The sequence below is a fragment of the Eleutherodactylus coqui genome, chromosome 1, assembly GCF_035609145.1.
Source record: "Eleutherodactylus coqui strain aEleCoq1 chromosome 1, aEleCoq1.hap1, whole genome shotgun sequence".
In the NCBI taxonomy this organism is placed as follows: domain Eukaryota; kingdom Metazoa; phylum Chordata; class Amphibia; order Anura; family Eleutherodactylidae; genus Eleutherodactylus; species Eleutherodactylus coqui.
This window is the reverse complement of record NC_089837.1, coordinates 395,070,227-395,142,315: the sequence shown is the minus strand read 5'-3', so window position 1 is coordinate 395,142,315 and position 72,089 is coordinate 395,070,227.

Genomic DNA, 72,089 nt, shown 5'->3' with positions numbered 1-72,089 from the left:
TTCAGTGCCCCGAACAGCTGAGCTAACGTTAGATAAAATACAGGTGGGCTTCGGCCCACACTGCATGCCAGAGTCAGTCTGGCCTTTGTTCATAGTCACAGGCAGGTACAACTCCGCAATGGGAAGTCTGTGTGCACCCACAGCATGGGTGGCTCCCTGGAACCCACCGACGGTACATAAATAAATCTCATTGCAGTGCCCCGGACTGCTGAGCTAGCGTCAGATAAAATATAGGTGGGCTTCGGCCCACACTGCATGCCCGAGTCAGACTGGTTTTTTTTCATTAACAGTCACAGGCAGGTGCAACTCCGCTCTGGGAAGTCTGTGTGGACCCACAGCATGGGTGGGTCCCAGGAAGCCACCAACGGTACATAAATAAATCCCTTTGCAGTGCCCCAGATAGCAGAGCTAACGTCAGATAAAATACAGGTGGGCTTCGGCCCACACTGCATGCCCGAGTCAGACTGTTTTTTTTGGGGGGGGGGCCAGATACGTAGAACACCGCAATGGGAAAACTTAGTGCACCCACACTATGTACAGACCCCTGTAGTATTCCTGTAGCAAAGGTATAAGCTGACCCCACTAACAGTTATGTTCCAGGAGTCTATGTAGACCCCAGTAACATTTCTGTAGTTACAGTATTGACAGACCCCAGTAACATTTCCGTAGCAACAGTATAAGCAGAGCCCAGTAACATTTTAGTAGCTGCAGTATAGGCAGAGCCCAGTAACATTTCATTTGTAACAGTACCCCAGTAACATTTCTGTAGCAGCAGTATAGGCAGAGCCCAGTATTAGTAACATTTCAGTAGTAACAGTATAGACAGACCCCAGTAACATTTCCGTAGCAGCAGTATAGGCAGAGCCCAGTATTAGGTACATTTCAGTAGTAACAGTATAGACAGACCCCAGTAACATTTCCGTAGCAGCAGTATAGGCAGAGCCCAGTTTTAGGTACATTTCAGTAGTAACAGTATAGACAGACCCCAGTAACATTTTAGTTACAGAAGTATACGCAGACCCCAGAAACATTTATGTAGCTGCGGTATTGGCAGACCCCTATAACATTTCTGCAGCTGAAGTATAGGCAGACCCCTGTAACGTTAATGCAGTTATGCTCCTCTCCTTTGGCCCAAACAAGTTTCTCTGATAACTGTGGTAACACAAGAGAAAATACATGATGCGTATTGCTGATCCCCTGACCCCAAGCGGGAGGAGGAGGTGGCATTACAAGGCCAAGACACCATGACCAGGACCCACTATAGTCTGTGTGGGTAGCACTTAGCGGGCCCAGGGTCAGACGGGGTTCCGCGCCCCCACCGTGAATTTTGCCTCCATGGGCAAAATCAAAGCTTCAGATGCGAATAAGACCCAATGGACAACAGTGCAGCCACAGAACAAAAGTGGAAGCGACAACAGCTATGTGGAAAAGCTAGTATTTTCTGAGACAAGAGGGGCATTTGATAGCAATGAAAAGGATATTCTAGGAACTAAAAGTCTGAACTCCTCTTCATCTCAATCTGAAATATAGAAAGGCTTCATATGTTTTCTGTTGACCATTTCAAAGTGTTAGCAATGCAAGTTTCTGGCTATACCACTCATCTTTGTCAGGAATGATCACAAGTAGAGGCCTCATCAATCAGTCCAAACTCAGTCCGGTAGTATGTGGATCTCAGCTGGCCTGCTTCCACCAAGGATATGTGCCTGCTGCTACTCTGTCCCCAGCCCTGCAGGGATGCTGTGTTCTATATTCAGCTCTATTCCTACCTCAGCTGTACACTACAATATGTAATTATTATGAGTACCAACAAGATGGAAGCCGCTATTACTCTACCGGTCGGCTGAATGCTTCAGCTAGGGATAATCAAATACGACCCTGGTTATATTTAGTTGGTTTTTGGAACTGTGGCCAGGATTAAGAGGGACGGGGGGGGGGGGGGGGGGGGAGGGGGCATTCCTATTGTGCCGGTTTAGGTGAAATTCTTGGACCGCCGCAAGAGGGACCAAAGCTTAACCATTTGCCAAGAATGTTTTCATTGTTGGAGGAGGAGGAGGGGGAGGGTTTACAGAAGGTGGCATAGACCACCGCAGATACCAAAACCGAGGAAGGACCCGCAATTCTGGGTGTGGGTAGGATGTGTGCGGTCCCAGGCTCTGACTCGGTTGCAGCAGTATTGGCAGACCCCATTAACATTTCAGTTGCAGCAGTAATGACATACCCCAGTAACATTTCACTTGCAGCAGTATAGACAGACCCCAGTAACATTTCAGTTGCAGCAGTATAGACAGACCCCAGTAACATTTCAGTTGTAGCAGTATAGGCAGAGCCCAGTAACATTTCAGTAGTAACAGTATAGACAGACCCCAGTAACATTTCAGTTGCAGCAGTATAGGCAGAGCCCAGTAACATTTCAGTTGAAGCAGTATAGGCAGAGCCCAGTAACATTTCATTAGTAACAGTATTGACAGACCCCAGTAACATTTCAGTTGCAGCAGTATAGACAGACCCCAGTAACATTTCAGTTGTAGCAGTATAGACAGACCCCAGTAACATTTCAGTTGCAGGAGTATAGGCAGAGCCCAGGAACATTTCAGTTGCAGCAGTATAGGCAGAGCCCAGTAACATTTCAGTAGTAACTGTATTGACAGACCCCAGTTGCATTTCAGTTGCAGCAGTATAGACAGACCCCAGTAACATTTCAGTAGCAGCAGTATAGACAGAGCCCAGTATTAGTAACATTTCAGTTGTAACAGCATAGACAGACCCCATTAACATTTCCATAGCAGCAGTATAGGCAGAGCACAGTATTAGTAACATTTCAGTAGTAACAGTATAGACAGACCACAGTAACATTTCAGGAGCAGAAGTATAGGCAGACCGAAGTAACATTTCTTTCGCAGAAGTATTGGCAGACCCCTGTAGCATTACTGTGGCAGAAGTATAGGCAGGCAGACCCGAGTTACATTTCTGTAGCAAGAGTGTAGGCCAACCCCTGACACATTGGTGTACCTTGAGTGTAGGCGAAGGCCAGAAAAATTACTTGGATTACAGTGTAGGCGAGGGCCCAAAAATTTACTGTACCAATAGTACAAATGTACCCCAGAAAAATTGCTCAACCAAGAGGGCAGGTGAAACCCATTAATATTTTAGCTTACTGTGGCTTAATTTGTAACAGAGCCTGGAGACAGCCCTGCTAAAAATTTGGTTCATGTTGTAGTCTCAATGCTTTAGTTTGAAACGTAGAAATATTGATTGAAAAAAGTTATATGAGCCTTTTGGGCCGCAGAAAAATTGGCAGTTCAGTGTGATGACAGGATGTTTCAGGAAGAGGAGCAGGAGGAGGAGGACTAATATCATACACAGATTGACAAAGGTAAATGTGCCTTTTTTTACAGTGATAGAGAACAATGCTTGCAATGTTTAGGTAACGCTGCTCTCCTCTGGTGGAGAAGAGGAGTCTGGGGAAATCCAGGCTTTGTTCATCTTTATGAGTGTAAGCATGCCGGCACTGTCAGTTGACAGGCGGGTACGCTTATCCATGATTATTCCCCCAGATGCACTAAACACCCTCTCTGACAAGACACTAGCGGCAGGGCAAGCAAGCACCTCCAGGACATACAGCGCAAGTTCGCGCCACGTGTCCAGCTTTGACACCCAGTAGTTGTTCGGAGCAGAGGCGTCACGGAAGACAGTGGTAAAATCGGCTACGTACTCCCTCACAGACTTGCTGGGGAGCCATAAAGCTGGCAAAGGCCTTGGAGAGTGTTCCTCTGCCTGCACTGAACATGCTGCCTGATCTCGGTGCCTCCCCTGCTACTTGGCCCTCGGAACTGCACCTTCTGCCACTAGCGCTGTCAGATGGGAAGTTTACATCAGTTTGTCCACCAGGGCCCTGTGGTATTGCATCACTCTCGAACCCCTTTCCTCTTCGGGAATAAGAGTCAAAAGGTTCTCCTTATACCGTGGGTCGAGCAGTGTGTACACCCAGTAATCCGTAGTGGCCAGAATGCGTCTAACGCGAGGGTCACAAGAAAGGCATCCTAACATGAAGTCAGCCATGTGTGCCAGGGTTCCTGTACGCAACACATTGCTGTCCTCACTAGGAAGATCACTTTCTGGATCCTCCTCCTCCTCCACAGGCCATAGATGCTGAACAGATGAGAGGCAAGCAGGATGGGTACCCTCTGCAGTGGGCCAAGCTGTCTCTTCCCCCTCCTCCTCCTCAGGCTCCTCCCCCTACTCCTCCTCTTTCTCCTGCAAAACGTGCTGAGATATAGACATGAGGGTGCTCTGACTATCCAGCAACATACTGTCTTCCCCCGTCTCCTGTTCCGACCGCAAAGCGTCAGCGTTTATGCTTTGCACGGAACTACTCAACAGGCATAGCAGAGGAATTGTGATGCTAATGATTGCAGCATCGCCGCTCACCATCTGGGTAGACTCCTCAAAGTTTTCAAGGACCTGGCAGATATCTGCCATCCATGCCCACTCCTCTGTAAAGAATTGAGGAGGCTGACTCCCACTATGCCGCCCATGTTGGAGTTGGTATTCCACTATAGCTCTACGCTGCTCATACAGCCTGGCCAACATGTGCAGCGCACAGTTCCACCGTGTGGGCACGTCGCACAGCAGTCGGTGCATTGGCAGATTAAACCGATGTTGCAGGGTCCGCAGGGTGGCAGCGTCCGTGTTGGACTAGCGGAAATGTGCGCTGACCCGGTGAACCTTGCCGAGGAGGTCTGACAAGTGTGGGTAGTTTTTCAGAAACCGCTGAACCACCAAATTAAAGATGTGGGCCAGGCATGGCATGTGCGTGAGGCTGCCGAGCTGCAGAGCCGCCACCAGGTTACGGCCGTTGTCACACACAACCATGCCCGGTTGGAGGCTCAGCAGCGAAAGCCAGCGGTCGGTCTGCTCTGTCAGACCATGGAACAGTTCGTGGGACGTGTACCTCTTATCTCCTAAGCTGAGTAGTTTCAGCACGGCCTGCTGACGCTTGCCCACCGCTGTGCTGCCGCGCCGCGAGACACCGACTGCAGGCGACGTGCTGCTGACACATCTTAATTGCGAGATAGAGGTTGCATAGGAGGAGGAGGAGGAGGGTGAAGGTTTAGTGGAGGTGGCATACACCGTCGCAGATACCAGCACCGAGCTGGGGCCCGTTATTCTGGGGGTGGGTAGGACGTGAGCGGTCCCAGGCTCTGACTCGGTCCCAGCCTCCACTAAATTCACCCAATGTGCTGTCAGGGAGATATAGTGGCCCTGCCCGCCTGTGCTTGTCCACGTGTCCGTTGTTAAGTGGACCTTCCCAGTAACAGCGTTGGTAAGGACGCGTACAATGTTGCGGGAGAAGTGGTCATGCAGGGCTGGGACGGCACACCGTGAAAAATAGTGGCGATTGGGGACCGAGTAGCACTAGGCCGCCACCGCCATCATGTTTTTGAAAGCCTTCGTTTCCACAAGCCTGTACGGCAGCATCTCCAGGCTGATTAATTTGGCAATGTGCACGTTTAAAGCTTGAGTGTGTGGGTGCACGGCGGCGTATTTGCGCTTTCGCTTCAACGCTTGTGCTAGTGACAGCTGGACGCTGCGCTGTGAGACATTGCTGAATGGGCCCGAGGACAGCGGAGGTGAGGGTGTGGGTGCAGGCCGGGAGAAGCTCGTGCCTGTGTCCTGAGAGGGGGGTTGTATCTCAGTGGCAGGTTGGGGCACAGGGGGAGAGGCAGTGGTGCAACCCGGAGGCGGTAAATGGCCTTCGTCCCACCTTGTGGGGTGCTTGGCCATCCTATGCCTGCGCATGCTAGTGGTGGTGTGGCTGGTAGTGGTGGCTCCCCAGCTGATCTTGGCGCGACAAAGGTTGCACACCACTGTTCGTTGGTCGTCCGCGCTCTCAGTGAAAAACTGCCACACCTTTGAGCACCTTGGCCTCTGCACGGTGGCTTGGCGCGAGGGGATGCTTTGGGAAACAGTTGGGGGATTATTCGCTCTGGCCCTGCCTCTACTCCTGGCCACCCCACTGCCTCTTCCAACCTGTCCTGCTGCTGCACTTGCTTCCCTCTCTGAAGACCTCTCCACACTTGGCTTATCAAACCAGGTGGGGTCAGTCACCTCATCGTCCAGCGGCTCTTCCTCCGAATCCTCTGTGCGCTCCTCCCTCGGACTTACTGCCCTTGTTACTGCCTCACTGATAGACAACTGTGTCTCATCATCATCATCGACCTCCTCCCCCACTGAAAGCTCTTGAGACAGTTGCCGGAAGTCCCCAGCCTCATCACCCGGAACCCGGGAACTTTCCAAAGGTTGGGCATCGGTCACGACAAACTCCTCAGGTGGGAGAGGAACCATTTTTTCCCAATCAGGGCAGGGGCCCCTGAAAAGTTCCTGGGAGTCTGCCTGCTCATCAGAATGTGTCATTTTCATGGAGTGAGGAAGCTGGGAGGAAGGAGGAGCAGCAGCGAGAGAATTCACAGTTGCAGCAGTGGACGGCGTAGAAGACAGGTTGCTGGAGACATTGCTTGATGCACTTTCTGCCATCCACGACAGGACCTGCTCACACTGCTCATTTTGTAATAAAGGTCTACGACGTGGACCCAAAGATTGTGATATGAAGCAGGGGACCCCAAAAAATTTCCTCTCTCCTAATCCCGTAGCAGCCGGCTGCGATTCACCTGGACCAGGAACTGGGCCTATGCCCACACCCTCACTTGGAACTCCGCGTCCTCTCCCACGTCCACGTCTTCTAGCCCTACCCCTACCCCTCAGCATGGTGGATTACGAATAGAGCAGACACACAGCGGTGTAAAAAAAATTTTAATTATTGGCGTGCAGTTGAAGGGAGACAGCGCTTATGTTATGCAAACTGCAGCCAGAAAAAAAATTATACGTAAGGCTGCAAGCAGGCCTAGCTGTGCAATATGCAATAGTGATGCACCTAAACTGACAGCAGCCATGCAGTGAAATGCAGAGGGTCACACCTAGCCGTAAGAAGGTTTTTTTTTTTTTTTAATTTTTGGGAAATGCAATGCAGGCTATATATTGTGCATCTGACTTTCCCTCTAACCGGGGGCTGTCGCCGACCGCTGTGCGTGCAGTTGACGGCAGACACACAGCGGTGTAAAACATTTTGGAATTATTGGCGTGCAGTTGGAGGGAAACAGCGCTTACCTTACGCAAAGTGCACCCAGGACAAAATATAATACACAAGCCTGCAAGCAGGCCTAGCTGTGCAATATGCAATAGTGATGCACCTAAACTGACACCAGCCACGCAGTGAAATGCAGAGGGTCACAGCTAGCCGTAAGAAGGTTTTTTTTTTTTTTAATTTTTGGGAAATGCAATGCAGGCTATATATCGTGCATCTGACTTTCCCTCTAACCGGGAGCTTGCCATCCGCTATGCGTGCAGTTGACGGCAGACACACAGAGGTGTAAAAATTTTTGGAATTTTTGGCGTGCAGTTGGAGGGAAACAGCGCTTATGTTACGCAAACTGCACCCAGGAAAAAAAATATTACGGAAGCCTGCAAGCAGGCCTAGCTGTGCAATATGCAATAGTAATGCACCTAAACTGACACCAGCCACGCAGTGAAATGCAGAGGGTCACAGCTAGCCGTAAGAAGGTTTTTTTTTTTTTGGGGGGGGGGGGGGAAATGCAATGCAGGCTATATATCGTGCATCTGACTTTCCCTGTAACCGGTGGCTGTCGCCGTCCGCTGTGTGTGCAGTTGACGGCAGACACACAGCCGTGTAAAACATTTTGGAATTATTGGCGTGCAGTTGGAGGGAAGCAGCGCTTATGTTACGCAAACTGCACCCAGGACAAAAAATAATACGGAAGCCAGCAAGCAGGCCTAGCTGTGCAATATGCAATAGTGATGCACCTAAACTGACAGCAGCCACGCAGTGAAATGCAGAGAGTCACAGCTAGCTGTAAGAAGTTTTTTTAATTTTTTTTTATTTTTGGGAAATGCAATGCAGGCTATATATCGTGCATCTGACTTTCCCTCTAACCGGGGGCTGGCGTCCGCTGTGCATGCAGTTGATGGCAGACACACAGCGGTGTAAAAAATTTTGGAATTATTGGCATGCAGTTGGAGGGAAACAGCACTTACCTTACGCAACCTGCACCCAGGACAAAAAATAATACGGAAGCCTGCAAGCAGGCCTAGCTGTGCAATATGCAATAGTGATGCACCTAAACTGACACCAGCCATGCAGTGAAATGCAGAGGGTCACAGCTAGCCATAAGAAGTTTTTTTTTTTCTTTTAATTTTTGGGAAATGCAATGCAGGCTATATATCGTGCATCTGACTTTCCCTCTAACCGGGGGCTGTCGCCATCCGCTGTGCGTGCAGTTGACGGCAGACACACAGCGGTGTAAACATTTTTGGAATTATTGGCGTGCAGTTGGAGGGAAACAGCGCTTATGTTACGCAAACTGCACCAAGGACAAAAAATATTATGGAAGCCTGCAAGCAGGCCTAGCTGTGCAATAGTCAGGTACTAGAACTTCTAGCAGCCACAGAGTTAAATGCGCACGGTCACAGATAGCCCTAAGCAGGAGCTCTTTTAGGGTACTTGTTGACAGGATTCTACAGTAGCACTGTCCCTGCCTCACCAATACTGCCCCTATACTCTGTATAATTGGCTGTAGACTGAGAACGCAATACTCTGCAGAGCCCAAGATGAAAAAAAAAAACGGTGCAAAACTGCTTCTAGCAGCCACAACAGTAATGCACACGGTAAGATGTGGCCCTAAGAAGGACCGTTGGGGTTCTTTGACACAGGAATCCACACTACCCACTGTCCCTGCCTGATCAATACTGCCCCTATACTACGCAGTACAGACTGCAGCCTGAGAACGCTATAGCCTGCACGCCCGATATAAAAAAATGAGCAAAACAGCTCCCAGCAGCCGCAACAGTAATGCACACAGTCAGATGTGGCCCTAAGAAGGACCGTTGGGGTTCTTGATGACGCCAACACTCTAACTATAGCACCAGCTGCACCCTCCCTAATCTCTGCCAGCATGTGTCTGAGGCGAGCAGCAGGCAGGAAAGCTTTAAATACTTGGCGGTCACTTGATCTCGCCAGCCACTCACTGCAGGGGGGTGGGATAGGGCTGGAACGTCACAGGAGGAAGTTGTAATGCCTTCCCTGCATGTCTATTGGCCAGAAAATGGCACAAAACATGCAGGGAAGGAAATGGTATTGACTCGAGTAACGCGTGGTGTTCGTCTCGAGTAACGAGCATCTCGAACACCCGAATACTCGAACGAGCATCAAGCTCGGACGAGTATGCTCACTCATCTATAGTTTTAATGGATGCCGTTTCTGCGACCAACATTCTGCATGCAAAAACGGGCGCATAATCGCTTGTCTGCAGGAGTTCTTTTGACAGCAAACTCGTTGACAGTTTTCAATAACAATTACAATTTAGTCACAAGGTTACAAAAGTTAATCCAAGCAGAACATGTTATTTAATAGACAATATTTAAGTTTTTTACTCACTGCCTAATGTCTCCATCTCTGAAGTAAAAGAACTATTCTTATTTATATGGAAGCAGACGTCTTTTTTATGTTACAAAAGGAAATCCTACTGCGTAATGGTCTTAATAACATGATAGATCTTATGAACAATCTCTTAGGCTGCTTTCACACCTGCATTAGAGCTCAGTTCAGGGTTTTCATCTCTCTGCTCCACTTTTGGAGGCGAGATACTGAAATAAAACTGTAAAAACAGATCACATTTTTCTCATTTGATTTTAATAAATTCCCAATGGGGTTTCAAAAAATGTAAAACAAACAGAAATTCTTCCATTCTGTCAGGTTTCTGTGTTTAAGCTGGAAAAATAGTACAGCCTGCAAATAATTTGAAGTGGCCGCATTAGCAACTTTCAATGACGTCTGAGGCTGCTGACACACACTGTGTGTATTTACTGTTTTCCTGATTGTTTGTTTTTTTTCTTTTATATTAACAAACAAGCACCGCTAACTTAATAAGCCACAATTCCTGGGAGATATGATATGTGAGAACAGAAGGACACACAGTATAGCTTGTATCTTTTTGAGCTGTCCCTGATTGGAGCAGTGTAATTAAATAACCCAAACCACAATGCTAGCTGCATAAAGCCTGCAAATAATTTATAGTGGCCAGACTGGTGACAGAGAACTGCAATATTTCCCACACCAAAGCTTATTATGTGTGTCTGCTTTGCTGCTATATTCATTGAGAGCAGCAGAAATATATCCTCTCTCAATGTGCCGACCACAAATATATCCTCTCCCAATGTGCCGACCACAAATATATCCTCTCCCAATGTGCCGACCACATTTTGGTTTCAGCAATTTTCTGTGCTCCCTCAAAAAGAACACCATTTAAGGTCTATGCTGGTGTAAAAGTTTTCACACATAGCAGCAATATATCCTCTGTAGAATGTCTTTCCCTATTAACAACAGGCCATGTGTTATATAGGCATGCAAGCGGTATGCAGTTTCTTTCTATGTTCACTGTAATATAAACCCTGGTATACAAGCATTTACACCAGCAACAATATATAATCTGTAGAATAACTGATCCTACTAACAGCAAACCAAGTGTTATATAGGTATATAAATGTGATGCAGCTCTCTGTCCTGTGCTCAGCTATAAAATTGGCCACTGGTTACACTATACCTATGTTATATATGGTTAGATCATGTCCTGCAGGCATCTAATGAAACTGCTGCCAATATGCAAGATGGAGGAGACACTTGGTGATATCAGCAGGGTGGCGTGGCTGCTGATTGGTTGCACACTGACTTCTTGTCGATGCTAGCATTATCAAAAATGCGATTTTTCCTGTGATTTATATGTATACTATTGTCCTGGACTCTAAGCTACTATTAACATTAACATTAGACTAAATGCCTACAATTTCTCCATTTCTAGATGCAGTCCCTTGGAACGTGTTGGATATCCTCTATAGTCCGTGATTAATAAAATACACAAATTAAGATAGATATTGAGAAGGTACAGTAACAATGGAACATCAGAATAGTCTATAAACTGCGCCTCTTCTATATTACCAGAATTCATGTTGACAGCATTATTTTACAGTGTAGAAGAAATATCTAAATAGATTCCTAACAAAAAACATGCATATCATATGAATAGTCACATTGATAAGGTTTGAAGCATAAACTCGTTGTTAAGAACCAGCTATGCACTAATTTCATAATCCCTAAAATGATCCTATATCACGTTAGTTTAGAAGAGTTGCATATAAACTCTCTATTTGATTACATATGTTTGTGCTTCAATGTCATGTCCCTTTAATCCATCTATGTTGCATTTATGCTTGTATATGCTGTTAGACTGATGCTATATACTTACAGGTATTTAGAACCACCTAATTTTCAAAGAAAATCCTGTAAAAAGATAAAGCTGGTATAATACCTTTAAAGTATGTTAATACAGAATTCTACATTCATATACGAAATGCGTATATTCTATATAAACAGGCGCAAGCTAAACACATTCCTTTAGTTGGTCATAGTAAACTGTTCAAAACAAAATTAGGATGTAATTGGTCCTGTGAACGCAGATATGTGAACCATCATGTAAATATTGAAGCAAATATGTTTTTAAAGATCTGTTTCCAATCTGATTCAACTAAATGACTTTTTTATGTTTAAATGTCTGATTTTATTAGTTTGGTTAAACATAGTAATGCGCATATGCAGCAGAAAGCATATGCTTGCAACAATGTTTTGCAATATATTTTGATTATTCTATATATCATAAGCTTACGCTTCTGGCAAAAAAAAAAAGGTGTAACAAATAACATGAGAGGTACCCTATGTGATATGGTAATGACACAAAAATATGTATTAACCATATTAATAATAATATTACCAATGTTCTTGAGAAAGTTCATTAACATACCCAGTGAGTTCCGTGCTTAAAGGTTCATTGAGGGGATCACAACATTTTTAATTGTATTCCTGTCCATGTGATTGATTGAACACAATACTCCATAAAAGCTCTGCATGCATAATGTCAAACTTTTTTTTTAGTAAAACCCTAACTTTACATTCTTTCCTTGTAGGGTATAAGGACATTGATTATGTTAGAACCTTATCAGGATTTCTGCTGATGTGTGAAGTCCTTTTAAAAAAAAGAAAATAAGGTTTATTTGAAAAGCATGCTAAAAATAAAAGAAATAGATGCTTATTAGAGATGAGCGAACGTACTCGGATAGGCACTACTCGTCCGAGTAATGTGCCTTATCCGAGTACCGCTGTGCTCGTGCTCAAAGATTCGGGACGCGCTGCGGAGCGGGGAGCTGCAAGGGAGAGCGGGGAGGAACGGAGGGGAGATCTTTCTCTCCTTCTCTCCCGGCCGCTCTGCCCCGCTCCCCGCTCCGACTCACCTGTCAGCAGCGGAGCGCCCCGAATCTTTGAGCACGAGTACAGCGGTACTCGGATAAGGCACATTACTCGGACGAGTAGTGCTTATCCGAGTACGTTCGCTCATCTCTAATGCTTATATATCATTGGCAAACACCCCTCTTGAAGAATTCTTATTTTAATATGACTAGAAAATTATAGAATAGTAATGTAACATTTTATCATTTTGTTAGGTGACATAATGCATGGATTCTCACTAGTAGTTCTGGGAGGAGCATAGCTGTATTGGGACTTCCCACCTGCCAAAATACATCTGTGAAGCAAAAGGTGATTAAAATATATCTGACATAAATGTTTGTAATTTATATGATATAGGGATAGCGGCATATTTCTCATCAACAGTTTCCAAAAAAACATCTGGATTGACGCATCGGCGCCCGTGTTACTGCAGGTAGAAGACGGCCGCACTTCCGGATGGACGTCTCTCTGCAGCGCCGGAAGAAAGAACATGTGACCGGCCCCATTGCCGGTCATGTGTTCTTTCTTCGGCACTGCAGGGAGTTGTTCGTCCTGAAGTGCGTCCGTTTTCTTCCTGCAGTAAGTTCTCAGTCACACAGGCGCCTGTATACGGGCGCCGATGCGCTCATGTGACTAAGCCCTTAACGGTAACATCAGTGCTCATGCAGTCGTTCAGACAACTGTCGTGCCGTCTAATTGGGAGATAAGGATCCTGAGTTTAGTTTTCCTTTTATATCCTGTAAGAAGTTCAAATTAGTGATGCTGCGTATCTCAGTGGTTTTAACTAAATAATTATATGTGATGTGGTGTATTTTATTGATAATCTGGTATTATCAACATCTATGGTTTAAGTTCCAGATGTCACTTAAACTAAGGTTGCTCAATGCTAAGGGCTTGAACAGCCGTTTTAAAAGATGATCATTATGGAAAGATGCCTTATGCTCTCACTCATATACACTAAATGTACAAGAGACTCACTTTACACTTGGCAAGGCTCCCCAGCTATCTCATCCTAAGTTCCCTATTATATTTATGGCTAGTGCCCAAAAGAAGCATGCCGGAGTTTTAATAGCAATTAAAGAAACTGTAACCTTTCGACTGTCTAGATAGTTACAGATCCCAAAATCAGATTTATCCTCGTTGGTGATCCTAATTGGTAGCCCATCTATGTTGGTTATCCTATACGCCTCCCAATCCTCCTAATTCCACCATCTGAATAAGTTTATCAAAAAAATACAATAGAAGAAATAGATTATTTGTGGAGATTTTAACATTAGCTCAGATAGATCCTATGATACAACCTTCCAAAGTAGAAGTTCCCCTCCGGTATTGGCTCCCTGGCTGCATAGGGAAGATTTATACAATTCCTTTCACTCCTCTGGGAAGTACTTCTTTTACTCAGCCAGTCACCATATATTTTCGAGATTTGATTGGTTTGTATTAAGTAACGGATCAGTTAAGAGATGCAGTAGCAGAACTTCCTAATGAAAAATCTCCTGGGTCTTCCAAATTAATTTTTTAAGTGCTACCAGAATATGCTTCTGCCCCATTTATTGACAATGTTTAAGCCTCTAGTTACAAAGCCTGTTTTTGTCTTAATAACCAACTAAGTTTTCTGCTTTTTTCATGATCGCATTCCAGTAGCATAATGTTTTACTTTTTCCATCGACGTAGCCATATGAAGGCTTGTTTTTTGCAGTACAAGTTCTATCTTTGAATGGCATAATTTTTGAATACATATAATGTGCTATATAACTTTTATTAGGGGAATTGGGTGAAAAAAAGAAATTCTGCTATTTCTTTTCTAGATTATATTTTTACGGTGTTCAGTGTACAAAATAAATAATGTGATAACATTATTCCCTGAGTCAGCATGATTCAGGGGATAGCAAGTTTTAAAAAAAACACAGTTTTTTTATGTTTTGCTATTTTTGTACACAAAAAACTTTTTTAAGGATTTGCTTCTTTGTCCCCGCATTCCAAAACCCATAGTTTTTTTTTAATTTTCCCATCGACAGAGCTCTATAAGGGCTTGTTTTTTTGTGAAATAAACTTTAGTCTTTATTTATCCAAGTTTTTGGGACATATAACAATTTTGATTGTGTTTTATTTCATTGATTTTCTAGAGGCAAGATTAACAAATAATTCTTTAGGCCAGTACAATTATGTCTTGCAACTTATCCACACTTTTTAAAAAATATATATTTTTTGTTTATTACTACAACCTAACATTTTTTTTTCTTAATGGTACTGAGAAAGGGCTCTTTTGTGGGTGAGTTGTACTGTTTAATGGAACCATTTGCTGATCCATGTAACATTTTGATCACTTTCTATTTTGCTTTTTGTAAGGCGAGATAGGCAAAAGTAACTATTTTTGCAATTTTCTTGAGGTTTTTTTTTCATGACGTGCACTGTGTGTGTGGGTTACATAATGTACTAACTTTTTTCTCTGAGTCATTATGAACGCAGTAGTAGCACATATGTGATTTTTATTTTTTTTAATAAAAAATGACAAAAGAGAAATCTGACTACGACAACAAGGGGTCAAAGGGATGCAGTAGCAGGGATGCCATAAAGTGGCCGCTGTCCAAGCAACCTGTGGAAACTAGTTATAAGACAGGTGAATACATCTGTAGACTGGAAAAGGGTGGATGCAAGGAAGGCAACCATACAGGTCACAGACGCCTAAAGGCTTAGTCACACGGGTGCATCGGCACCCGTGTTACTGCACTAAAAGACAGCCGCACTGCAGAAGCGGATGAATCTCCGCATCGCCGGAAGAAAGAACATGTGACCGGCTCCATTGCCGGTCATGTGTTCTTTCTTCAGCGCTGCGGGGAGTTGTCCGTCCTGAAGTGCGGCCGTCTTCTTCGTTGAGTAAGGGCTCAGTCACATGGGCGCATCAGCGCCCGTGTGACTAAGCCCTCATGCTGTCCCTGACTATATACAATACAAATCTACAACTGTAACATTTTAAAAGTAATTAAAAGTCTTAACAAAATCAGTTATGTAGAATATCATCAAGGTAATATGGATAATTATAATCATAGTGCACAATCAAAGATAATTTGAAAAGAAAATGTAAAGAGGACTGTCACAGTTTATCCATTAAATATAGGGAAGTGTATAGACCCTCTAAATCCCAATAGGTGTGCATGTCAGCCGGAGAACAATACCAGTCTATGTGCAAAATTGACACGGGCAATAAGAAAGATTTTCAAGCATGCTAGATTGGAAATATTTAATATTTAAATGTCTTTTAAAACAAATGTGTGGAAAACAAGATAGAAATACACATCCTCATGTAAAATTACAGTCTCTGACTCATTAAGTCCTTGGAACAGTAACAAATCTCTAGCACAAGAAAATTCTGAGCCCCATGGCAACACCAGGTCAGAAAGATCAAGTGGCGATAAAGGGAATGCCTTTATAAATTATCTATTAACTATTCAGAGAGGAATGACATTTTGAAGCCTTGGATTATAGGAACATACAAAACAGCTGTCTAGTAGCTATAATTTAAAAGGATTGTGTGCTTTATTTTATCATCTCTATTCATGCTAAGAGGTGATAACACTTGAATAGTTACATCCAAAATTCTGCCTGATCCAAGTTTTATCTCCTATTACTTTTTATTGACTAGTTATATCCTTGTATCTTATATGCAATGCTTTCATTTCACTTGTAGATATCACAAGGTTGTTAAAAAAATATTTTATGCAACGGATAATGAGGGCGAATAAATTGAAATTTGTGGAGATTATTATTCTCTCGGGATGCAGAAACAATGCAGAGCACCTTGGCATGATAGGAAAATGAGATGCCTTTGATGTGTTGTTATATGCTATTTGAGACAGACACTTTATTATTTTTGTATTCTGCTCTTTTTGTTTTGAAAGAGAAAATATACTATTTACACCATAGCCTCACTCATACCAGAATTTGAGAAAATATTAATAATATTATTGAGGCCTGTCGATTTCGTGCAGAGTTTATCAAACTCAAGTAATTTATTTTTATTATAATATTTAGAAATTTCAACAGGATGCCCCGATCCATAATTCAGAGCCAATTGCCAATAATAGAAGCCCTATTTGAACTTGAAAATCATCAAATTAGATTCCTAGCAAAATAGATACTTTTGATGTAGCAATTTTCTCTGCTCTCGAACAGACCTTCTTAGACTATGCACTCCTAATCCGAGCCGATCACAGCTAAGGATGCACAGTACTCAGCAGAGTGCTTCTGGTGGAAGACGGTTCATTTGCAGATAATAATCTGCTATGTATTCAGTTGACTGCTTTTTTCGCTGGGAGATTGCTAAGAGATACACTTATTTGTACTATGCATATATATGCATATATGTTGTGTTGGACTGCAAAAATGTTCTTCTGTTTAAAAAGTCAGTGTGTGGTGCCGCTGCAGTATTACTGTATTAGGGGACCATCACACTGGCGAGAAAATCGTGCGTTTTTCACCCTATGAGAGAGTGAGTGAAAATGCAGTGTTATAAAACCAATGATTTTCAATGGTTTTATTGCCACTTGCGATGTTTACACTCATGCGATGTGGAGGGGAAAAAAAATCGTAGCAGATCCTATCTTTCCGCATTTTGCTTTTTTAAAAAATTTCCCATGTATCCCTATAGAGCCTTCTTTTTATCGCATCGCAAAGTAGGAATTTGCAATTTTCATGTGTTTTTAACATTAGAAAGTCCTATTGACTTTCACATGAGAAAATTGCAGCAAAATCACGTGCAAAAAAAACGCAAGAGAAAATCGAAAGTGGTATTGATGCTTTTGCGAGAAAAAGCAGCGCCGATGCTCAAAAATCACGGGAAAAAAGTTGCGATTTTGTCACGATTTTTTCACAGACATATCACAATTGCCATTGTGAAGGAGCCCTGAATGTGATGCTGGACTGCACAAAAGAAGAACCTTCTGTCTATTAGTTGCTGGAGATAAACAGTAGGCTAGCTAGCCTACGAGGAGACTAGCATGACTAAATAAAATATTAGAGCATGTTGGGACAATGTAGGAAATGAAGGTTGGGGGAGGAATCAAACGACCCTAAAAAAATTCAAAGTGCTAAATTAATATAGACCCCAGATTAGATCCTTAAATAAACTCAGGCCCCAGACCCCAAAATTAATTAATATGGCAGGACTGTGAAGACTGATCCCAATTACAATTCCTATAATTAGTCCACTGCCCCGCCTATATCCTCCAAATCATGAAAACCCAGTGGTGCTGCTACACTCACATACAGTATCTGAAGAAATATAACAGCATTTAGTAAAAAGGGTATTTACTAGAGATGAGCGAACGTACTCGTCCGAGCTTGATACTCGCTCGAGTATTAGCGTGTTCGAGATGCTCGTTACTCGTAACGAGTACCACGCGATGTTCGGGTTACTTTCACTTTCCTCTCTGAGACAGCGCGCTTTTCTGGCCAATTGAAAGACAGGGAAGGCATTAAAACTTCCCCCTGCGACGTTCAAGCCCTATACCACCCCCCTGCAGTGAGTGGCTGGGGAGATCAGGTGTCACCCGAGCATAAAAATCGGCCCCTCCCGCGGCTCGCCTCAGATGCGTTGTGAGATAGCTGAGGGACGGTGCTATCGTGTTGGAGCTGCTGTAGGGAGAGTGTTAGGAGTTAGTGTAGGCTTCAAGAACCCCAACGGTCCTTCTTAGGGCCACATCTAACCGTGTGCAGTAGTGTGGAGGCTGCTTTTAGCAGTGTTGCACTTTTTTTTTTTTTTTGGTATATCGGCCGTGCAGAGCATTGCGCCCTGCAGTAATAGTCCAGGGACAGAAGTGTGGAGGCAGGGAGAGCGTTAGGAGTTATTGTAGGCTTCAAGAACCCCAACGGTCCTTCTTAGGGCCACATCTAACCGTGTGCAGTAGTGTGGAGGCTGCTTTTAGCAGTGTTGCACATTTTTTTTTTTGGTATATCGGCCGTGCAGAGCATTGCGCCCTGCAGTAATACTCCAGGGATAGAATTGTGTAGGCAGGGCCAGAAGACATATATTATAGATTGAATATACGCAGTGGTCCTTTGGAAAAAAATATTTGAAAAAAATCTATTTGGCCTGCCTGTCACTCTGCTCAGTGTTCTTGGTCTTTGTCTGCTGGGGGTAGTAGTTCTCCAAATAAATACGCAGCCAGCTAAGTGTTACAGCAGGCTTGCGCCAAATTATTTCCTGGCTCTGAAATCACCGGTCTGTTGCAGTTAATAACAGGCAACACTGCAGTTCCGTGACACACACATCAGGGACAGAATTGTGTAGGCAGGGCCAGAAGACATATTATAGATTGAATATACGCAGTGGTCCTTTAGAAAAAAATATTTGGAAAAAATCTATTTGGCCTGCCTGTCACTCTGCTCATTGTTCTGGGTCCGTGTCTGCTGGGGGTAGTAGTTCTCCAAATAAATACGCAGCCAGCTAAGTGTTACAGCAGGCTTGCGCCAAATTATTTCCTGGCTCTGAAATCACCGGTCTGTTGCAGTTAATAACAGTGCAACACTGCAGTTCCGTGACACACACATCAGGGACAGAATTGTGTAGGCAGGGCCAGAAGACATATATTATAGATTGAATATACGCAGTGGTCCTTTTGAAAAAATATTTGGAAAAAATCTATTTGGCCTGCCTGTCACTCTGCTCAGTGTTCTGGGTCCGTGTCTGCTGGGGGTAGTATTTCTCCAAATAAATACGCAGCCAGCTAAGTGTTACAGCAGGCTTGCGCCAAATTATTTCCTGGCGTTCCGTAAGCGAACTCAGCCTCCAACCACAGGCCAATAAGCGGCACATTTAATTACAGTGTTGTGTTTCTGCATTCCTGGTAATACAGCATGCTGAGGGATAGGGGTAGGCCTAGAGGACGTGGACGCAGCCGAGGACGCGGAGGCCCTAGTCCGGGTGTGAGCACAGGCCGAGCTCCTGATCCAGGTGTATCGCAGCCGACTGCTGCGGGATTAGGAGAGAGGCACGTTTCTGGCGTCCCCACATTCATAGCACATTTAATGGGTCCACGCGGTAGACCTTTATTAGAAAATGAGCAGTGTGAGCAGGTCCTGTCGTGGATGGCAGAAAGTGCTTCCAGCAACCTATCGTCCACTTAGAGTTCTGCGCCGTCCACTGCTGCAACTCAGAATCCTCTGGCTGCTGCCCCTCCTTCCTCCCAGCCTCCTCACTCCATGAAAATGAGACATTCTGAGGAGCGGGCAGTCTCCCAGGAACTGTTCTCGGGCCCCTGCTCAGATTGGGCAGCAGTGGTTTCTCTCCCACCAGAGGAGTTTATCATGACTGATGCCCAACCATTGGAAAGTTCCCGGGGTCCGGGGGATGAGGCTGGGAACTTCCGGCAACTGTCTCAAGAACTTTCAGTGGGTGAGGAGGCCGATGACGATGAGACACAGTTGTCTATCAGTGAGGTAGTAGTAAGGGCATTAAGTCCGAGGCAGGAGCGCACCGAGGATTCTGAGGAAGAGCAGCAGGACAATGAGGTGACTGACCCCACCTGGTTTGCTACGCCTACTGAGGACAGGTCTTCAGAGGGGGAGGCAAGAGCAGCAGCAGGGCAGGTTGCAAGAGGCAGTGCGGTGTCCAGGGGTAGAGGCAGGGCCAGACCGAATAATCCACCAACTGTTTCCCAAAGCGCCCCCTCGCGCCATGCCACCCTGCAGAGGCCAAGGTGCTCAAAGGTCTAGCAGTTTTTCACTGAGAGTGCAGACGACCGACGAACAGTGGTGTGCAACCTTTGTCGCGCCAAGATCAGCCGGGGAGCCACCACCAGCAGCCTCACCACCACCAGCATGCGCAGACATATGATGGCCAAGCACCCCACAAGGTGGGACGAAGGCCGTTCACCGCCTCCGGTTTGCACCGCTGCTTCTCCCCCTGTGCCCCAACCTGCCACTGAGATCCAACCCCCCTCTGAGGACACAGGCACTACCGTCTCCTGGCCTGCACCCACACCCTCACCTCCGCTGTCCTCGGCCCCATCCAGCAATGTCTGTCAGCGCAGCGTCCAGCCGTCGCTAGCGCAAGTGTTTGAGCGCAAGCGCAAGTACGCCGCCACGCACCCGCATGCTCAAGCGTTAAACGTGCACATAGCCAAATTTATCAGCCTGGAGATGCTGCCGTATAGGGTTGTGGAAACGGAGTCCTTCAAAAGTATGATGGCGGCGGCGGCGGCCCCGCGCTACTCAGTTCCCAGTCGCCACTACTTTTCCCGATGTGCCGTCCCAGCCCTGCACGACCACGTCTCCCGCAACATTGTACGCGCCCTCACCAACGCGGTTACTTCCAAGGTCCACTTAACAACGGACACGTGGACAAGCACAGGCGGGCAGGACCACTATATCTCCCTGACGGCACATTGGGTTAATTAAGTGGAGGCTGGGACAGAGTCAGAGCCTGGGACCGCTCACGTCCTACCCAGCCCCAGAATTGCGGGCCACAGCTCGGTGGTGGTATCTGCGGCGGTGTATGCTTCCTCCACTAAACCACCCTCCTCCTCCTCCTCCTCCAACGCAACCTCTGTCTCGCAATCAAGATGTGTCAGCAGCAGCAGCACGTCGGCAGCAGTCGGTGTCGCGCGTCGTGACAGCACAGCGGTGGGCAAGCGTCAGCAGGCCGTGCTGAAACTACTCAGCTTAGGAGATAGGAGGCACACGGCCCACGAAATGCTGCAGGGTCTGACAGAGCAGACCGACCGCTGGCTTGCGCCGCTGAGCCTCCAACCGGGCATGGTCGTGTGTGACAACGGCCGTAACCTGGTGGCGGCTCTGCAGCTCGGCAGCCTCACGCACGTGCCATGCCTGGCCCACGTCTTTAATTTGGTGGTTCAGCGCTTTCTGAAAAGCTACCCACGCTTGTCAGACCTGCTCGGAAAGGTGCGCCGGCTCTGCGCACATTTCTGCAAGTCCCACACGGACGCTGCCACCCTGCGCACCCTGCAACATCGGTTTAATCTGCCAGTGCACCGACTGCTGTGCAACGTGCCCACACGGTGGAACTCTACGCTCCACATGTTGGCCAGGCTCTATGAGCAGCGTAGAGCTATAGTGGAATACCAACTCCAACATGGGCGGCGCAGTGGGAGTCAGCCTCCTCAATTATTTTCAGAAGAGTGGGCCTGGTTGGCAGACATCTGCCAGGTCCTTCGAAACTTTGAGGAGTCTACCCAGGTGGTGAGCGGCGATGCTGCAATCATTAGCGTCACCATTCCTTTTTTATGCCTCTTGAGAAGTTCCCTGCAAAGCATAAAGGCAGACGCTTTGCACTCGGAAACAGAGCCGGGGGAAGACAGTATGTCGCTGGATAGTCAGAGCACCCTCCTGTCTATATCTCAGCGCGGTGAGAAGGAGGAGGAGGAGGAGGAAGATGAGGAGGAGGGGGAAGACACAGCTTGGCCCACTGGTGAGGGTACACATGCTGCTGGCCTGTCATCCTTTCAGCGTGTATGGCCTGAGGAGGAGGAGGAGGATCCTGAAAGTGATCTTCCTAGTGAGGACAGCCATGTGTTGCGTACAGGTACCCTGGCACACATGGCTGACTTCATGTTAGGATGCCTTTCTCGTGACCCTCACGTTACACGCATTCTGGCCACTATGGATTACTGGGTGTACACACTGCTCGACCCACGGTATAAGGAGAACCTTTTCACTCTCATACCCGAAGAGGAAAGGGGTTCGAGAGTGTTGCTATACCACAGGACCCTGGCGGACAAACTGATGGTAAAATTCCCATACGACAGCGCTAGTGGCCGAAGGCGCAGTTCCGAGGGCCAGGTAGCAGGGGAGGCGCGGAGATCAGGCAGCATGTACAGCACAGGCAGGCCAACACTCTTTAAGGCCCTTGACAGCTTTATGGCTCCCCAGCAAGACTGTGTCACCGCTCCCCAGTCACGGCTGAGTCGGCGGGAGCACTGTAAAAGGATGGTGAGGGAGTACGTAGCCGATCGCACGACCGTCCTCCGTGACGCCTCTGCCCCCTACAACTACTGGGTGTCGAAGCTGGACACGTGGCCTGAACTCGCGCTGTATGCCCTGGAGGTGCTTGCTTGTCCTGCGGCTAGCGTCTTGTCAGAGAGGGTGTTTAGTGCGGCTGGGGGAATCATCACAGATAAGCGTACCCGCCTGTCAACCGACAGTGCCGACAGGCTAACAGTCATCAAGATGAACAAAGCCTGGATTTCCCCAGACTTCTCTTCTCCACCAGCGGACAGCAGCGATACCTAAGCAATAGGTAGGCTGCACCCGCGGATGGAAGCATCGTTCTGTATTCCCATCAAAAACGGGGACCTTTTCGCTTCATCAATCTGTGTATAATATTCCTCCTCCTCCTGCTCCTCCTCCTGAAACCTCACATAATCACGCCGAACGGGCAATTTTTCTTAGGCCCACAAGGCTCAGTCATATAATTTTTCTAAACAATTTTTATACGTTTCAATGCTCATTAAAGCGTTGAAACTTTCACCTCCACCAATTTTTATTTTAACTGGGCTGCCTCCTGGCCTAGTTACCAATTAAGCCACATTAACCAAAGCGATTAATGGGTTTCACCTGCCCTCTTGGTTGGCCATGGCCAATTTTTCTAATGTACATTAGTACTGTTGATACAGCAATTTTTGAGGGCCCTCGCCTACAGTGTAATCAAATGAATTTTTAGCCCACCTGCATTACAGCTGACGTTACATCCGCTGTGTTGGGCAATGCAGTGGGATATATTTATGTACCGCCGGTGGCTTCCTGGCACCCACCCATGCTGTGGGTCCACAGGGAGTTGTAAATGCATCTGTTTCCACTTCTAAAGAACCCCAGTCTGACTGGGGCATGCACTGTGGGCCGAAGCCCACCTGCATTAAACATGACATTACTACCTCAGCTGTGTTGGGCAATGCAATGGGATATATTTATGTACCGCCGGTGGGTTCCAGGGAGCCACCCATGCTGTGGGTCCACAGGGAGTTGTAAATGCATCTGTTTCCACTTCTAAAGAACCCCAGTCTGACTGGGGCATGCACTGTGGGCCGAAGCCCACCTGCATTAAACATGACATTACTACCTCAGCTGTGTTGGGCAATGCAATGGGATATATTTATGTACCGCCGGTGGCTTCCTGCCACCCACCCATGCTGTGGGTCCACAGGGAGTTGTAAATGCATCTGTTTCCACTTCTAAAGAACCCCAGTCTGACTGGGGCATGCAGTGTGGGCCGAAGCCCACCTGCATTAAACATGACATTACTACCTCAGCTGTGTTGGGCAATGCAATGGGATATATTTATGTACCGCCGGTGGCTTCCTGCCACCCACCCATGCTGTGGGTCCACAGGGAGTTGTAAATGCATCTGTTTCCACTTCTAAAGAACCCCAGTCTGACTGGGGCATGCAGTGTGGGCCGAAGCCCACCTGCATTAAACATGACATTACTACCTCAGCTGTGATGGGCACTGCAATGGGATATTTTTATGTACCGCCGGTGGGTTCCAGGGAGCCACCCATGCTGTGGGTGCACACGGAATTCCCATTGCGGAGTTGTACCTGCCTGTGACTATTTATAAAAAAACGCGGTCTGACTGGGGCGTGCAGACACCTTGACAAAATGAATAGTGTGTGGCACATAGGTTCCCCATTGCTATGCCCACGTGTGCAGCTCCAGATGGAGGTGCACAGGATTGGATTTCTCATTGCTTCTGTACAGCATTGTGGGCTATCGCCCCGCCCCTTTTAAAGAGGGTCGCTGCCTAGCCGTGCCAACCCTCTGCAGTGTGTGCCTGCTTTTCCTGTGGCAGACGCACTTATAAATAGACATGAGGGTGGCGTGGCATGAGGGCAGCTGAAGGCTGGGCAGAGACAGTTTGGTGTGCGCTGTGTACACTGGGTCGTGGGGGGGGGGGGGGGGGAATTGGCAGCATGTAACCCAGGAGAAGTGGCAGCGGAGTGTCATGCAGGCAGTGATTGTGCTTTGTTTGAGGGAGTGTGGTGCTTAGCTAAGGTATGCATTGCTAATGAGGGCTTTTCAGAAGTAAAAATTGTTGGGAGGGGGGGGGCACTCTTGCCGCTATTGTGGCTTAATAGTGGGACCTGGGAACTTGAGATGCTGCCCAACATGTAGCCCCTCGCCTGCCCTATCCGTTTCTGTGTCGTTCCCATCACTTTCTTGAATTGCCCCGATTTTCACAAATGAAAACCTTAGCGAGCATCGGCGATATAGAAAAATGCTCGAGTCGCCCATTGACTTCAATGGGGTTCGTTACTCGAAACGAACCCTCGAGCATCGCGAAAAATTTGTCTCGAGTAACGAGCACCCGAGCATTTTGGTGCTCGCTCATCTCTAGTATTTACTTATATGGCTGCTCAAGTGGATACGGACACCATTCCAAACAGACATTAATGAAACAGGATGTAAGGTTATAGGTAGTGTTGGGTGAACAGAAACAGCCAAAGCCTATTTTGGGTCAAACTTTGCTAAAAGTTAAGTTCAACGTGAACCCAAACATTAAGCAATGCATCTTGGCCAAACTGACTAAAAGGGCATCTGCTGCATGGCAGAAAGGATGGCGAGATTTATGCTTTGTTGCTTGTGTGCTGCCAGTCATATTGTTAACATGAAGCCAAAAGCCACACTTTTAGACTCTAGGTATTAAATCAGAATGGCAGAATTTTTTCTGTCTTCTGACAGGGAGGCAAAATTGGTTTATTACCAAGAGAGGCAGCTTGCCACGGCTTTCAAATGGCAAACACCTCCTGCAAGCATGTCTCACTGAGGTCCACTCTCAGCTCCTCTTTGAGTTGACCACCTCTGCCAGTGCTACTGCTCCAACACATAGCTAATTCAGTATGAATAACAGTTTTTACATACAATATGCCACCCTGAGACACGTCATCATCACTAAAGGGATGTTCATCACCACCTAAACAACCACGTTCAGTCATAACTGGACTGTACCCTTTCTATGGCAGGTTCCCTGAGCTCAAACCACATGGACTTCCAGGTCAACAGATTGGAACATTTTCAAGAACTGACCAATTTTGCTATGGATATACTGTCTTGTTCACCCTCTATTATAGCATCAGAGAGGGTATTGAGCATGGTATATGGCATCATTCATCACCCCTAAGCGAACAAAATTCCAAAAGATTGAAAAAACTCATTTTGTGAAAATCAAACAGGCAAGGATCACTGGTAGAGATGAGTGAGCGTACTCGAAAAGACATTTTCAAGTACATGCCCGCTCGTGAAAAAAGATTCTGGGGCCGGCAGGGGTGAGCGGTGAGCTGTGGGAGTGAGCATGGTGGAGCGGGGGGGAGAGGGAGGAGGGAGAGACAGAGAGATCCCCCACCCCCCGCCGGCCCCGAATCTTTTGGCACGAGCGGACATGTACTCGAAAATGGTAATACTCACTCGAGTATTTAGCCATAACGAGTACACTCGCTCATCTCTAATCACTGGAGATTTTAAAACTCCTCATGCCACTAATTAGATCTGCCATTGCTGCTGTCAACTCACTACTACTACCACCACCACCCCTTCTGTCAACTTGCTACTACCACCAGTCCACCATACCTGCAACCACACACTGCAACCAGGCCTATACAATCACAGATATTCTGTCCTGTCCAGTGTTTGATACTGTGCTGCTGCTGATGCAGCTACTTCTACCACCACCCCTGCTCTTGATTCTACAAGGCCTAAACCACTACAGATCGGTCAGATTATCCAAAAAAGGAAATACATTTTTTAGTTATCTTTTCTTTTTTTTAAAGCAATTTGTTCTTTACTTGCCAGTAATCCGATTGCTACACCCCAAAAGGGATAATTTTTGGAACGCTTGTAAAAAGCCATTGCTTCCTCTGTTACAAAACACCTATGTATAAACATATATGTATAAACCCTCTTTGGTAGCAGGTGTCAGTGCCATGTGTTTTTAAACAATCTGTTTACCCATAGCCATACATGTTGCCATAAATTTGACATTAACTTTGCCTTAAAAGCAGCTCAAAGTACTTAGATTCATTCTTGGGTTAATTAAGAGTGCTATACAGGATTTTTGTAGTTTTCAGACAGTGTAATACGCCAGATTTAGAGGTATTGGGGAAGTTTGGGTTTGGTTCAAACCAATTCTGACCTAACCACACCTTTTGCCCAATTTCGGCAAATTGGCCATAATCACTAATTTTGGGGGGGAGGGAATATATAAAAATTACAGCATAACATATATAACAGTATAAAATAATGCAAACACAACAGCACTTATCCATACCTTATCAAATAAGGGAGGCTCCTTTTGGTCTATGTTGCGAGCTCCCAAAAGGAGTCTGGATCTGTGACCCCTATAAAGTCCAGCAAGACTTAACAAAGACTGCTGACAGCTGAAACATTGGGATCAAGCCCATGTGGCGTAAATAAAGATGAAATTCCTTTAATTCTATGCATTGACATATTTGGGTACCCTGCTTTGCGGTTCCAACACATCATTTCTTGCTGGACAGTATAAAATAAGAAATACAGAGAGAAGCAAATATAAGTACTGGAGATGTTCTCTTTTTCATAGTTGCTAAAATGTTAGAAGTGTCTCGGAAAGCTGGGTGGCAATCAATGTGGACTGCAGTCAAGCTGCCATAGGAGTCGTGACTTAGCTTTACTTAAAGAGGTTGTCTCGCGAAAGCAAGTGGGGTTAAGCACTTCTGTATGGCCATATTAATGCACTTTGTAATATACATCGTGCATTAAATATGAGCCATACAGAAGTTATTCACTTACCTGCTCCGTTACTGGCGTCCCCGTCTCCATGGCTCCGTCTAATTTCGGGGTCTTCTTGCTTTTCTAGACGCGCTTGCGCAGAAGGGTCTTCTCCCTTCTGGTCCGTCCGGGCACGAGCGGCGTTCTGGCTCCGCCCCTTCTACGCATTATCACGTAGCTCCGCCCCGTCACGTGTGCCGATTCCAGCCAATCAGGAGGCTGGAATCGGCAATGGACCGCACAGAGCCCATGGTGCACCATGGGAGAAGACCCGCGGTGCATCGTGGGTGAAGATCCCGGCGGTCATTTTGGAGAAGGAAGAAGTAGGAAAAAGGAAGAAGTCGCAGAGCGGGGATTCGGGTAAGTAATATATTTTTTTTTATTTTAACACATCCCTTGGGTTTGTCCTGCACCGAACGGGGGGCCTATGCAAAAAGGAAAAAAAAACGTTTCGGCGCAAGACAACCCCTTAAAGCCTGAATTACAAAATTTGCAAGGCATGGGACTGCCCAGTGACAATTTTTAATGATGATAAGCAGGTCTCTTACCCCATCAGCTCCCTGGCTGAGGCAGTCAGAGATATCATGCATGTTCACATCTTCCTGCATTCTCACAGTGTCTTAAGGGCCATTTACATGGGACAATTATCGGGCAAAATTCTCTCAAATGAACGAAAATGCAGGATAGTCGTTACATCTAAATATTTACTATTTGTTTACTTTTCGGTTGTCACTCACTTTCAACTAGCATAAAAATCATTGCAGGTTTGCTCACTTTTCACTGCATCCAAATGCTCCTCACTCAGCAACAAGTCAGTGAGAAGTGAGCAATACTCACTGCTGGTCTGCCTGTCTAAATGCTGTGCATGAGCACTACTAAGGTAAGCGCTACTTCCCACTGTCAGCGTTCTCCGGTTTCTGGTTCCCAGCGGCTTGTAGTGGCCTCTCTTGACCGGAGGTGCCGCACCTGACCTGGCCACTGAGAATCGGAAGCTGGGGAGCGCTGACAGTAGAAAGCCTACAGAGGAGTTGAGGGGGAGTGTAGTCACCTGGAGGGTCCTACAGAGTAATCAAAGAGAGTTAATAAATTCCTGGGATCTCACTATTAGCCTCAAGGGGTCATAGAAAGTGCCCCACCCTAGATAGAAGCTGCTATTCTTGAAATAGCTATCCCAGCAATAGCTTACTGATTGATGCGTTAGTTGCTTAGCAACACCAGAGCCCGCATGAAAAATGTAATTTTAAGTGTGCGTATGCTGTCAGTTGCGATTTAGAGATTGGGAGCAGAAGAGGGCAAACGCAAAGACATGAGCAGGAGAGGAATATAGCGGGGTGAGACAGCAAGTGTCTCATCAGAAGAGATAGAGGAAGGAAGCAGTAGTGGAGTTTCTTCTCCATCCTGAGTAAGGAAATTGGAGCTAGTCAGAAAGAGAGGTCATCATAATAGTGAGTGTCACCTCCCCTTGCACAATTAACTAACAGTGGGATGTAATCTAACCTGCACAAGCCCTTTCAGCCTGTCGCTAACAGTCCCGAACAAAGTAAAGGGAAAATCTTTACTGTATCCAACTAAGCTTTACCCTGAGAGAAGTAGGAAATCTTATACTGTCAATGTGGATACAAATGTAAGGGCGCATATATACTGCAAAGATGATTGCTTAAGGCTGGGTTCACACAGGGCAGATTTACCGCGGTTTTGCAGCGGTTTTTCCGTTGCGGTTTTAACGCAGAAGAACTGCTTCTGCTGCAAAACCGCTTCAAAGGGTTATTTGGGCTTGCAGATTTTGCTGCGGATTTTCGTGCGAAAAAATCCGCAAGTGTTTTTTTCCACAGTGTTTTTTAACTTTTTGTCGCGGATTTGGCTGCGTCCATAGAGGTCTATGGACAAAAAAACGCTGCGGAAAAGACCAAAGAATGAACATGCTGCATCTTTTAAAACCGCGACGCAGTTGTATTTCCGCACTGCGGCTGTGCGGAAAAAATCCGTCCTGTGAGAACAGCTTTTTGGCAAATCTCATTTGTGCTGCATTGCACTGCAAACGCAGTGGTTTTGCCGCAGTGCGGATATGCAACGGCAATCCGCGGCAAAACCGCAGCAAATCTGCCCCTGTGTGAACCCAGCCTAAAAGATGGGTTTTCAGCTACTACTTGGCACTGATGCCTATTAGTACCAAGTAGCAGCATGTGAGCCTTGGGAGTTGTAATCAGGAAACAGACCTACCGCTGTTTCCTGATTACCTTCACTTTGATTTGCCGGCGGGGCTGACAGCTGAGGACAGCTGATACTATGTTATCAGCTGTAATCAGCTCTCTGTCATTGGGCTCTCTGTCTTTTCAAGCAGAACTGAAAACCGTCGTTCGGCAGAAAAGTGAAAGATGGGCACATTTAGACACAACGATTATCACTCAAAATATGGCTTTTGAGCGAATTTTAAGTGAAAATCGTTGTGTCTGAATGGGCCTTTACTGTTATTGTTGTTATCATTGCTCCCAAATCCACAAGTTTGAACTGCCTCTATGACCTGACATTGCATAGTAAATTGCATGCTTTCAGTTTACTGGCATCCAATTGGAGTGGTCTCGGTATTTCATTACGATATGTAAGGTTTTTCTCATATAAATTGGAGTCACATACAGATATCAGCAGTCAGTACTTTAACTATGCAGAGACTCTTACCAACTCTTGCTGCACACGTTGCCTTAACTGTCAGAGTAGCTGCCACTGTGACAAAGTGTAAACTGACACCACCCACTTGAGCTACCCCTGGCTTGCTGCAGGTGCTCCACACAGTATGAGATCAGCTATGGATACACGGCTCATTTCCAGTCAAAATCCGCGCCAATAGTACAGATTTTGACAGGTTTTTTTAGATGCAGAATTTGTTGCAGAAATTCCGCTGCGGACATTCCGCAGTATTTCTGCTGCGTGCAGAAACATACCGTAAGTCAGCTAGAGATGTGCTGCCACGTGAAGAGTGGTCTCAGTAGTAATAGTGCTCCCCTATACTAGCCCCAGCAATAATAGTGACCCCCATCATAGCCGCAATAGTATTAGTGCTCCCCTATAACTGCCCCAGCAATAATAGTGACCCCCACACTGGTCCAATAGTAATAGCACTGCCCTATATCAGCCCCAGCAATAATAGTGTCTCCACAGTGGTCCAGTAGTGTTAGTGCTACCCTAAGACCCATATACTTACTCTCCTCTTGGTCTTCACATTGCCGTTGCTCCTCTCAGTGAAAGTGTATGTGTCCTCCCCTCTCTTGCAGAACCAGGGGAGGAGGGGAGGGAGATCCCGGATGTGCACACTGCCGTCACTGTGTGTATCCAGCCGCGCCACTGCAGAGTGATTACTGGCTGGGGAGCTGTGGCACTCTGGGCGGTAATCACTTTAATGTTGATCAAATGTCCTGAAAGCAGGACAGTAGTGGGACAGACGTCCTGAAAGCTGGACAAATGGCTGTCCTGCTTCCGTCCTGGTGGAAAGTGGGACACAGGGCCCAAAAGTGAGACTGTCCCGCCTAAATCAGGACATCTGGTCACCTTAGGTGACGTCACCCACTCATACAGATCGTTTAGCTGACAGTCGTCCCGTCTAAATGGGGCATTATTCAAGACACTATAAAAAGACTGAGGAGCTCCTCTCTTTACGGGCAGTGGCTCACTTCCTCCTAACTGAATAGGCATGGCACACCCTAATTGGCTACATAGATAAGTAACTCAAAAACCCAGCCACTAGGATGGTGTAAGGAAAAGCAGGAACTGCAGGAATGGTACGCAGGCGGCAATTTCCTTTGTGTGATTCAGTTCTTGTGCCTTATGCTGAATGCTTTATATCACAACTCCACGGAAGACAAAGAGTTCTGCCCATAACAAACTGTGCGTGCTGCTTAGCATCAGGATTCTACATCATGTTCCACATGTGGTGTGGCAGAACTGGGGTACAGATGCAAATACAACCACTGAGACCTCTATTGTTATGCTACTGGACTCCATGCATAGAAAGCATCAGAAGCAGCACTAATGTTCCATATAGCACTACAGGTCCTTGTTTTTAGCCTTTCCATGCATGTTGTTCTTGTAGCTGAGTTTGAGAGTTGACTGTTACGTTGAACAATACTCATGTCATAGTTATTTTCTTTCATTGGCAAAAGAAAAGCGTGTTGGGATTCTTTAATTGTTAAATGTCTCACATTATTAGTATAGCTCGTTTCACTTATTAATATTATATGTTATAATTGTTTTAGAAATCATATATGAAATATGAATCCATTTACCTCTGACTTTTCATATATACACTGGTTTCCAACCACCATATGTCTTCTGGCAGGAACTAAAAGGGGGAACTGTTTCATGCAGTCTTTTTCCTTTTCATGTTCGTAGTTATTCTCATGATTTGAGACAAAGAGTTGAAATGTTTTGGCTGGAAGCTGAAGCTTGTGCAGTTCGAACTTAGAGCAACAACCCCTCAAGTATACCTAACATACAATGCTGGTAGCCATAGATTAGATACATTTCAACCAAATGTTAGTTTGCTTTGGATTAAATGTTAGATTTGACATTTCAGGATATTACTATTGACTGCAAATGGTAAGTTTTCCAAGAAGCACTTATGGGATAAAGTATAATTATACAGGAGTTTTCAGACATGTCGATTGTGGTTACAACTACACACAGTCTTCCTTTAGCTGACTGGTGCAAGTTTCAATGTCAATGCACATGTCAATTTATCTGAAGAAATATTTGGTTTATGGAAATATGAAGAGAGAGACGTCAGCATGTGATTTAGACCTTTGATGAAGCTCTAGTTGATATGCTCTGCAAGACCCCTCTGGTGGTCAGACACACCTCAAGAAAGCCTTTTTATTAGCATTTAATGTGTTTAATTTTGAAAGGATTAGATGTGGAAATGTTACAATAACCAAGTGAAGTCAATATGAATTCCACATCTCCATACTTCACTTATCCAGATATCATTTCTCATTATAAAATAAAAAGCTGCTTCTTGAGGCTGAAAAATCAGCATTTTCCCTTAGCTTACACACACACAGAGATTTATGGCTGCTGAGTGAAGAAAATTAATAGTTTGTGGTTTTCCGCTTAGTGCATTCAAAAGACTAAACCAACTTTCCTGAAGCAAACCTTGCTGAGTCACATGGCGCAGTCCTTTCTGAATTTTCCCTTTCCTCTATTTTTGCCTCCGTCTTTATAGAGCCCTCCTGTTTGGTTTGTGCAATATATTACCATGCTTACCTTTTGTTTTGATTTCTCACATTTATGACAGCAGTGAGTCATTTTCTGCTTATATTAATGTAATATATTTTAGGAATTCATTTGCTTGTTGTCACTATTGATTTTATGAAAAGCTGCTTTGTGTAAAAGCCGGCTTGCCTGTAGCTTCTGTAAGTTTTTCTTTCTGAATTGTGGGGACTCTTTATAAACTAAAATCTAGCAGTTTTTCTAGTAATCCTTATCGCTATCCTTGGAGCTTTCAATACCAACTCTGCAGTTGGCAGCAACAGCTCACATAATGGCTGTATGACTACGTTTCTTGGTAGTCTATTGATAGGTTTATTATGATCATTTAGAATTGTAGATCCAAATATAATGTAGGTTTAGTATAATTTAAAATGACATATAAATAGAGATGAGCGAACGTACTCGGTAAGGGCGATTTCGCAATCGAGCACTGCGATTTTCGAGTACTTCACTACTCGGGTGAAAAGTACTCGGGTGCGCTGTGGGTGAGCGGGGGGTTGCAGCGGGGAGTGGGGGGGGGAGAGGGAGAGAGAGGGCTCCCCCCTGTTCCCCGCTGCTACCCCCCACTCCCCTCTGCAACCCCCCGCCCCACAGCGCACCCGAGTAGTGAAGTACTCGAAAATCGCGGTGCTCGATTGCGAAATCGCCCTTACTGAGTACGTTCGCTCATCTCTACATATAACACATGCAGTGGTATACATAGGTGAGAGGCTGGCTGGTGCTGGTCAATTGTCACACCAATAACCACGTAGGACCAGAGGAAACAGTTCCTGTTTTTCCTATCTTTTACATGCCCTTTTGTTAATTATCTATGCGAAAATGCTAACCTTATAAGACCTGTGGAGAGTGCATCTATGTAAGGGTCTTTTACACAGCTTAAAAATTGGACATAAATGGTTACCCAAATGTTAATTTCCCCAATCATTGGGCTGTGTATAAGTGTAAACCATCAGCCAACATATAAGCAAACATTTCTTTGCCCACTGATCGAACATAAAAATGCTTGCTGGTTGACTGTACATCTCCCTGTGTGAATAGACACATGTGCAGCCAACCAATGGTAGCAGATTATCTACCCATATAATCATTACCATCAATATGGTCATTGTCAGTCAGCACTCATTAATATAGGCAGATTTTTTTCCTTTGTAAAAGAATCCTTAGGCTGGAATCACATATATCAATTGTGTCTAGCCACTTGTTTTATGCCTTAAGGCCCATTTAGATGGGACGAATGTCAAACGATGCCCGAACCTCGTCCCTGTACATACTCGCTCTGGTGTTGCTGCACGGGAGCTAGTATCGCTGGCTTACAATGGGGAGGCTGGCAGAAATTACACTCTTTGCTCTCCCCGCCCCTTTCCATTGACTTAAGATAGCAGTCGTTCAGTACTGAACGGCTGCTATTTACACCGAGCGATCTTCGTATAACGATCTTCGTTATAATGCTGCATAAACGATGGACAATCAGCCGAATGATGATCGCTTAGTGTAAATAGCATCCTTCAGTACTGAACCTCCACTATAGTAAGTCAATGGAGAGGGGTGGGGGAGAGAGAGGAGTGAAATTTCCTGTAGCCTGCACTCTCCTCTGCTGGCTGCTCTGTGAGAAAGCCAGTGCTACTAGCGCCTGTGCAAGAGTACAGTAGCGAGTGTACACGGAGAAGAGTGTCGGGCATTGTTTGCCCAACATTCGTCCCGTCTAAATGGGCCTTTAAATGGATACTGGTGATGACAAAGTTGTGTATATTGTGCACTGGTTCAGCGTTCCTAGCCAGACAAAAAAAAAACATGTAACATGGTACCGTAGTAACATAATGTGTAAGGCTGAAAAAAAGCGTATGGTCTTCTAGTTCAGTCCGTTATCCCCCCCCCCCCCATGTTGATCAAGAAGAAGGCAAAAAAAAAAAAACGATCTGAAAGCCAATTTTCCTCATTTTAGGTGAAAATATAAAAATAATTCCTTCCCAACTCCAATCTGACAATCAGAATAATCCCCTAATCAACAAACTCCCTGAAGTAATCAGTGACTATAACATGTAATATTATTACACTCAATTAAAGCGTCCAAGCCCCTCTTTTAGTTAGTTCACTATCACTGCATCCACTGACAGAGAGTTCCTTATTTTCCCTGCTCTAACAGTAAGGAGCCCCCTTCTATGATGGTATAGAAAACTTCTTTCTTCTAGACGTAGAGGAGGCCCCCTCATTAAAGTCACAGTCCTGGGTAAAAAATTGATGATGGGAGAGATCTCTGCATTGTCCTCCAATATATTTATACATAGTTATGAGGTTGCCCCTATTCATCTTTTTTCTAAACTAAATACCCTCAATTTTTATAACCAATCTGGCTACTGTAATTCACCCATTCCATTTATTAACTTATTCGCACATCTTTGACCCTGCTCAAGCTCTGATATGTCCTTCTTGAGTACTGGTTCCCAGAACTGTACACAATATTCTATGTGGGCTAACCAGTGATTTGTAAAGAGGAAGAATAATGTTCTCATCATGAGCCCCTCTACCTCTTTTGAGGCATCCTATAATTTTATTTGACTTGGTAGCAGCTGCCTGACACTGGTTGCTCCAGTGGAGTTTACATGCATGCATCTTTTTTATGTCTGGTTCAGGAAGACATCCTACATCACTATCAGTGATTCCAAACAAAAAAACTGTTCCCATAGCAAACTTTGGGATCAGTTTTGACGTCAGTGTTCCAGTATTTTGATACCACTCATTGTGGAAGGGCTGGACGTATGTGTTACTCTGTTTTTAAGATATCATAAAAGCCACAAGATCTGGCACATATGCCCTTGGAAACATGCAATCAGGAGGTTACCTACTGCTCATTCAGTCATATAATTCTTACAAGGCCTCTTCTAATGGGGGTTCTGAGTCATGACCCAATCTACCTGTATTTAAAATTGATTAAGTCAGGTGATAATATAATGCTGCCTTTAGAGAACATTATGAGAACTTTTATACTCCGTCACTCTCTCTTTTAGGAGCAAGGTAATAGTCACACAAATATCTTTTGTGCCACATTAAATTGCTTTGTACAGTGAATGAGAAAAGAGAATGAAAAAGAAACAGTCATAATCAAACCATGAATGGGAGTTATTAGAGCTATAAATACACGTATAATTTACTCCAACTTCAGCGGGAGGAATGGATGTACTTAATGTTTATAATTGTTACCTGGTGACCTCATGGACTAGTGTGAAGAATAATTGACACACAAATACTTGGATATAAATTGAAGGCTCCTACATACATTTCAATAACATTAAGTCAGCCTTCATTGGTGCTACAATGGGCCAACCTCTACCTGCAGATTCCCTATCTACAACTAAATGTATGCATCAAACATGGATAAAAAACAGTTAAAGAGGTTGTTCAATTGTAAAGTATTAATGGCCTATCCTCAGGATAGGTCATCAATATTAGATTGGCTGGAATCTGTCACCCAGGACCCTCGTTGATCAGCCGTTTATAAAACTACTGTGCTCATGCACTGGTACGGTTCTCATGGAACAAGACAGCTCTGTTTCCAGTGCAGTGGCTGAGCTTGATATTGCAGACAAAGTTCCCATTGAAATGAATGGCGATTTGGCCTGCAATACCCAGCTAACCACTGCACCTGGAACAGTGCTGTCTGTTTTCTGCCAAAATCAGCTCAGTTCATGAACATACTAGCTCAGCAATCAGCTGATCAGTGGGTGTCCTGGGAGGCAGACCCTCGCTAATCTAATATTAATGTCTAGAGATGAGCGAGCATACTCGTCCGAGCTTGATGCTCATTCGAGTATTAGGGTGCTCGAGATGCTCGTTACTTGAGACGAACACCACGCGGTGCTCGTCTCGATTAAACGAGCACTGACCATTGAATTCAATGGAGCCGGCAATACAGCCAGCTCCATTGAAAGCAATGGGCTGCCGGCTAGCGCGGGACGAATTTTCGGGAAGGGCTTAAAAATATAAGCCCTTACCTGAAATTCATTTATAAAAATATAAGCCCTTACCTGAAAATCATCCTAAAATGTGTAAAAAGTTTAAAAAAAAATATACTCACCTTGTCCCGGCAGAACGATGTTAGCCCATTGAATTCAATGGAGCCGGCAATACAGCCGGCTCCATTGAAAGCAATGGGCTGCCGGCGATCGCACAATGAATTTTCGGGAAGGGCTTAAATATATAAGCCCTTCCCTGCAATTCATCCAGAAATGTGTAAAAATAAAAAAAAAATATATACTCATCTAGTCCCGGCAGACAGAGTTCAGCTGCAGCCAGCTGGCAGTTCTCCTGAACTGCTCTCTGTAGTATTCAGCAGCCGGGGATTTAAAATCCCCGCCTGCTGAATGAGCTGCGTCTGATTGGTCACAGCCTGATTGGTCACATCTATTTTTTTGTTTTTTAAATCACTTTTAATTCATTTCCAGGGATTGGCTTATATGTAAAGCCCTTCCCTGAAAAAGAATTCAGGTGTGCCAGCGGACCATTGTCTTCAATGGAGTCGCCAGCAGCAGCAGCGGCTCCATTGAAGAGAATGCCTGCATTTTTATTCTTTTTTTTACACTAAAATCTTTCTTTTTCAGGTAAGGGCTTATATTTTTAAGCCCTTCCCGAAAATTCATCCCGCGCTCGCTGGCAGCCCATTGCTTTCAATGGAGCCGGCTGTATTGCCGCCTCCATTGAATTCAATGGGCTAACATCGTTCTTCTCTGCCACAGCTGTTACAGCTGTGGCAGAGGAGAACGATCGTTATGCTGACAGTGGGGGGGGGGGGGGTCTCACTCTTGCCACTATTGTGGCTTAATAGTGAGACCTCGGAGCCCGAAATGCAGCCCTGCATGTTGCTCCTCGCCTGCCCTATCCATTTCTGTGTTTTTTACATGACTTTGGTGATTTGCTGAGATTTTCACAAATGAAAACCTTAGCGGAGCACCAGTCATATACAAAAATGCTCGAGTCGCCCATTGACTTCAATGGGGTTCGTTACTCGAAACGAACTCTCGAGCATCACTGAAAGTTCGACTCGAGTAACGAGCACTGGAGCATTTTGGTGCTCGCTCATCTCTATTAATGTCCCATCCAAAGGATAGGCCATCAATAGTTCACAACTGGAAAAAGTAAATATGATATTCCATAAAAACACTTATTTAAATACTTACAAGTCCAGATTTTCATTCAAGCTGGAACATCATTTTTTAACTTTCTGAGTCTATATCCCACTATGTATGCAATACAGGAGGCACAGTTGCTTCATGGTTTATGGTTATCTTCAGAAAACCAGAAAGCCACCGCACTCTATTCTAAATGAGCAATTTAACTAATGTTAAAACAAGTGTCATTGATTTTTACGAGTAGTGGTATCGTGCCATATACTGTATTTAACAAGATATCTAAGGTTGCTAAATTACTTAAAGGTAATGTGTCCCCAGAAAATGACCCATTGTATAATTAAAGATTTTATGTCAAACATATTTTTTATAACTTTTTGGTGATTTCCCCCCCCCCCCCCCCCATTTTCTATGTCATTATCTATAAAAAAAAAAAAAACTACAATCCTGTAGTTTGCTCACTGACCACTAAGCCTAATAATAGTCTAACACTTACTGTTCTGTGGAGAAGACTTTTCAGCAGTAATCTCTTTATCATCACAGGCAGAATTATTACAAAATGTGACACATATTAATAGCTAATACAAGATTTACCTGTCGCAATAGGAGATGGCCACAGCTCTCCTTTCTCTGCACAAGAATTCAATAAGTTAGTTCATCTCTATAGTATGAATTTACAGTGGTGCCTTGGGTTAAGAGTTTAATTCGTTACGTGACGAGGCTCTTAACCGAAAACACTCATATGTCAAAACTAGTTTCGCATTGAAATGAATGGAAATGGCATTATTCCGTTCTGACATTCCTTTCAATGGGGCTGCCACTGCTGCCGGCGGCCCCATTGAATGCAATGGGCTGCCGACAACCCCGCAGTGATTTTTGGAGAAGGGCTTTAAATAGAAGCCCTTCTCTGAAAATCATCCATAGCATGTGTAAAAAAATAAAAAATATATATACTCACCTCTCCGCCAGTCACAGGTAGCGCTCTGCCATTCATTGAATTCAAGCATTGCCTGTGACTGGCTGAGCGCTCACCCAATCAGCTACAGCTCTTTCAGCAGGCCCGATGAAAGAACTTCAGAACAGTGCAGGTAGAAGAAGCGGCTACACACAGCTGAGCCCCGACAGCGGCGGAAAGGTGAGTATATATATTTTTTACTACAGCTAGGGATGATTTTCAGTGAAGGGCTCGTATTTAAAGCCCTTCCCCGAAAATCACTGTGGGGGTGCCAGCATCCTATTCCTCTCAATGGGGCTGCCGGCAGTGGCAGCCCTTATTGAAATCAATGGGAGAGCTTTGCGATCCTCTGCCACAGCACTCACTGCTACCAATTTGTCATGGCAGAGCATCAATCGATCACTCTAGCAGAATTGCAAGTGTGGAGTCGTTAGAATACAGGCAAATTTGTACCCAGCTTTCCCAGGCTCCTGCACACATGCAGAACGAAAGCTCAAATCACCCCATGGTTGGTTTAACGTCTCCAGCACTCTACAATACCTATACTCACTCGCTGTCACCACCAGCTTTTATCACAGGGAAGCTGGAACCCGAACTAGGGATTATAAACAATCTTCCAAGTTATGGTTTGTTTTAAAACTGACAAGGCTAGACTAGTAAATTACAGATCTATTCTAAAAAAGACTAGCAGTGCTAAATAATTACAAGTATACAAAAATCTGCAGAAAACAATATTAGAATAGAGTTGGTTTACAGTCATACACAAGTTGCTAGTCTTTACCAAGTTGCTAGTCTTGGTTTACAGTCATACACAACAGACAGTATTTAAAACAAAAGAAAATAAAGAAAGATACCAGATTTGGGATATAGGGCCTAAGGTTCTGTTTGTGCAGAGTCACTGAAACAAACAGGAAAGTCTTGTGCCATAGCATATCTCCAAAATCTGACAATAGGGGCGTGTTGAGCCTTGAGTTATAAAGGATTCCCCAAAGCACACCTCTCCCCTCCCCCTCTGAGGTCATTTAGAGAGGGATGGGTTGGATGCGTACGAACTCTAAAAAACATAATTCCCCATTGTAGCCATATCTCCTCAGGAGATCCTCCGCTCGAGAAAATATGCCCAGCATATTTCTGGTCATGATTTTATCTATTCAGCGATATCAAGCATGACGCATAAATTATAACCAAGTACGCGGATACAGCATTTGGGGGTGATATGGGGCCTGTACCGCGACATGTAGACGCGTTTCACTCAGCTGGCCTGCCCGTTTACAGAAATATATTTCGTATTGGGCTAGGGCCTTCAAACAACTAATAATCCTAATTAAGAGATTTTTCCTTAGTAAAAATCTTGGAACCAGGCAGTCAGTGTGAACCCAGCGAGGTGTCACACCTCGCTGGCATGGGGGGTAATTAACATCGCCCTGTCACTGCCTTAACTTTATGATCATCCGAACAAAGAACTTCTTAAGGCCACATGATCATCAAAGGGAGACAAGGGTTGAGAATGTCAGTTCAACTTTCCAGGTATCCTGAATGGCCGCTGATGGGCAACTGGTTGATACTGCATCAATCCTTATACCCCAATAATAAATAATAAAATGGTGTTTTCAATATACAGAAGTCTACATTAGCCAATCATGCAATTTATATGGGGGACATTTATTGTGTTCTCACAGGAGATAAATCACTGCAGGGGAGCCTGGCAGGAACTTATTCCTCTCATTCTAGTGAGAACACATTTATGCTTGGCCAATGCTATTTATAAAGATGAAGGGGGGACCTCAGCAATAGCTGTCAGCTAAATGAGTGTTTGGTGACTTTAATTTTAAGCACCTGACAGTCATCTCAGTAATTATTGCTCTTGTGCTTTCACACAAAGGCATTTATTGCTTAGTGAATCAGTTCCAGTTGCCCACCTCCATTCACAGTAAACAGGCAGTTGTTCATAGATGAACGAATGCCTGTTTACACAGGCTGATCATCATTTGATTTTTATGCTTCTCTGCAGGAGAGAACAACAAGCAATAAGTGAACAAATTATGGTTCATAGTTTAATCACTGGTAGGGTTTATAAGGAATCATTACTATTTAGATGTACACAATCCAGAAAGAATCTAATGATAATCTTTACATGTACAATGGCTCTAGAGATTTTTGGCCCTCTAAAGCTTCCTATTGGATTCAGGAATGTATGCATCATGATATCATCAGTTCAGTGCATGACAAAAGCCATGAAGTAGTTAGTTAAGGCCCCTATGCAGCGTCCGAGAAGCGGGCCCACAGCCAAGGAGATAGCAGGGGCAGATAAAGGCCTTGTCACTGGGCTCTACCATTTCCTCCCCTAGGGGTTGCTCGGGACCTGACCAAGTTACTGCTAGGGATAGATCACAGGGAAGAAGTAACCCAGAGTTACCTTACAGTTCTTCAGTCACATGTGACGCCACCGTTCCATCCTTTGCAATGAATCTTGATGGTGAAATAAAATAGTCCACACACAGGGAAAACTTTCTGGACAAACCCGGGAATGGTCAGTAATGTCAGTTTACTGCAACTTGTTAAACTTCAAATAACAGCAGCAGTCTGGCACAGGCACGACAAAACAAAGTGGTGCGACAGGGAGGAATCTTGGGGTAATCTGGACAACGCACAGTCCCAGTTATATGTGTGATCCCGCTTCCGACAACTCTCTCTCTCTGTCTCTCACTAACTCTCTACCGGTCCTCACTCCATTACTTGTCGTTTCCTGTAGCCATGCAGTGGTTCTTCTTTCTCTCTCTCTCAGTGCTTAAAGGGGTTGTCTCGCGAAATCAAGTGGGGTTATACACTTCTGTATGGCCATATTAATGCACTTTGTAATATACATCGTGCATTAAATATGAGCCATACAGAAGTTATTCGCTTACCTGCTTCGTTGCTAGCGTCCTCGTCGCCATGGTTCCGTCTAATTTCGGGGTCTTCTTGCTTTTTTAGACGCGCTTGCGCAGATGGGTTTTCTCCCTTCGGCTCTGCTCGGCAGCATCGGTGTTTTGGCTCCGCCCCCTTGTACGCATCATCGCGTAGCTCCGCCCCATGATGTGTGCCGGTTCCAGCCTCCTGATTGGCTGGAATCGGCACATGACGGGGGCGGAGCTACGCGATGATGCGTACAAGGGGGCGGAGCCAAAACGCCGATGCTGCCGAGCAGAGCCGAAGGGAGAAGACCGCACAGCGCAAGCACGTCTAAAAAAGCAAGAAGACCCCGAAATTAGACAGAACCATGGCAACGAGGACGCTAGCAACGGAGCAGGTAAGTGAATAACTTCTGTATGGCTCATATTTAATGCACGATGTATATTACAAAGTGCATTAATATGGCCATACAGAAGTGTATAACCCCACTTGCTGCTGCGAGACAACCCCTTTAATGGTAGCACTGGCATATCCTGGGTAGAGTGGGCCCAGGCCAAACTAAAGGGTATTGCTCAGCTTCTTCCATTCTCTATGCACAGACCAATCAGAGTCTGCGGGGTTCGCTCACTTGCAGACTTGCTAACTGACTCCCACTCTTTGCAAGAACTCCTTGTACTGCAACTTGCAAACACATTTATATGGCACAGTCACATGACACACAATAAGATAAATTTTCCAGACATTAACCCATTCAGTGCTGCAGAGGTGCAATACAAATCAAATGCATACTGCATAGAAGACACTGACAAGACAATTGCACGAGACAGACATATAACATTATGGAGGGGCCCCACTGACTCTGGGCCACTACACCTGTTTGGTGGATAAATACACAATTATGTTCAATTTATGCAAATCTCATATTTGTGCAACCACCCTTTATTTTCTCTTTTGTAATTAAAAAAAATCAGTGTGATAGATAATCTGACACCTCGGTTGTTCCAATTATTGGAATTTTACTCACACATTAGCTATCATTTTTTTAAAGAAAAAATAGCCATGTTGACTGTACTAAGCAGTCTGCATTTCTTTTTTTATAGTGCAATAAACACAGAAAAAAAGCAGAGCATTTATATAGATGTTATACATTTATATAATTATTTAAATGAACTAAAATAAGACTGCTCTAAATGAAATCCACAGGAGTCATGTCAAATAGTATGTAGTATAATCCTAATCAAGCCTTAAGTGCTTGGTGGGTCAGTTTCAAGATAAGGACATTTCTATCTGGGCGCCACCAGCTAATTTGCCAAGTAAAACAATGACACAATATTTGAACAAACAATTGCTTAATCTTGTTTGTTTCACTGATAGTAATGCTTACACAGAAGGATGGGCAAAATTCTAGAACCCAGCAAGTGAATGTATGTATTTCTGAATGGTTCTTTTAAGCAAAACTCAATTAGCACTAGAAAGTAAAGCAAATTTCACATGGGTGAGTGCAATATCGGGCCGTGAAACTCACAATATCCCCGTGCATGCAAGGAGTTTTTGTGTTAAAACCACCTCGTATCACTTCGGGAAAGTAGCGATCTTCTGAGGGAACACCCAAACATAGGTCATGCTGTGATTTTTCCCATGCTGCATTGTAATGTGGAAAAAAGTCACTTATATGTATAACCCCATTCAAAAGAATGGGGTTCATATTTGTAGAAGATTTGTGCATCTCGCAATGCACAAATCTCATGCGATTTTTCTTGGCCATATGAAAACCGCCTGAGGCCACTCTCATACAGGTATTTGAAAATACAGCGCAAAATCGCGGAAATACGCGCTCTTTTCGACGCTGCATTTTGTGAACACGTATTAGAGTGGCCTCAGGCTGTTTTCACACAGATGAGAAAATCACACGAGATTTGTGCATTGTGAGACGCACAAATGTTACAACACGTGTTGTAGCGTTTGACAGCATTTTTTAATGCACCCCTTATCATTGTGATGGGTAATGAGGAGCGCTGGTCTGTAAAGCCCCATTAAAATTAATGGGAGTGCTGTACTGTGATTAGCTCAGTGTTTCAAATGCCACGTTAATCGTGGTAAAAAGTGGGCTGTGTGAGAGCAACCTAAGGGTGCTTTCAACTAGGACCGTCTGTCGAGCATCTGTCGTCTCAGCGATAAACGTTCTTGTACCTTTATGGGCCATTTGCACAGGATGATTATTGCTCAAAATGCAAACTAAATTGAGCGATAATCGCCCCGTGTAAAAACAAAAAAAATCATTTACTATTTGTTCACTTCTCGTTATTGCTGACTTTCAGTAAGTATCAAAAACTTTGCTGGATCTCGAGATTCTCGCTGCGTGTAAATGCTTTTTGCTCAGTGCTTCACCTAGAAGGTGAAGCACTAAGAGAGATTACTGCGATCCAGCGGTGATATGCCTGTGTAAATGCTCCGCACGAGCGCTAATTACCTTAGCGGTGACGTAAACACTTGTGCAGTCATTTAGATTACTTATGTCCTGTTTAAATGGGATATTATACAGAAATGAGCATCACTGACTGAATGAAGGCATAGTGGGTCGGGTATCATTCCAGCCCGCTCACCTCCATTCACAGTAAGCAGACAGTCGTTTATAAGTCAACCAAGGCCTGTTTACATAAAACAACATGTTGTACAGTTATCTGCATGCAAAATTTGAAGAATGAATGAAAAGTTAACAACTTCTCGTTCGTCCTTCAGTCGGTGCATGTATTTAGGGTTCAGTCACACAGGCATTTTAACGCGCAAATTCGTGTGCGCATAACACATGCGTTCAGAAATTTGCGTGACCAAAGCAGGTGTCACGCAGGGAAAAACAGACCTGGCCACGTTTTTCTGCACAAAAAGTGCGGTGCCCACTCTCCCCTGCTGCAGCTGTGACAGCTACAGCAGGGGATTCCTTGGATGTGAAACCCCTGGATGCTGTCACATCCAGGGGTTTCACCTTTTGTCAATGGGGCCAGCGGCAGCTGCGGCAGCCTCCTCGACATACAGAGAACATTGCAATCCTCTGGTACAGCTGTGACAGCTGTAGCAGAGGATTTCTTCATCTCCGCATGGAGTCCCCTTGTCACTGAACACTGTGACAGCATTGTCACAGTGTCCAGTGACAATGGGACTCCCCACAGAGATGAAGAAATGATCTGCCACAGCTGATGTTCTCTCATTAAATTCAGTTGAGCTACAGCCGGCTGCATTGAAAGCAATGGGCTGCCACCAAGCCCTGCAGTGATTTTCGGGGAAGGGCTTTAAATATAAGACCTTCCCTGAAAATTATCACTAAAATGCGTAAAAAAGTAAAAAATATATACTCACCTCTCTGCAACTGCTGGGGCTCAGGCGCTTCTACCTGGGTCTTCTGAACTGCTATAAAGAGCTTTCAGCAGGTGGGGATTTTAAATCCACGCCTGCTGAAAGGGCTGGCTCTGATTGGCTGAGCACTCTGACCAATCAGAGGCAGCTCTCAGCTGTCATTCAATAAACACCGATGCTGCAGTTACCTGTGATTTCAAAAACGGTGTCCTATAATTTTTGCTGCAGACGTTTTTCTGCATGTAGAATTTGCACATGTAACCACTGATGTTGAAAAGCATTGGTTCTATTTAGTGCGATCTTTTTTATGCGTGAAACAACGCTCGTTAAAACGCCCGTGTGACTGAGCCCTTACACTGAACGATAATTCAGATTCTTTCTGGATCACGGGAATCCAAATGATAATCATTCCGTCCTAAAGCACCATATAATAAGAAAAATAAAGTAAAAAACAGATTACACATTAAAAGAATTGACAGGAAGGTAACAAGTTCACGTGATTGAGACTGAACTCTTATGGAATTTGTTTATTGACTGACTTGCTTGTAATCAGAAGGAGACTTCCCACGTTTTGTAGATATAAAAGCATAAAACAAAGCAATGTATCAGCACGATATCCTCACCCTGAAGGGAAAATTGGCTTGGGAGTAAGTGTTTTTACATTTATAAATTGAGCAATGCACTGCTGAGAAGCATACCTTGAAGCTACTGGGCCCCAATGCAAAATCAATATACACAAATATAATACTTCATCTATCGTACTACCGGTAGTATCTCCATGGAGAAGAGAGACCTTAAGGCTCCAAGGTGTAGGCGGGATTAACCCTTCTTCGCCCATTATAGTTATGCCTTGGTACTGTCATTTAATAATATAGCAAAAGAGGAACCGACTCACAAATATTAAAACGTGAAAGATGACCACCACTACAAAAACCTCTCTGGTGTGTTTCTGGTGCATAACCACACCTAGTCATAGGAGAAATTAACACCAACATGCCATTTAAACAACCAATAAATAATTACAGACACTCCAACATCAATTTACAGGTCACAAGAAAAAGCAGTTATCAGTATTTGTAGCTGTGGGCTTATAAAATGTGGAGGTATGAATACAGCCGTCAGAAACCCCCATTAAATCTAGCAAAGAGATAGCACTATTATGGATATCAGAGGTAAACTGTAAATTAAGTTCATTGTGGTGGATATATTCTAAAAGCTCCTGTATGGCAGGTATAGGACCCCTCCAAATTACGAGAACATTGTTAATGTACCTGCCATACCAATAAATATCATATTTTTCACTTTATAAGACACACCTGTTGATAAGGCGCACCAAGGTTTTAGAGGAGGAAAAAAGGGAAAAAATATTTTAAACTCAGACCAGGCAGTCCAGGAGCCCTGAATAGCTTGTTTGACTAGTTATAGCAATGTATGTGGTACAAATGCTTACATAACTTGCTTGCATCCTTACATTGAGTATACATTTCAGCACAACTGGACACCAATCAGCTCTACTAATGGGCGGCTCTCCTCTACCCTCCCCCTGCTATGTAGCCAGGAGCTGTGTAATAGGGAGTGGAAGAAAGCAGTCCATACCTACAGCTAATTATTGGGGGTGGGAAGAAGTAGCAGTTCCCTCCAGCTCACTAATCAGCAATTCTTAGGGGCAGCTGCTATGGAGCCAACCTGCGAAGGTAATAAATAACATCAAAAAGAAGAAAATTATGAGTTATATGATATTGGGTTACAGCCATGATAAAATTTTGTAGATCTGTTGAGTACTGGTTATTTTTATTAAAGTGATGCTGCGGAGGCATCAAGGCCACAGAATGAGGTATACATGTATACCAGGGGTGTCAAACTCATTTTCACTGAGGACCACATCAGCCTTATGTTTCCTGGAAAGGGCTGTAAGACTGTATAGTTATAGTGACCCCCATATTGGCTGTAGTAATAATTGTGACCTCCCATAGTGGCCTCAGTAGTAAGTGACCCCCATAGGGGTCCCAGTAGTAAGTGTCCCCTATATTGGTGGCCCAAATAGTATTAGTAACCCTCATAGTGCCCCTAGTAGTAATATGGTGCAATATGGTGGCCCCAGTAATTATAATGGCCCTATAGTGGACCCAGTAGAGAGTGACCCCCATAATGACCCTAACAGTAAAAGTGAACCCCATAGTAGCCCCAATAGTAATAGTGATCCCTATAGTATCCCCAGTTGTAAGTGTCCCTTATATTGGTGGCTTCAGTAGTAATATTGTAGTAACCTTCCTATTGGCCTCCAGCTGGGCAGCATCCCTACATCCATTCAACTTACCCAACCTGCTGCTAAACTCTGGCAGTGGCAGCCACAAAGCCTGAGCCTGTTGACCTCTCCCCTCAGTGTCTGCGCTGCATACAAGACAGTGCCCTCAGAGGCTTGGAGGGAAAAAGTCAACAGTCAATGTCATAAAAAAGCAATGCCATATTTGCAGTTTTTTGTTAATTTAGTATCCAAAAAATGGAATAAAATATGATCAAAATATCACGTTTCCACAAATGGTATCACTGAAAACAATAGCTTAACTCACAAAAAGCAAGCCTCCATGCAGCTCTGTAAATATAAAAACAAAAATATATTGGCTTTTGGAATTAAATGATATAAAAGCATTTTTTCTCTAACAATGTGTTTTTGGTATGAAAAAGTAAAAACATGTTTTTTTTAATATATAAAAATTTGGTATTGTCATAATAAAACAAAACCTTATTCTGCAAAAACAAGCCCTTATATGGCTATGTAGGTGGAAAAAGGAAATAGTTTTTGCTTTTGGAATGTGACAATGAAACACAGTCACATAGTAAACAGGTCACACAGTTTACTAATCTAGAATGTTTACAGGACATCACTGATGAAATTATAAATGATGGGTACCATGTGATACCATGTCAAGGCGTTGACATGATATCAGATGGTACCCATCATTTATAATATTATGGATTTTTTGGAAGCAATGGGATGCAGGCAACAACTGCAGTGATTTTTGCAAAAGGACTTTAAATATAAGCCCTTCCCTGAAAATCATCCCTAGCTTGTGTAAAAAAATAAAAAAATATATACCCTCCTCTCTGCTGCTGGCGTGTCTTGCTGCTGGCATGTCTTGCGGCTTGGCTCCCCGTCACTGCTCTGAGGCTCTTTCAGCAGCCCTTTGTTTCAGACAATAGAAGGGTCAATCCTAATCCTCCAAACCAAACATAAGCATATGATAAATAATACATATAGGCCTACTCCCACTCTCCCCTACTCTTCCCTTATTTGTTCTCACCCCCTTTATCTCCCCCCAATTTCTTATTTTTGTTTATGGGTTTCTCCTTTTATTTCTATCTTACTAGTGGATAATGCTATTGAAGAAACAGTACCTAGAACTTTATTCAAGAAATCTGTTACATAACTCTATGCCATGTACATTTAATGTCATAACCTGTGTGTGAATTGGTATATCCCATTGCTCCATACAAATTGAATTGACTCCATTTGTTACCAAATGCATTTCTCCCTATCACCTCCCCAATCGCATTTTTCCTCACTTCTGTCTCATCTTAGTTTTGCTGGGACACATTTTGTTTATCCATAGAGGGCAATAAACCTAGGCTGTGCGAGCAAATGAGCATCGGTCATTATTTGCTCATTTGAAAGATAAATCACTCGGTGTAAAAGAAGCCTTACTAGTATCTATTCTGCATTAGAAAAGACGCAGCAAATTCAGAAACAGCTGACTTGCTACACCAGTGAACCCTCCACATACTACATGAAACAAGACTGAGCATGTGTAACCACTCCAGAACATTTACCTAGTTGGTCACAGAGAGGCTCTTTAATAGATACAGCAGGTGTCACTATTTTTACATTATTTCTGGAATATATTAGGATATACAAATTGTTTTAATAAGTGTCAATTTGAAAAAATAGTTATATGTTTGAGCTGGCTTAACTTTTTTTTCTTGGGACAACCCCTTTAAAGATGACCTGTTCTGTGTTATAACTTTTTCCTCATTCTACTAAATCCACCTATTGTACTACTATCTTAAATTGGCAAGTGCTGGTTAATGCTAAGCAAAGGAATAATATAAAGTCTGAGACACTAGTAAATGTTTCCTAAGGGCGCCCACCCACTGGCGATTTTTTTTCCCTGCGAAATTCGCAGCATTTTTTTCTCTGCAGGGGTCTATGGGACTTGTAATGTTAAAATCGCGATCGCGCAAAATCGCGATTTCGCGGTAAATTGCGATTTTGCGCGATCGCGATTTTAACATTACAAGTCCCATAGACCCCTGCAGAGAAAAAAATGCTGCGAATTTCGCAGGGAAAAAAATCGCCAGTGGGTGGGCGCCCTTAAAGTTATAGACAAATTCAGTATTTTACTTCTAATAGAAAACAGTTTTTTGAAAAATATAAAGGCCTATATTTGAGAATACTAACATTATTAAACATTTTTTTTCTGAAAAATAATTTATAATCCGAGTCCCTCTCTTTTTATAGGTAAAATCATAGTATAGGTCTTAGAAATATGCAAAAGAAAATAAACACAAGCACTGAGAGTATTATGAAAAAGTTGAATGGCAAAATAACCTCTCTTTGAGGAGAACAAAAATGTTTCCAATACCTGGTATTAACAAGTCTTTAATGAAACCATCATGCAATAGTTTGGTCATTGGATATTTTAGGTCCTTAATCTTTAGAAAATATCTTTTACACAAGGATCTAGAAGTTCAGTGTGCAGATTATGCCATAACCACAAGTAAGTAAATATACAATATACATAGTTTCAGAACAAAATGAAACTCTTTTTATCATGTTTGCGAAAAATCTGGACTTTCAAAGACATTCTCAGGTAACAGGAATTTGCAGCATATACATTTATTGTTACCACATTTGGTTTGTAATGGAGAGGAATGTACAGTATTGTTTATATGCAATGTACAGAATGAACGAACAGTATAATAAGTATTTTACAACACATGCCCCCCATACTTTGCATTTCCATACACATTTATCGCTAAAGACAAACAGGCAATAAATAGTGTAAGCAAATAAATTATATCCATATATGTTACATATTGTGAAGTCTGTTCTTTATTTAAAAGTATAACTACAATCAAAACCACAAGTTTCAGGTTGTACAAGTCTTTATATAAGGGATTCGGGAACAATTATTCCTGATATATTAACAGTCACTGAAGCAGAAGAGATCTGTGGTTTGAACAGTGAGGGGGCAAGGAAGCCCCATTTTCAGGTCCTTCTCTGATGCCCAATTTTTCTTCCACATGGCTATTGCTCACTAATTTCAGATTACTACTTCTTACAGGTGTATTTACACATTGCAGTAATATTATATATTTTGTTGTCATTTAACAAAAGTGGTATAAAAATGCAATAATAGGTCAGCAGGTGAATACACCCTTATTTAAATTTTGGGAACTTGTATAATTCAGTTCTGTCCTATCATACTTCAGATGTTTCTAACATAGAAGTAGACTTTATGAGAACTAAAACAATAAATCTGTATCTTTATGAAATCCAATTCCATATTTAATCTCATTTGGGTAATTTTAGAATGTTTAGTTCAAGCTTATGTTGACTCTTCTTTTAGGGCAAATATGTGACAAAAAGTTGCCTTTGACAGAACGATTATTGTTCAAAACATTATTCAAATGTATGAAAGTTAACGATAATCATTCGGTATAAACTCGAGCCAACTACTGAACAATGAATGATAATCACTCACTTGTTGTTCGTTGGCATAAAAACAAGAGTTGACTCATTCACTTATCGTTTGGTTTAATCAGCAATCATTCAGTCTTTCACATTCGCTTCTACAGCAAATATAAAAGACTGAATGAGTCATGGTGACTAGTCTGTTTACTAGTTCAAATGATAATCGGCTTGTTTAAAAGGACACTAAGGTAGATGATAACAGATTTGTTGCCTTATTGCAAATTTGATTATCTTGACAGTCAATTTTGCAATAGGATGTGAATGATTTTTTATCGCATTGATTGGGGTCTGATATTTAGAGCCCATTCATTGCTGTAATGACCAGTAAACTCCAGTTTAATCTCATCAGTTACCTACAAGGATGAACAAATTCGGCTGCTTTCTTCTGTTCATTGCTTGGCTGATCAATACATTTCTTATTTTTCATATTTCAGCAATATTAGACAATAGAGCCTAAATAGTATGAATTTGTAGTATGAAAGTCATAAATCAGTAATAGTGACATAAAAACATAATCTGTGAGGTTGAAAAAAGACTTTTATCCATTCGGTGAAATTGAAAATTAGAAAAAGCCAAATTTTCTAATTTCAAGTAAAAAGTTCCTTTCTGACTACAAATTCAGCAATCAGAATGGGTCCCTGGATCAGCAAAATTTCTGACGTAAGCTAGTGACTATAGCATGTAATATTGCTACACTTGAAAAAGGCATCACCATCACCCCTTTCTCAGGCAAAGAGTTCCATAGTCTTACTGCTCTTGTGCGCTGTTCTAATCACACTAGTTGACACTAGTTGTTCCAGTCAAAGGGGTATTTTGGGCTCTTTACTCCTTTTAGTATTGATGACCTATCTTCAGGATGGGTCAGTAGTAGTTGTTTGACGGGGTCCCCTGCTAGGATCCCCTGGTAATCACCTGATCTCAGCCCCTGCACTCACTGCAATGAGCCGAATGATGAGAGCTCCACTGACATTGAGGTCTGAGCCGGAAGTGCTACAGAAAGTATTGCTCTCATTGATTTCAATTGGAATGGAGACTGTTATTATATTTCTGACTCTGACCCCAGACAAAACAAAACAAAATCTAGTAAAAAAAAAAGGATTTATTTTCCTATTTCTCAACAACTTTTCATTACACCAGAGTCTATCTCAAAAACTGTGATGCTTCACACAGGCCCAATTGTCTCCTACCTTCCAGAGACATCTCACTCAGGTTGAACTTTACTACATCTGTACCTGCAGTCCATTTGCTCCTAATGTGGAAAGTATACCTTTCTACATGCACACAAACTGCTCAATAAGACAATAATATTGCTAGGAAGGAACACTGTAGATGTCTTATCTGCAAAGTTCTGGCTAATAGTGGAGAATATTGACCACTAACATCTGTAGGGAAATTATTGTAATGAACAGGATATAGGTATAAAGTGTCATATAGCTGAGTCTCAACACAGTTAGTGAAAGTATTTGAACGGTAAAGGAGTACTCCAAAAACTGGGCAGAACTTTCAAAACGTATAGTGAATATTGTTAACATCCATCTAAATCATCAAACTGAAATTCAGTATCTTTTTTTGTCGATCTTGACCACTGCTGGTTTTCGCCAACTTCAGATTTCCAAATCCATATTTAAAATGGCTGCCAATGAGTGCAAAAACTTAATCTCCCACAATACCCCATTGTCAGTTACTGGGGAGTGCACATTCACAATTGTATGAACTGTATGATCATTACAGAAAGTGAAAGCATTCCCTGCACAAGTCTGATCCTTATAGCGATGGTGCATACAGCCATAACCATTGGATACCAATGAGGTTCTCTGCTAAAAGACCAGCTCCCCCAACATGTTTCACCAGAACTCTCGCGTCATCAGGGGTATAGGAACTCCTATACCCCTGATATTTGTGCATAATCAGGCCTTAGTCACACGGGCGTTTTTTCACGCGATTTGCGGATCGCATGACGGATGCGCATCCGCAAATCGCGTGACCGCTGCGCGCAAGTCGCCCGCAAATCGCCCGAAAATCTGCTCCTAGCCGCGTTTCATTAGAAACGGGCCGGAGCTGTCCAGCGCATTGCATTCAATGGAGACGGCAATAGAGCCGGCTCCATTTAAAGCAATGCGCTGCGGGCGAGCTCGGGATGAATTGTCGGGAAGGGCTTAAATATATAAGCCCTTCCCTGCAATTCATCCTAAAATGTGTAAAAATAAAAAAAATATATATACTTACCTTCTCCCGGCAGCCGGAGCTCCGCGCGGCTGTCCTGCAGTGGGTGTGAAGGGGGTGTGAGTCAGACCTGCCCCCTGATTGGCTCAGCGCTGAGCCAATCAGAGGCATGTCTCACTCACACCCATTCATGAATTCATGAATGGATGTGAGTCAGACCTGCCCCTGATTGGCTCAGCGCTGAGAGGCAGCAGTCACTCACCCATTCATGAATTCATGAATGGGTGTGTGAGTGAAACCTGCCTCTGATTGGTCAGGGCTGTGACCAATCAGAGGCAGATCATTCAGCAGGCGGGGATTTTAAAGCCCTGCCGGCTGAATAGTGCCAAGAAGCAGTTCAGGAGAACTGACAGTGGCTGCGGCTGGACTCCGGCTGCAGCGGAAAGGTGAGTATACAATTTTTTTTTATTTTAACACATTTTAGGATGAATTGCAGGGAAGGGCTTATATATTTAAGCCCTTCCCGACAATTCACCCCGCGCACGCCGGCAGCCCATTGCTTTCAATGGAGCGGCTGTATTGCCGGCTCCATTGAATTCAATGGGCAAACATCGTTCTTCTCTGTCACAGCTGTTACAGCTGTGGCAGAGAAGAATGATTTGTCTTCTATATGTTCTCAATGGGGTCAGCGCTGCTGCCGCCGGCCCCGTTGAGCGCATATAGAGAAGAGAACAGGAATCGCAGATCGCAGATAGGTGCGATCTGCGATTTCTGTTCTATAATTTATCGGACGAGCGCATAAAAAGCGCTCATGTGTCCGATACCATTGCAAAGCAATGGTTTTATAAAATTGCCGGACGCATGCGCATGCACAAATCGCGGCTAAAAACGCCCGTCTGACTAAGCTCTCAGCAAGGCAGTATATTGTTTCTCTTAGACTGCTTTTGTCTATTGTATTACATTCACTCACACTACATTGAGACTTTGATCTTTTTAATTCATTGCTACTATAATATATTTATAATGCAATCTAACCCTAGTGCGACATTGAGCCCCCAATTTTTGTTCGCATGTGCAACATATACACTGTAATAATCTTCATTTACATACATATGAACATCATGCAGTTTTAATACAGTTAAATAAAAAGTTAAGCTGTCATATGCTGGCCATACATATGTCAAAAGAACATGGCACATGTCTAGTCCATAATGGTTTATGGACATGTTTGATATATACATTTATGAATTTGTATGCTGAATGCATATTGCGAATATAGACTAAAAATATCTTAAGTCATGAAAACTTTGCCTTGTTATATGGCCAGATATACATAGAACACTGAACCTATCATTCATATATTATTTAATAATTATAATAAAACTGTCAAAATAACATTGATTGGAGACGCTCATGTACTGAAATGTGTCATTCCTTCTTGCTAGCAGCTTGTGAAAGGTTACAAAACACAGATAAGAACAATAGTGCCTGCTGTCAGTTTTACAAAAATAATTTTCGTCTTTGTCATATGAAGCAGAGCTTCCTCCCACATACATTTCATCTGTACCTATTGAGGTATTACCACCTTAAGTGATAATTTATTGAAACAGTTACTGACATTTTAAAATACAGATTTTAATGATTTTGACAATGGAATTAAAACACGTCAAACTGATTAAATAGGGAAAATAGACAAAACTTGATTAATATTATAATTATTCCATATTCCTATTTCAGCTGTCATGTCCTATGCTGTTTTGCCTTTATAATGAAGAAGTAGAGATTTGTTCATCCATGTCTGCTATTTTTGGGACAAACTTATATAAAACAATTGCAGGCATGATTTATTGCATGGTAGAGCCCGAATTTACCAATTTTTAATGAAGACAATAAGTGAAAGGGTTTTTTTCCAAAGCAAAACCTTGATGGCTGGTTTAGTATAGGCCATCAATATTTGGCAGATACTGATCTGGCCCTGAGACACCAACCAATCATCAGAATGAGGGGGCCTCACATGGAATACTGTGTACAGTTTTGGACAAAAGTACTCAGGAAGGACTTTGCCAAGCTTGAGGGAATTCAAAGAAGGGCAACTAAATAAATAAACAGAATGGAAGGATTAGAATACCCAGAGAGGCTATTAAAATTGGGATTTATCACCCTAGAAAAAGGCTAAGGGGCGACCAAATGACTATGTATAAATACATTAGGGGACAATACAAGGATCTCTCCCATGATCTGTTTATACCCAGAGCTGGGACGGTACTAAGAGGGCAGCCACTACATTTAGTGAAAAGAAGATTTTATCATCAACACAGAAGGGTGTTCTTTACTATAAGAGCAGTGGGACTGTGGAACTCTCTGCCTGAGGACATGGTGATGGCAAAATCGATAGAGGTGTTTAAGAGGGGGCTGGACGTCTTCTTAAAGCACTATTTCATTACAGGATATAGACATTAAATAGTTAGAATATAGGTATCACAGCCGGAGGGGAATCAACTATACAATAACATCTTCACTGATTTGACTCCTGATTAAAACATAACCTTTAATAGTAACTTATAAAATGTAAAAAAAAAACACAGAGAGAAAGCAAATAGATGCTTGATTAGTACAATAAGCACCGTAGTCTACCAATTTCAATTGGCCCACAGATGACGCTGCAGTGGAAAAGTAATTGCAAAGTGCCAATCAATATGGATGTTCCGTACTTTTATATATTTTGCTCTAAGATTAACCTGGGGGCCATGCTGAATTTTCCTGTTACGACACTCTGACCCCCTGAGTGCCAGGTGGGGTGCCCTGAACTTCCCGCACCCCACTGTCCCTGCCTACTTGCCTCGACCCTGGCTAACCCCAGGTGGACAACTGCATGGCGGTCCCTACCCTGGCTAGGGACCTGGCGACTACCCAAAATGGAACTACCTAACAGGGGACAGAGTGCCGACAAAGGAGGCAGATGGAAATACCAAACAGGAAAATGCTGAGCACTAGACCGAGCTAGGGAAAGGAAGCTGACGAGCAGACTAGCAGACTGGCTGGAGGGAACTGCAGACAGAACTAACTAGGAGCTGACAGAACCAATAACTGGCAGTGAGCTCAGGTCACTGCCAGCCTTATAACTGCAAGACTCCGCCCAGGGGTGGAGAGTGGGAGGAGCCAACTCCCCCACTCAGAGGAAGGGGTGCGGGCGGCGCCCTACGGGCGGACCCGCCCACGCCGCCACACACCGGCCGCCCCACATCGCCGGGAGAGCCCTGACATAATAGCTCCAGGACGCCGGAGCCGAAGCCGGAGCGGCGCGCGCTGACCGCGGGACCCCGCGCTGCATGGTAACATTTCCATCAGTAGGGAGTGGCCAGTCAGAAATATGGTGCTGGCATTCAAAAAAATTGAAAATGGGTACGTTTCCCTGTCCAAAAACAACTTGGCTTGTCAACTATTGAAGCGGTATGGACCAAGTCTATACAAACACTTGGTTTAGTTTATTTTGATGATCAAGTAGAAAATAGATCAAAGAACAAGGGGAGGGGGGTAGTCTTTTTAGTTCTGGTATACTGGATGGAATCCAGTTGTCGATATAGACATACCCAGGCTTTGATCTATACTATATTCCAAATTCAGACTTTAAGATGTTAATTAGCTGAAATAAAATTAGATAGTTGACTTGATGTTTAAATGGCTCAACACGTTTCATTCGTAAATTGCGACTCATCAGGAGTAGAGATGAGCGAGCATACTCGTCCGAGCTTGATGCTCGTTCGAGTATTAGGGTGCTCGAGATGCTCGTTACTCAAGACGAGCACCACACGGTACTCGTCTCAATTAAACGAGCACTGACCATTGAATTCAATGGAGCCGGCAATACAGCCGGCTCCATTGAAAGCAATAGGCTGCCGGCGATTGCGGGATGAATTGTCGGGAAGGGCTTAAATATATAAGCCCTTCCCTGCAATTCATCCAGAAACGTGTAAAAATAAAAAAAAAATATACTCACCTTGTCCCGGCAGAACGATGTTAGCCCATTGAATTCAATGGAGACGGCAATACAGCCGGCTCCATTGAAAGCAATGGGCTGCCGGCAATGGCGGGATGAATTGTCGGGAAGGGGTTAAATATATAAGCCCTTCCCTGCAATTCATCCAGAAATGTGTAAAAATTAAAAAAATATATATATGCTCACCTTGTCCCGGCAGACGGAGTTCAGCGCGGCCGGCTGCAGTCCTCCTGAACTGCTCTGAACAGCTGTGAGTAGTATTCAGCAGCCGGGGATTTAAAATCCCCGCCTGGTGAATGAGCTGCCTCTGATTGGTCACAGCCTGACCAATCAGAGGCAGCTCTCACTCACACCCATTCATGAATTCATGAATGGGTGAATGAGTGCTGCCTCTGATTGGCTCAGGGGCAGCTCTCAGCTGAATGACAGCTGAGAGCTGCCCCTGATTGGCCCTGCGCTGAGCCAATCAGAGGCAGCACTCACTCACCCAAGTCCCTTTTACATGTTTACTCTAGTATAAAGCAAAGCCTGGTTGCATCCTACATTTAATTTAACCCTTTTTGATGATTTTTGTCTCCAAATTAGTTATTACTGAAAAAGACTCCCAGGCAGGGGGTTCCTCTGGCAGCTGTAAGAGAACATGGGGCTGACCATTTCTACCACCATCAGGAAATGCCTGAAGAAAGCCCGGTCTTGGCCAAAGATTGCTCTTCTGTATATATTTCTAAATAGACCATATATTTGCTTGCTCTTAGTTGTTATATAAACAAGTGATTTCAGTAGGAACAAACACGAGTTCAGGAGGAGCAAACACGGGTAGTTCTTCCAAAATATTTCACAATGCCAAAATCATGCTTTTTTTGGTCCCCCTGTTGCCAAGTAAAAATGTAATTAAAAAAAGTGATCAAAAAGTTATATGTATTCCAAAATGGTGTCAATAGAAACCACATATCATTCTGCAAAAAATAGCCCTCACACAACCCCATTGATGGAAAGATAAAACAGTTATGGCAGTTAAAAGATATTAGTGCCAGCTTCACAGAAATAAAACGCGCCAAACCCCTGACAGTGCCGCTAGGTTATGTATTTTTCTTTTTTTCTTTTACTTAGGGCTTATTTTCAGGGAAGGGATTTAATTTCAAGCGGGGGTTGCAAGCTACTCACTGCTTTCAATGGCGCCGGCTCCATTGAATTCAATGGGATAGCATTGCCCTCCTCTGCCACAGCTGGTGACAGCTATGGCAGGGGAATTCTTCATCCCTGCGGGGAGTCTCCTTGTCACTGAACATTGTGATAATGTTGTCACAGTGTTCAGTGATGAGGGGATTCCCTGGGGAGATGAATAAATCCTCTGCCACAGCTGTCACATATGTGGCAGAGGATCACGATCTTCCCTGTATGTTGTCAATGGGGTCGGCACTGCTGCTGCCATCCCCATTGACCTCAAGGTGAAACCCCTGGATGTGACAGCATCCAGGGGTTTCTCATCCAAAGAATTCCCAATTTGCTGTCCCATTTTTTACCAGTGCGATTTTTTCACAGGTAAAAATCGGACATGTGACCACTGCCATTAAAAAGCATTGGTTCTAATACATGCGAATCGCAAATGCAAAAAACATGCGCAGCAACAAACGCCCATCTGACTGAGCCCTCAAGGGGTTAATGTACCTAAGGAAGAATCCAAGCAAATAACAACTCTTTGTAGAAATGTTAATTGAATGGTCTTGGGAAATATAATGGAAAGAGTCGTTTTCTTAGTTCTTCAATTGATCGTACAAATAAGTAGACATCAGCATTAGCATTGTTATTGTTATATACGAAAATGCAACAATTTGTCTGAAGGTGGCAATACTTTCAGAATGTTGTTAACTAAAGCCAGCCTCAGATTGTCCTACAGGGGAACAGGCAAAACTCCTGGTGTGCCATGAGCCAGACTGGAACCATAGCCCCTCATCCCTATCACAGAATTTGCACATATTGTGTGAATGAGAATCTACCAATTCCTGCCCGCTGCATTAGAAACGGTCGCATGCAAGTATAGTCACTTTTCTATTGAAATATATGCAGAATGGAATGGCAAGGATTTTGTGAATGGAGTTCAGGTAATATTTATATGTAGCTGTACAATTAGCGCCCAGAATGAATATTACTGTTGGGCCCTCAGAATCCAGTCTGACACTAGCCAAAGTCATGTTGATTCAGCAATAAATTAGTATCTCCACTAAGGATGAGCGAGTATACTCGCTAAGGCACTACTCGTCCGAGTAATGTGCCTTAGACGAGTATCTCCCTGCTCGACCTTAAAGATTCGGGGGCCACCGCGGAGCGGGGAGCTGTGGGGAAGAGTGGGGAGGAACGGAGGGGAGATCTCTCTCTCCCGCCCGCTCTCCCCTGCTCCCCGCTGCGACTCACCTGTCAGCCGCAGTGGTCCCCAAATCTTTATGGACGAGCAGGGAGATACTCGTCTAAGGCACATTACTCGGACGAGTAGTGCCTTAGCGAGTATACTCGCTCATCCTTAATCTCCACAAAAAGAAGATGGAGGCGGCCATCAGTAGCTCATGTTATTTTAATAGTGAGGATGTTAGATGCTATGATGAAAGTTTTGAAGAAAATGATGACAGCAGTATGCACCCAGATTATGCAGAGAGTGAAGTGACCGCTGATTTGGAAGTAGGTCTTGTTTCCTTAATTTTGTTTTGCATTTTCTCTGATGTGATTTTTGCAACAAAGTGGTAACTCCATGGAGACATCATCATGTTACTAAACTAAATGAACTGTCATTTTCTGTAATAATCAATTGCAAAAAACGGTATTTACATTACCATTTCAGTTTCTTATAGTTTGTTAGCCACAAGATCCAGTAGATTGTGATTATAGTACAAAAAAAAAAATCAATAAAGAGACAATGACACGACTCAAAAAAAATGAAACTGAACAAAATTCTGCAAAGTCTTAAGTATCTTAATTGGAGAAGCTGATGAAGGCACAGAAAATTGAACCAGATTGTGGATAACCAAGAAAATGTTTCCAGACTGTAGGTGCTGAAAATGTCAAATGCATTTTTCAGTCATTTTGTAATATAGCAAATTTCAATCACAATTTGTATCTGTTTGAAATGATGAAAAGTGCACCAGAGAAACATTGTGAGAATTAGGAGGAGACCTTTTGCAAAGATAAAGGATAGAAAATGGCGTCAGCTAATAGGTACAGAAGGATATTTACTAAAAAGTACAAAATGCGATTTAAGAAATGGAAAAATGATTAGGGCCAAATGTGAGATCAGTACACCGTACAAAAAACAGTTACTGATGAACCAACCAGCCTAAAAGCAGAACAGCAAGTGCATATTGCAAAAGCCGATGCAGGGCAAAGGAGCATAAACGATCCTTGCTCAAAATTCGCTCAAAGCCACCCTTTGAGCGTTAACCATTGCATCTAAATGCACGGACATCGTTCAGTTTTCATGCACGATTCATTCCTCAATCAATATTAGTTTTCTAGAATTGAGTGATGAACTCTTATCAGCGGTGCAGGCTGTTATCACAGTCAGCAGCGCTAATAAGATTCTTTCAGCTCGTGTCCCGCTGGTAGTTCTCAGCAGGATGCGACTGTAAGCACGGAGAACAATGCAGCTGTTTGCTTTTACAAAACAGCTGCATTGTTCACCGAGCAATAGCGGCGGTTTCCAGTTCTGCCTGCATAGCTCTTTAGTAGCTACTTAGCTACTATAGACTATGCAAAGATGATCAGTTAAAACTGTCACTCAAATTGTCATTTGAGCGATCATCTATCAGTGTAAATGGGGTCTAGAAGTTGACCAATTCCAAGTCAATCTCATAGCTAATACTCAAACACTAAAGGCCCTTTTTCAGTTTTATTATATATTCCTGCATTGTAGGTGAGATCTAGTGAGCAGATAGTACTTAACTTGATGCATATACAAAATACCCATTTCCACAGGGCCATCTGCAGTAAGATAAACCAGAAGCCCCAGAATACACACATTAAATTCAACAGGGATTAATAAATTATTTTATTTTATGAACTTAGTACACCATTCCAGGATACAACTCTAGAACTTCAATAGCATATTATTCTCAAATGCCATTTTTAATGTTATTTCTATCTTAGGAGTAGTTTAGCTATGTGCATCTGACAACCGATGCCCTGCAGAATAATGTGTTATGGATAGCATAGATATTTGATGCTAGTATATGAAAAATATGCAGTAAGGGAATACAATAGGGAACACAATGCCCCTACAAAAAAGGTAAATACTAGGAGGACATGTAATATAAACATAATTTAATAGCTTAATTATCATTTCTGTCTGAAATGTTCATTTATAACATTATTTTGGCTGTTGGGCAATTTTGTATATTACCCCTTCTAATCCTTCTCGCTTAGTCTCTGCTTATGGTGATATTGGAGAAATGTTTTAGTAGCCTGCTTATCTAAAGAGCATGGATTTTTTTTATCATCCCTTGACAAATAGACCTATTGAGCATTTTCGTTCATGACACAAAAGAATACTAATCGCTGACATTAATTAATTCAGAAAGCAGCACTGTGTGGAAGCTGCTTGTTCAATAGACTTTGAATCACTTACTCCATGTTAGTTTAAGCACCTATAATTCTAAATAAATATTCTAGTTGGTTGTGAATTCGTAGACAGTTTCATTAGATGTGTAACATATACTATTCAAATCAATACAATAATTTCCAAAGCTTTGCATGCAACCAATCAGATGTACATTCTAAATTCATCAATACTTTACCTCTCCAAGGACAATAGTTATTGATTCTGAATATTTAGTTTGAACTGGTCATGCCATTGAGGGAAACAGTTCAGAATCTTGATAAGCAGACTTGTTCCATGCAAGATAAATTATTTTAAACCTTGCTTGACTCTTACAACTTCCAATGACATTAAAGAGCATGATGCCTAAAATGTAATAATAGGGAAGTGACTTGTGAACATTGAACATGAAGTTGAAAGAAATAATTCATGGTGCCCAAACATCCAAATATATCAGTAAAATAGCATTTCAATTTTTACAGTCAGAAAAGCAAATGCTGCATTTTGAAAACATAAAGAACTTATACCTTCAACTGTGATAGCATTTAGTACTTGAAGCTATAGTTAAGTTCCCTGAGTCATATCGAAATCAGACTTTTAAAAGTACATTAAATAATATGCTTTTTCCTTAAAAGTACTAGTTTATTTCCCTGATTTTCATACTTTTTGGCTCTTAGAGAAAAATAAGGAAACCAAACAGCTAAAGAATCCCGAAGAGCTCAAGTTCACATGAGCACAATATGCATTTAGAACATTATATAATATCAGGTTGTATTTCTACAACAACCTCACCATCCAGAACATAGTCATGACTGGGCCTCACCATTTGTTGAAGTCCATACCATAAATTAAAACTTATCTTCGTCACTGGGACAGGGGGGGTCCTTTAAATGAAATACAATTTCACTGTGAAAGTGCCCCAGAAATATTAGATTAGATAATCTGTTCTATTTTATTATAGGACTTTATTTAAAATTAGCTAAATCACACCACCAAATGGCTCAGCACACATCAGGAAACTAGATGAACATAAACATACAAACACCCAAAGAACATACAGGACAGGGGGTAGGTATATCACCTTATCGTGGTGATCCACTATACCGATGTTAATTACCGTCCCCTTAATAGATTTACAGGTACGGTTATATTACTATTTATACAGTGGTAATAACGGTATAAATTTTATTTCAGAAGGCTAAGGATGATAGACAAATAATATTTAATCGACGCGTTTCTACGGCCCTGATGTAATAAGTGAGCCGATTCATCAGGATCAAGACGAATAGCCTCTGTCTTTTGTACTCAAATGCCCCAAATGAAAAATGGTTCGTAGGGCTTATAACACTTATATGTAGTTAGTTCGTGATTATTTATATTGTCCTTCTAGAGGTACAGGTGGTCGGCGCCTGCGACCGATAATACCACTGATTTATACTGTATTTAACATGGTGGTATATTTGCCTGGGCACACAATTGCCTGAAGTGTTTCTAATACTTGTGATGGAGTAGTTCAGAGGGTTAAAGAGTGTAACTCAATTATATGGGGATGTCCCCTCTTTTTGCGATCAGAGCCGATGTTGGCACTTGCATCATATATGTGGATGATGTGGTATTTGATGCTTATACACACATCTCCAAAGTGTTTATGCCCAATGGCTAAAGATCGCACTGTTTAATATATCAGTGTTAGAGAGCTCTGTTTTTAGGCTAGGAGGACTGATAGTCATCAGAGCATCCACTTAAGATAGTACAGATAAAGCCCTTACTGGGATGTCAGTAAGGGCTAAGACGCTGTGAAGTGCAGACATAGAGGTGTTTGAGGAGTGCAGGGCTCTTGCTGGAGGCTACAATCAAGTATAGTTTCTACCAACTCTAGGGCGTGAATGCACGGCTGGACTTCCAACTAGATAAGCACAGATTGCCTAAAACTGAGAGATATGTTATCTGAATTTCTCAGGGCTTTATCTGTACTATCTTAAGTGGATGCTCTGATGACTATCAGTCCTCCTAGCCTAAAAACAGAGCACTCTAACACTGATATATTAAACAGTGCGATCTTTAGCCATTGGGCATAAACACTTTGGAGATGTGTGTATAAGCATCAAATACCACATCATCCACATATATGATGCAAGTGCCAACATCGGCTCTGATCGCAAAAAGAGGAGACATCCCCATAGAATTGAGTTACACTCTTCAACCCTCTGAACTACTCCATCACAAGTACTAGAAACACTTCAGGCAATTGTGTGCCCAGGCAAATATACCACTATGTTAAATACAGTATAAATCAGTGGTATTATCGGTCGCAGGCGCCGACCACCTGTACCTCTAGAAGGACAATATAAATAATCACGAACTAACTACATATAAGTGTTATAAGCCCTACGAACCATTTTTTATTTGGGGCATTTGAGTACAAAAGACAGAGGCTATTCGTCTTGATCCTGATGAATGGGCTCACTTATTACATCAGGGCCGTAGAAACGCGTTGATTAAATATTATTTGTCTATCATCCTTAGCCTTCTGAAATAAAATTTATACCGTTATTACCACTGTATAAATAGTAATATAACCGTACCTGTAAATCTATTAAGGGAACGGTAATTAACATCGGTATAGTGGATCACCACGATAAGGTGATATACCTACCCCCGTCCTGTATGTTCTTTGGGTGTTTGTATGTTTATGTTCGTCTAGTTTCCTGATGTGTGCTGGGCCATTTGGTGGTGTGATTTAGCTTATTTTAAATAAAAACTTATCTTCCATTTATCTCCTATATCCAGTATGCCATTAAAATAAGTACACATGGAGGGACTTGTACAGATTTTACAGTGGAGCCAAGGAGATTCAGCACTGGCTGAGTGCAATTCTGTGCCGAGTGGACTCCAAAGGGACATTTATTCCTTGTATTACACATACCTCAGCTCCTGCAGAGCCTAATGTTGAAGAGTAAATATATTTCTGCCTGCCATTTATTGATTGATTATGTTATTTTTCAGCAGTTGGGATACTGAACAATATAATAAACACTGTAGTTATTGAAAAACCTTTTTTTAACCCCATAAAGAGTGGCTTATTTGGGGCTTAAAGGAGCTAGCTAACTGTTTTTTTCATCGTTGCATTCCGAGAGCCATAAAATTTTTATTTTTCTATTAATGTATTCACAAAAGGGCTTGCTTTTTTGCAGGTCAAGATTTATATTGCAGTGGTATCATTTTAGAGTACATATAATTTAATTCAATTTGTTGGAGGGTAGGGGGACTGCAAAAGAAACATTAATTACATGTTTTGTGCAGTGAAAATAGTAAAAAAAAGTTAACTTTATTTTATGTGTCAATAAAAAAACTGCAAAAAAGTGTTTTTTTTTTCTATTTTATAGTCATTTTGCTTTATGAAAGCATAGTTTATGCATAAAAACATTTATACATCATATCATTTTGAGACCCATAGCTTATGTTTCATTTGACATACACTAGGTATATAAGGACTTGTTTTTTGCTTGATGGGTTATAGTTTTTTAGCACCATATTCTGGTACATACTGGATAATTCATTGGTTAACTTTTATGTATTTTACTATGTGTTATAAATGAATGAGCTTTATTCTTTGCTCATAACAATTAAGGTGGCACCAAATATGTATTTTTATAGCAAACTATTTTTAAAGAAAAAAATATTTGAAACATAAATGATACAGTTTAAGAAATGTTATTAAACTTCCTTTTACTTTTATTTTATTTTCCAACCGGAGAACCTGAAGCAGCAATCACAGTAAACATAGTATTATAAAGTATTTTTATATGTCAGCGTTTGGGAAAAAAAAGCTGCAGTCTTTTTGCATTTCTTTTTTAGCCAAAACCAGAAGTGGATTCAAAAAGGATGGGAAATATAAAGGAGGGACTCAGGCTGTTTTCACATGTGCATTAGTGCTCAGTTCAGGATTTCCATCTCTCTGCTCCATTTTGGGAGGAGAGAAACTAAAACAAAATAAAAAATTGAATCCTGATTTGCATTGGAGGTAGCACAGTTTGCAGCATTAGTTTTCAACAAAAAACATGGAAACCCAATGGAAGAAAATAGGAGCCTTTCCATTTGCTTTCCGTTTCTTTGAAACCCAATTGGGGAAAAAAACAGATGTTCTTTTACATTTCATTTCAGTTATTCTCCTCTAAAAATGGAGCAGCGAGATGGAAACCCTGAACTGAGACCTAACGTAGGAGTGAAAGCAGCTATATACATACTCAAAAAAACTGCATCAAAAATGTGTAAAAATACCCATTGGCTGGTGTCACATATATTTATTGCTAATTTACACTGAAGTTTTTGGTTATGTTTCATTGTGGCCAAAAATGCCACAACAAGATATTATATGTTAGTCAATAGGGAATTATGAAACAATTTTTTGGTGGGGGTACTCCTGTCATTTTTTCCAAATTGCAGTATAATCTATGTATGGCATTTTTGTGATATTTTCACATAGACCTCTCTATTGTAAAAAAAGACAAAAATTCCTATGTATGGCCAATGAAAGGCCCCAAAAAACACTTGTAAAATGAATGAATACATTCATTTATGAGCTAGAAAAATGACTATGAAGCCTTACACTATCAATCACCGCTGGGCTCCCGTTGTGATCGCAGCTTTTCAGCCTGTAAGAAAGGTGACGTACATATAGCATGATGCCTTAACTTAAGGCATTCCATGACATACATGTACATCAGGATATGGGTTAAGGATTAAAAAGAGAGGGAGAACTGCATGTTAGCCAGAGGTTCACAAAGGAAAAGAAACTTTCTGTAAAAGCAATTTTTGATAGACTTTCAAAGTATATTGTCTATACAGTATATTGTTTATGCAATGCTACTTAATTCTATATTTGTCATGTTCTGATTTCAGAATATGATGTTCATGCAACTATTATTTACAGACATGTCAATGGAATTGGCATAAATTAAGCCATTACATATCTCGACCTAGTCTTAACCTACAACTAAAATACTTATGGTAATGTCTGCTTTACCTCAGTACGCTGTCAATTTTAAATGGCTCCCCGGTATAGCTAATCCCCATTTACTAGAGAAAGCCAACTCTTTTATGTCACCAGAAATAACATTTCATAAAAAGGTAAACATATCATAATAACATTTCATGTGTGATTTTCAATGTTGGTCAGACTGATGTTTGTAGTATATTTACCTTCAATCACTGAAGTTTATGAACTGGTAATACCATGACATAAACTCCTTACCCAGCTAATGACTGCAACACACAGCATAAATCATGTTTTTGCACTTGGCGTGGCTCCATGAAATCACTGCAGCAACCTCATGTCAGATGCTGTGAATTTTCAAAATATTAATGTTCCTTTGTGCTGTGTACTTTTACACATATTGATTCGGCAACCACTGCCACTTTATCTACTTGTTATGTATTTGGATGTCACTTGTTGTGAACACCAAGTGAATGGAATCAATATAGTTATCAGTGTGTGCAGACGTCTTTCTTAAAGTAGAACCTCTAGACAATGGCAGAGATTGACTGTATGTCAAATATTTGTGTCTTGAACCAATATATATTGGCTGGCACATTAGCTGAAGTGATTAACATTGTCACAAGAAAACATGTGTTAGACAGTGATGTAACATTTTCACAGCCTTATGTAAAACAAAGCTATAAATGATACAGAACAGTTTTGTTTGTTTCATAGTTTCCAGAATGAAATTTATGGCTTTTTCTGGTATCATCTAAAAGTACAGTGCATAATTATTCTGTATTATCAAGTGCGCTTCAGTGAATTAAGATAAAGTATTAAAATGTCATACAAATTCATGGTAGAATTAAGTAGAAGTAAGGAGATATTTTTTTAAGTGTTAAGACAACATTCTGGGCTATAATGGGTTTATTATTTCATCTTTAAACAACAGAATGTGTTCCATATTTACTAGCAACATACTTTGCTTTAAAGAGCTTGCCTAAGCTTCCTCTTCTATGGGATTACTTACTAGGCACAGAGTACCTGTAGTTGTCCCAGTATTGATCGTTCCTGTGCTTTTTTTTACACAGAAGCAATCATCGCTGAGGAAATAGAGGCCGAGCTGGCCGGGGATCGTTCCAGCCCTTCTGCCTCCATTCACAGTAAACAGGCAGTTATTCATAGATTACTGACTGCCTGTTTACACAGGGTGATTGCTGTTCCGGTTTTATGCCTGTATAAACTGAACAACAAAGGAAAGCAAATGAGTTATCATTCGTAGTCCAGTTGGTGCATGCATTTACACTGTGTGATCACAGGAATCTGAATGATTATCAGCCCATGTAAAAGTGCTCTTGGATTGGAAAAAGAATCAGCTTTGTCCATTGATTGCTTGAAGGGTTGGGTCTTGTTTTGAGGTATCCATAGGTATGTGGAATAACTTACTGTGCTTTCATTGCAGACAGAGACAAACTGAAAGCATCATAGGACATGTGTTTCATTTTTTGAATATAGAATGAAACTCCCAACATAAGCATTGTGTTGAGGTGTTTTAGTGTCAGTGAACTGATTATTTCATTACTTTGTTACAGTAGAGGATTGGGCTATTTGTGTAACATCTCAATCCTGTTAATGGCCCTACATACAGGAGCGAGCAGTGTCATTAAAGAACGCACATAAATAAATTGGTGTTTGGCACAAACACCGTAACTTTAGTCTGTTACGTTTTCTAGGCGGGTGGGAATGGGTTAAGGCTTTGTATGAGTTTGAAATATATACTAGTAACTTTTGTAATGCATATGTCAAACAGATAGGAAAAGCAAGACATAAGTCTTTTTGGCAAAATGTTTTCCTTCTTTGTCTCTTTAGTGTCTCAGTTTATAATTGGGAATAATTACTCCACTCTTCTCTAATCACATTCCATTGTGTAATCTAGATTTTTATACTTGTTTACACAGACATATGGTAGATCAGCTTTCCTTCAACCTAGAAATAGTTTGTGTGTGCTGCCCTCATCCTGTGCCTAAATACACTGTCCAAAGCAGTCTCTTGTTGATGGCATCTTAGCCACCCAACACCCAAGGCACATGCCCAGCCAACCCCATCCGCCCTTAAATTAAAATTAAACTCATAAAGGTGACTTCTATATGACATTAAATTAACTGATCTTTTTTTGTCTGATACATGTCAGCTAATGTATATTTACATTTCATTGATTTTCATGTATTAATCAGCCATAACATTAGAACCATGGAGAAGTCAATAATACCCAGGGGGTAGGATATATTAGACAGCAAATGAGCAGTTGGGTTTTGCAGTTCATGTGTTAAAAGCAACAAATATGGGAAAGCGGAAACATCTGAGTAACTTTTACAAAGTCAAAACTGTGATGACCATACAAATGGAGAAGAGAGTCTAAAATGGCAGGTCTAGGGGATATTCCCAGTACCCTGTGAAACTAAAATTGCTCCAAGAAGTCTTGGAATCACAAGACTTATTGATAAGCACTGGGTGAAATGGTTAGCACAATTATGTGATTTCACAAAAGAGCAAACAACACAAATTGATGGCAAAGTTAATGATTAGAGATGAGCGAGCATACTCATCCGAGCTTGATGCTCGTTCGAGTATTAGGGTGCTCGAGATGCTCGTTACTCGAGACGAGCACCACGCGGTACTCGTCTCGATTAAACGAGCACTGACCATTGAATTCAATGGAGTTGGCAATACAGCCAGCTCCATTGAAAGCAATGGGCTGCCGGCGATCGCGGGATGAATTTTCGGGAAGGGCTTAAATATATAAGCCCTTCCCTGCAATTCATCCAGAAATGTGTAAAAATAAAAAAAATATATACTCACCTTGTCCCGGCAGAACGATGTTAGCCCATTGAATTCAATGGAGCCGGCAATACAGCCAGCTCCATTGAAAGCAATGGGCTGCCGGCGATCGCGGGATGAATTGTCAGGAAGAACTTAAATATATAAGCCCTTCCCTGCAATTCATCCTAAAATGCCGGCAGCCCATTGCTTTCAATGGAGCCGGCTGTATTGCTGGCTCCATTGAATTCAATGGGCTAACATCATTCTTCTCTGCCACAGCTGTTACAACTGTGGCAGAGAAGAACGATCTTTATGCTGACAGTGTGTGGGGGGGGGGTCTCACTCTTGCCACTATTGTGGCTTAATAGTGGGACCTGGGAACTTGAGATGCATCCCAACATGTAGCCCCTCGCCTGCCCTATCCGTTTCTGTGTCGTTCCCATCACTTTCTTGAATTTCCCAGGTTTTCACAAATGAAAACCTTAGCGAGCATCAGCGATATACAAAAATGCTCGAGTCGCCCATTGACTTCAATGGGGTTCGTTACTCGAAACGAACTCTCGAGCATCACTGAAAGTTCAATTCGAGTAACGAGCACTCGAGCATTTTGGTACTCGCTCATCTCTATTAATGATATCTCTAAAAAAAGGTGTTAAAGCAATGTGACACTGTGTAGCTGCAGACTAGTCATGCTAACACCTGTCCATCCCTGAAAGATCCTACGATTGCCATATAAGAATCAGATTTGGATCATAGGTCCATAAAAGGTGTCCTGGTTTGATAAATCACATTTTCTTTGACATTATGCAAATGGCTAGGTACATGTATATTACTTACACCATGCTGTATGATGCTTTTGGCAATGTTCAGGTAGGAGACCTGGCATTCATTTGGATTTTACATTGACATGTACCATATACAGATGTGTCTACACTTACCGTGCCTTAAATTTTAAATAATAAATAGAGATGAGCGAGCACCAAAATGCTCGGGTGCTCGTTACTCGGGACGAAATTTTCACGATGCTCGAGGGTTCGTTTCGAGTAACGAACCCCATTGAAGTCAATGGGCGACTCGAGCATTTTTGTATATCGCCGATGCTCGCTAAGGTTTCCATTTGTGAAAATCTGGGCAATTAAAGAAAGTGATGGGAACGACACAGCAACGGATAGGGCAGGCGAGGGGCTACATCTTGGGCTGCATCTCAAGTTCCCAGGTCCCACTATTAAGCCACAATAGCGGCAAGAGTGCCCCCCCCCCTCCCAACAACTTTTACTTCTGAAAAGCCCTCATTAGCAATGCATACCTTAGCTAAGCACCACACTACCTCCAACAAAGCACAATCACTGCCTGCATGACACTCCGCTGCCATTTCTCCTGGGTTACATGCTGCCCAACCCCCCCCCCCCCCCCCGCACGATGCAGTGTCCACAGCGCACACCAAAGTGTCCCTGCGCAGCCTTCAGCTGCACTCATGCCACACCACCATGTCTATTTATAAGTGCGTCTGCCATGAGGAGGAACCGCAGGCACACACTGCAGAGGGTTGGCACAGCTAGGCAGCGACCCTCTTTAAAAGGGGCGGGGCGATAGCCCACAATGCTATACAGAAGCAATGAGAAATATAAGAAATAAATATGAGAAATATAGAGACAGCAGATCCAGGAAACAATTTGGCGCAAGCCTGCTGTAACGCTTAGCTGCGTATTAATTAGGACTACTACCCCCAGCAGATAGATACTGTAGGCAGCGTATAATATTATGTATACTCTTTCCCTCTGGCCGGATGACGGCGATCAATTTTTTGGAAAAAGCCCACTGCCTATATAGCCTGAATATCTCTTTCCCTGCCTCACCAGTACTGGCCCTATACTCTGTACAATGACTGCAGACTGCGGACGCAATGCTCTGCACGGCCGATATACAAAAAAAAAAAATGTGCAACACTGCTAAAAGCAGCCTCCACACTACTGCACACGGTCAGATGTGGCCCTAAGAAGGACCGTTGGGGTTCTTGAAGCCTAAAATAACTCCTAACGCTCAACAATGGGCTGCCGGCGATCGCGGGATGAATTGTCGTGAAGGGCTTAAATATATAAATAAAATATATACACTCACCTTGTCCTGGCAGACGGAGTTCAGCGCGGCCGGCCTGCAGTGGGTGTGAGTGGGTGTGAGTGAGAGCTGCCCCTTACTGGCTCAGCGCTTCTATTGAAACCCATTTCTATTGAAACGCGGCTAGGAGCAGTTTTTTTCGGGCGATTTTCCGGCCCCGGTAACGCGATTTGCGGATGCGCATCCGTCATGCGATCCGCAAATCGCGGCAAAAAACGCCCGTGTGACTAAGGCCTCAATGTACTTCAAGACTAGAATGGTTGGAGAAAACATTAACAAATGTGTTAATTTTATTTAAGTTCAGATTGTACTGAATGTTAGAAACAATTGTCTCATAAAGTAACCTAAGTTATTTATTTTATTCTGGATCAACTAAGTATCTAATAAAACTCCTAGCACATATTAGCATATGGGTCCTTAAAAAACTCTGCATACATTATTCACACCTCCTACATGTTTGTAAAAGATAGATTAGGAGAACATAATGATATATATTTTTATCCCTTCAGAATAATAAGGAAAGTAGAAAGTGTTTTTTTTTCCATATAATCGCTATAAATAACTTGCCAATGACTCATTTTGTTCAAATATATCCTTGTCTTCATACAATAAATAAAGCTCATTATTTTTGCATCTACTGTAAACTTGTGTTCACATTCTATTCTGTCCTAATTGTTGGCATACAAAGCCTTGGTGGGTTTGTGCACTACTCACTGAGCATGTATGTGTTACCTCATCACTCTCAAGAAATATGCCGTTTGGAATCTGATATTGAAATTTTGATGATCATTTTATTTACATCACTATAAGCGCGGTTTCAAAGTAACGTATTTGCGGAGGACTTTCCACACATAAAAATCTCGCCCGTATAATGTGACACAGCAATGCCTTCACTTTCAATACATTCGTTCAGATGACAAATTGTTGTCCAGGAAAAGATGGAAC